Genomic DNA, 61,067 nt, shown 5'->3' with positions numbered 1-61,067 from the left:
CACATTGGCACATTTTTCACATTGTCAGCTCGGGATTCAAACTAGCAACCTTTCTTTTACTGGCCCAACACTCTAACCGCTAGGATACATGTCGCCGTTAGATACCAGCAGGAGAAAGGTAGCCAATCACATACTGTACCAGATAGGAGAAAGGTAACCATGAAATACCAGTTAGGAGAGAGATAGCCAATCAGATACCAGTTAGGTGAGAGATAGCCAATCAGATACCAGTTAGGTGAGAGATAGCCAATCAGATACCAATAGGAGAGAGATAGCTACTCTTACACAACCATCAGAAGACCTAGCCATTCATCCAGACCAGGCAGGGAGGCTCACTGGGTAGGACGGTGGTCTGAAATTAATGAGCATTCCAAGAGAGTTTACATTAATACAAGATACAAGCTCTGTAAGTACAAATTCATTCATATAACTTATCTAACACCTGAAAGAATGAGCCTCTTTTAATTTCTATAGTTATAGTCGATGTCTGTGGCCCCGCCGGAAATAGAATAAGCATTTGAAAAAAGATCCCTATTAAAATCTGTCTGTTTAAGCTAGAAATCTCTCGCATCCGTCGATGTCAGCCTTCCGCATCTGGGGTGGAAAGTGGCAGAGCTGCATCTGGGGTGGAAAGTGGCAGAGCTGCATCTGGGGTGGAAAGTGGCAGAGCTGCATCTGGGGTGGAAAGTGGCAGAGCTGCATCTGGGGTGGAAAGTGGCAGAGCTGCATCTGGGGTGGAAGGTGGCAGAGCTGCATCTGGGGTGGAAAGTGGCAGAGCTGCATCTGGGGTGGAAAGTGGCAGAGCTGCATCTGGGGTGGAAGGTGGCAGAGCTGCATCTGGGGTGGAAGGTGGCAGAGCTGCATCTGGGGTGGAAGCTGCATCTGGGGTGGAAAGTGGCAGAGCTGCATCTGGGGTGGAAGGTGGCAGAGCTGCATCTGGGGTGGAAAGTGGCAAATCTGGGGTGGAAAGTGGCAGAGCTGCATCTGGGGTGGAAAGTGGCAGAGCTGCATCTGGGGTGGAAAGTGGCAGAGCTGCATCTGGGGTGGAAAGTGGCAGAGCTGCATCTGGGGTGGAAAGTGGCAGAGCTGCATCTGGGGTGGAAAGTGGCAGAGCTGCATCTGGGGTGGAAGCTGTGGCAGAGCTGCAGAGCTCTCTGGGGTGGAAAGTGGCAGAGCTGCATCTGGGGTGGAAAGTGGCAGAGCTGCATCTGGGGTGGAAAGTGGCAGAGCTGCATCTGGGGTGGAAAGTGGCAGAGCTGCATCTGGGGTGGAAAGTGGCAGAGCTGCATCTGGGGTGGAAAGTGGCAGAGCTGCATCTGGGGTGGAAAGTGGCAGAGCTGCATCTGGGGTGGAAAGTGGAGAGCTGCATCTGGGGTGGAAAGTGGCAGAGCTGCATCGGGTGGAAAGTGGCAGAGCTGCATCTGGGGTGGAAAGTGGCAGAGCTGCATCTGGGGTGGAAAGTGGCAGAGCTGCATCTGGGGTGGAAGGTGGCAGAGCTGCATCTGGGGTGGAAAGTGGCAGAGCTGCATCTGGGGTGGAAGGTGGCAGAGCTGCATCTGGGGTGGAAGGTGGCAGAGCTGCATCTGGGGTGGAAGGTGGCAGAGCTGCATCTGGGGTGGAAAGTGGCAGAGCTGCATCTGGGCTGGAAGGTGGCAGAGCTGCATCTGGGGTGGAAAGTGGCAGAGCTGCATCTGGGGTGGAAAGTGGCAGAGCTGCATCTGGGGTGGAAGGTGACAGAGCTGCATCTGGGGTGGAAAGTGGCAGAGCTGCATCTGGGGTGGAAGGTGGCAGAGCTGCATCTGGGGTGGAAAGTGGCAGAGCTGCATCTGGGGTGGAAAGTGGCAGAGCTGCATCTGGGGTGGAAGGTGGCAGAGCTGCATCTGGGGTGGAAAGTGGCAGAGCTGCATCTGGGGTGGAAAGTGGCAGGGCTGCATCTGGGGTGGAAAGTGGCAGAGCTGCATCTGGGAAGGAAAGTGGCAGAGCTGCATCTGGGGTGGAAGGTGGCAGAGCTGCATCTGGGGTGGAAGGTGGCAGAGCTGCATCTGGGGTGGAAGGTGGCAGAGCTGCATCTGGGGTGGAAGGTGGCAGAACTGCATCTGGGGTGGAAGGTGGCAGAGCTGTGTCGTGTCAGGTGTCAGGCTAAAGCTAACTCTCTCTCCTCTGCTCTCATCCTTCTAGACCTATCGGCTGCCTTCGATACTATGAACCATCAGATCCTCCTCTCCACCCTCTCCGAGTTGGGCATCTCCGGCGCGGCCCACGCTTGGATTGCGTCCTACCTGACAGGTCGCTCCTACCAGGTGGCGTGGCGAGAATCTGTCTCCTCACCACGCGCTCTCACCACTGGTGTCCCCCAGGGCTCTGTTCTAGGCCCTCTCCTATTCTCGCTATACACCAAGTCACTTGGCTCTGTCATAACCTCACATGGTCTCTCCTATCATTGCTATGCAGACGACACACAATTAATCTTCTCCTTTCCCCCTTCTGATGACCAGGTGGCGAATCGCATCTCTGCATGTCTGGCAGACATATCAGTGTGGATGACGGATCACCACCTCAAGCTGAACCTCGGCAAGACGGAGCTGCTCTTCCTCCCGGGGAAGGACTGCCCGTTCCATGATCTCATCATCACGGTTGACAACTCCATTGTGTCCTCCTCCCAGAGCGCTAAGAATCTTGGCGTGATCCTGGACAACACCCTGTCGTTCTCAACTAACATCAAGGTGGTGGCCCGTTCCTGTAGGTTCATGCTCTACAACATCCGCAGAGTACGACCCTGCCTCACACAGGAAGCGGCGCAGGTCCTAATCCAGGCACTTGTCATCTCCCGTCTGGATTACTGCAACTCGCTGTTGGCTGGGCTCCCTGTCTGTGCCATTAAACCCCTACAACTCATCCAGAACGCCGCAGCCCGTCTGGTGTTCAACCTTCCCAAGTTCTCTCACGTCACCCCGCTCCTCCGCTCTCTCCACTGGCTTCCAGTTGAAGCTTGCATACGCTACAAGACCATGGTGCTTGCCTACGGAGCTGTGAGGGGAACGGCACCTCAGTACCTCCAGGCTCTGATCAGGCCCTACACCCAAACAAGGGCACTGCGTTCATCCACCTCTGGCCTGCTCGCCTCCCTACCACTGAAGAAGTACAGTTCCCGGAGTCAATCACCACCTTCCGGAGACACCTGAAACCCCACCTCTTTAAGGAATACCTAGGATAGGATAAAGTAATCCTTCTCACCCCCCCCCCTTAAAAGATTTAGATGCACTATTGTAAAGTGGCTGTTCACTGGATGTCATAAGGTGAATGCACCAATTTGTAAGTCGCTCTGGATAAGAGCGTCTGCTAAATGACTTAAATGTAATGTAATGTAAATGTCTTTACTATCATTAAACTGATCGTTTTTATCAAGGATTGTCTGTAATTAGCTACTCTATTAAACTGAATAATCATGTAACTGTAATTTACTAGGAAGTTGGGGCACCAAGGAAAGTATTCAGATTACAAAGTTAGAATTTCCCAATATTGTAACGGCGTTCTTCGTTTGTCGAAAGAAAGTCGGACCGAAATGCAGCGTGGTGGTTTCTCATGTCTTTAATGAAGGAAGAGCAATACATGAAATAACTATACAAATGCAAAACAACCAAACGGAACGTGAAACCTAATTACAGCCTATCTGGTGAAACTACACAGAGACAGGAACAATCACCCACGAAATACACAGTGAAACCCAGGCTACCTAAATACGGTTCCCCATCAGAGACAACAAGAATCACCTGACTCTGATTGAGAACCGCCTCAGGCAGCCAAGCCTATACTAGACACACCCCTAATTAATCACAATCCCAATGCCTACAAAAAACCCAATAAGACAATACAATAACCCCATGTCACACCCTGGCCTGAACAAATAATTAAAGAAAACACAAAATACTAAGACCAAGGCGTGACAAATATAACCTTTCAGATATTTTCATATCTGATCAATAGTCTTCTGGTTAATGATTTATTTATTTTACCTCACATTAGTCTCATTCCAAACGTCGTAAATTGTTGGTTATCTACACGAACCCAGTCTTCACTATGAGTCATCCATACATCAATTTTCTTAAATAATTTATTTATAACTAACTAAGTAATTCACAGAAATGCATAAACAAACAGTAAATATGGTTACATGAAATGATAGAATGTGCCCTAGTGGGCTGAACCGGTATGATAGGAGAATGTGCCCTAGTGGGCTGAACCGGTATGATAGGAGAATGTGCCCCTAGTGGGCTAAACCGGCATGGTGGCTTGTTTGACAAAAGGAGAGTGGGGGGTCGACTGAGAAGTCACTACAGAGTGATAATTATAACAATTGAAATGCTAATCCTTACACATGAACGCTCACTCAGTCGGGAACAATTGCAATCAATATATAGTTACGCTCAGTGTGTCGTTTTGATCGCTAGTGAAAAGTTCATTTATTTTGCAGAATTGTCCGTCTCTCTTCCTCTCTCTCTCTGTCTTGGTTAGAGGGGATAGTTCAAAGTGACATTCATTATAGAATGGATGTTTCTGTTGTTGTTCTTCGCATTCAATGATGCCGAATTCCTAGCTGCAGACTAGTAATTAGTATCAAAGACTTGTTCTCATTCTGTCGGTATCGATAGTCTCAGAGTTTAACCACGTGGTATGGTTAAAAAAATTCAGCAATGGTCTACACCTTTAGCCCTCACGTAATTGAGGTAAGCTTGGTCTGGTTATCATTTCTCAAAGTTGGGTATTATTCAGAATGGCAGAAGATGTCTGTCCCAGGATTTCTGACCCTAACTGGGCTCAGGGGCGGTACTGTGGTTTAGTTCAAATCAAAAGGGAATTGTGTTTTTCTTCATTAAACAGTCCAACATCATATTACACCATTATACAAACAGTATCATCCTCACTCATTCATCTTATACAACAATTAGATGTAAACCTCATATCTGAGGCTATTATATAAACAGCGTTATGGTAATGTTGCCACACCGTCTCCCATGAGCTTCCCCAAGTTGTGACAAACGGACCAGTTCGTAGCTGGATTCTTCACCGATCTTTTATACTTTCTCTGGAACATGAAATGTGTTCGCACCTCAAGTTCTGTGAGGTAGAAGGCTTTACTTTGTCCTCTGTGAAAGTTTACCCTCTCTCTAATACTGTGTGTCCATGAGGTCTTCTCAGGAATTTAGGACCTCTGACCACAGCAGTCTGGTTGTAGAAGCAGAGAGCGGGGGATGGTGCTCGCTGTACTCAAAGAGGGCAACGTCATGACAGCTGCATCGGTGTTAGTCAGACCAGGAGACATCAGGAAAATGTCTGTAGCGTCTGAATGGTTTGGACTACACACTAATATGAAAGGCAACCCATTACCGGTACTGCTGATGTGTTACTTCTGTCTGTAACGTCCAAACTGTTTGGGCTACACACTAATATGAAAGGCAACCCATTACCGGTACTGCTGATGTGTTACTTCTGTCTGTAACGTCCAAACTGTTTGGGCTACACACTAATATGAAAGGCAACCCAGTACTGGTACCCCTGATGTGTTACTTCTGTCTGTAACGTCCAAACTGTTTGGGCTACACACTAATATGAAAGGCAACCCATTACCGGTACTGCTGATGTGTTACTTCTGTCTGTAACGTCCAAACTGTTTGGGCTACACACTAATATGAAAGGCAACCCATTACCGGTACTGCTGATGTGTTACTTCTGTCTGTAACGTCCAAACTGTTTGGGCTACACACTAATATGAAAGGCAACCCAGTACTGGTACCCCTGATGTGTTACTTCTGTCTGTAACGTCCAAACTGTTTGGGCTACACACTAATATGACCCCTCCATATCTCTCAGATACAGGACAGACACTTCAAAACATACTTCCCTTTGACACATCTGTTTTTCCATGTATGAATCTGTTATTCACTGCGTTTCTACTGGCTGATAGCAGTAAGGCCCAATGCAATGTTAAAAGAGGAAATCTGCAGTTCCTACATACATTTCTGGACAAATAAATGAATGAATATGTCTTGAAAAATATAACTTAAAGCTTATAACTACAGCTTAATCCAACTGTTTTACCCCATCAGAACCCAAAATATATGTTGGTTTTACTTCAATGTTTATAAACAAGGTATAACGTAAACAATCAGACTCAGAACATGGTTAAAACTATAGTTGTGATATCATGAATGGTCAGTCCTTGCATCAATAGCTCTGACTTTGAATTTGACACTTTTCCAGCCCATCGTTCAGCTTTTTATCGAAAACAGGGGCGTGGAGTCGCTTTGTAAATGTTTCAACTGCTGATTATTATTTTTTATTTGATTTATTCCTACAGTGGTCCTTAAATTGCCCCCGAAGAAACTCAACATCCTTGGTATGACCATCATAAAACAATTCCATATGTTATCTTAATAGAGACCCACCCCCCTAGATGTTAAAGGTGTGGAACCATGAGGCTCATCCCACTATCACTTAATGGATTAACGCATGACATGCAAGGTAGTCCCCAGTCCTTTCACAAGACCTGGGATCCCTGGTTAGAATACATAGAGAGGCAATATAGATAGTTAAATCGTACATATGTGTGTAGTATGTGACCTGAGGTAGCATCTAGCATGGTGTGTTTCTATATGTGTTCAGACATTATGCTTGATATAATAATATGCATGTGTGTGATGCATCTATATAAAACACCTTGTTTTGTTTTTGTCTCATTGATTGTTTTGATTGTTGTGTTGGTAATGTGAAAAACAATAAACAATTGTCCACACACACAACAAAAACAAGCCTTATCCAGTCACACCCACATAAATAGACTAATTATTGGCTTGAATCTATTCATTCTATTTCTATGGTCACACCAAGGTATGATCATGTAAGGTTAGGATTGTGGTTAGGATTGTGGTTAGGGTTGTGGTTAGGTTTAGGGTTAGGGTTAGGTTTAAGAGTTTTTTAATGCTGGTATCAAACCTTGGGTTGCACGGGCCTAACTTTCTGCCCTGTTTCTAGATTGCACATCCGACCGGTCTGGGGAGGGTTTTAGAGAACATGAGAGGTCTATAGGGGTCACCCACAACAGTTCAACAACAGGTCTGGAGAGGATGGGAGAACATGAGAGGTCTATAGGGGTCACCCACAACAGTTCAATAACAGGTCTGGAGAGGATGGTAGAACATGAGAGGTCTATAGGTGTCACCCACAACAGTTCAATAACAGGTCTGGAGAGGATGGTAGAACATGAGAGGTCTATAGGGGTCACCCACAACAGTTCAATAACAGGTCTGGAGAGGATGGTAGAACATGAGAGGTCTATAGGGGTCACCCACAACAGTTCAACAACAGGTCTGGAGAGGATGGTAGAACATGAGAGGTCTATAGGGGTCACCCACAACAGTTCAATAACAGGTCTGGAGAGGATGGTAGAACATGAGAGGTCTATAGGGGTCACCCACAACAGTTCAACAACAGGTCTGGGGAGGATGGGAGAACATGAGAGGTCTATAGGGGTCACCCACAACAGTTCAATAACAGGTCTGGAGAGGATGGGAGAACATGAGAGGTCTATAGGGGTCACCCACAACAGTTCAACAACAGGAGGAAGACAATCAGTAATAAAGTTCTGAGTGTAAAAAGGCTTAACTTTAAAACTCATTTTTTATTAAAATCACCATAAAACATGCAAAATGGATCAATACATTTTTTTAAAAATAAGTACATAATTGGAAATACCCCAAGGGATGAAGGGATTAAGTGTTATGTTAAAGTGCATAATATAATAACATTTAATACAAAATATAAAAAATACAAAATCAAATTCAGCAACTAAATACTTCATTTTTTATTGAACTTCGTCCTCGTGTCGGCGGCCCCTCCAGCTCTCTTAAATTAGGCCCTCACCAACTCCCACTGTCAATGCTTTATACTACTCCTTACTATTCATACCAAGTGGAGCCAAGGTCTTAAGTTTGGATGTCCACCTGGATTCTGCTTCTCTTCTCTGGCCTATGATCCAGGAGGCCTTCATCTCCAGACCGGTGATGCGGAGGGAGGTTGTAGGGTGGTTTTGAAAATGTTTTACCTGGTGTGTTTGTAATGTTTTCTTTTCAGTTGTATAGAGGTGCTGTTTGAGGTGTGTCAAGACCGTGTAACCAGTTTCTCCTGTATAAATGTTATGGCATAGACAATGTTGGTGCTCTGAATGGTCATGAGTTGTGAGATAGGACTGGAGCTTTGTGCGTGTGGATTTTGAATGTGTGGAATTCGTCTATAGTAGTTGTTATAGTAGTTCGATATGTGGTTTAGGAGTAGGTTTATTGGAAAATGTTGCAAAAATTAAGAGATCCCTTAGGTTGGGGTTTCTGCGCAAAGCTGATATAGGTCTGAATAACTGGAGTGGGGGAAATGTACGTTGTTTTCGGGTGAAAGCGGCTTTGAGTCTGGAATGAAGGAGTCTGCTTACATATGTCTGAGAAGGTGCTGATGAGGTGTGTAATCGGGGGTTCTGTTGGGGGATAGGAACAGGGGGTCTGCGAAAGGTCTTAGGGTGGATGACAGGGTTAGGATGGGGGGATAAGGATATGGGCCCAGAATCGGGAAATGGTTAAGAATAGGTGTGGGCTGTTCACCCAGGTTAGGAGTAAGTGCCTGGTCCATAGTTCTGCAGGGAGAGTTATAGAGGTTAGGGTTAGGGTTAGGGTTAGCGTTAGGGTTAAGGTTGGGGTTAAGGTTAAGGTTAAGGTTGGGGTTAAGGTTAGGGTTAAGGTTGGAGTTAAGGTTGGGGTTAAGGTTGGGGTTGGGGTTAAGGTTGGGGTTGAGGTTGAGGTTGGGGTTGAGGTTAAGGTTGGGGTTGGGTTTGGATTGGGGTTAAGGTTGGGGTTAATGTTAAGGTTGGGTTGGGGTTAAAGTTGGGGTTGAGGTTGTGGTTGAAGTTACAGTAAAGGTTGGGGTTAAGGTTGGGGTTGAGTTTTGGGTTAGGGTTGGGGTTGGGGTTAAAGTTGGGGTTGGGGTTGGGGTTAAGGTTTGGGTTAAAGTTGGGGTTGGGGTTGAGATTTGGGTTGAGGTTGGGGTTGGGGTTAAGTTTAAGGTTGGGTTTAAGGTCAGGGTTAAGGTTAGGGTTGGGGTTAAGGTTAAGGTGGGGGTAAGGTTAGGGTTGGGGATGGGGATGGGTTTAAGGTTAGGGCTGGGGTTAAGGTTGGGGTTAAGTTTAAGGTGGGGTTAAGGTTAAGGTTAAGGCTGGGGTTAAGGTTAAGGTGGGGTTAAGGTTAAGGTTAAGGCTGGGGTTAAGGTTAGGGTTAAGGTTAAGGTTAGAGGATCGGGCAATCTGTTCTGGGTGAGGCCATCCTCTGTGTTGGGGTAGGGGGTTAGAGTAGGTTTAGGTTTAGGGTTAGGGTTATGTCTAGTGTTGGAGTTGTACTGGGGTGTGGACATGAAGCAAGGGTTGTGGTTACGTTTAGGCTTGGGGTTATGTCTAGTGTTGGAGTTGTACTGGGGTGTGGACATGAAGCTAGGGTTGTGGTTACGTTTAGGGTTATGTCTAGTGTTGGAGTTGTACTGGGGTGTGGACATGAAGCAAGGGTTGTGGTTACGTTTAGGCTTGGGGTTATGTCTAGTGTTGGAGTTGTACTGGGGTGTGGACATGAAGCTAGGGTTGTGGTTACGTTTAGGGTTATGTCTAGTGTTGGAGTTGTACTGGGGTGTGGACATGAAGCTAGGGTTGTGGTTACGTTTAGGGTTATGTCTAGTGTTGGAGTTGTACTGGGGTGTGGACATGAAGCTAGGGTTGTGGTTACGTTTAGGGTTATGTCTAGTGTTGGAGTTGTACTGGGGTGTGGACATGAAGCTAGGGTTGTGGTTACGTTTAGGGTTATGTCTAGTGTTGGAGTTGTACTGGGGTGTGGACATGAAGCTAGGGTTGTGGTTACGTTTAGGGTTATGTCTAGTGTTGGAGTTGTACTGGGGTGTGGACATGAAGCAAGGGTTGTCTAGTGTTGGAGTTGTTTAGGGGTTGTGGTTACGTTTAGGGTTATGTCTAGTGTTGGAGTTGTACTGGGGTGTGGACATGAAGCTAGGGTTGTGGTTACGTTTAGGGTTATGTCTAGTGTTGGAGTTGTACTGGGGTGTGGACATGAAGCTAGGGTTGTGGTTACGTTTAGGGTTATGTCTAGTGTTGGAGTTGTACTGGGGTGTGGACATGAAGCTAGGGTTGTGGTTACGTTTAGGGTTATGTCTAGTGTTGGAGTTGTACTGGGGTGTGGACATGAAGCAAGGGTTGTGGTTATGTCGTTTAGGCTTGGGGTTATGTCTAGTGTTGGAGTTGTACTGGGGTGTGGACATGAAGCTAGGGTTGTGGTTACGTTTAGGGTTATGTCTAGTGTTGGAGTTGTACTGGGGTGTGGACATGAAGCTAGGGTTGTGGTTACGTTTAGGGTTATGTCTAGTGTTGGAGTTGTACTGGGGTGTGGACATGAAGCAAGGGTTGTGGTTATGTTTAGGGTTATGTCTAGTGTTGGAGTTGTACTGGGGTGTGGACATGAAGCTAGGGTTGTGGTTACGTTTAGGGTGGACATGAAGTTATGTCTAGTGTTGGAGTTGTACTGGGGTGTGGACATGAAGCAAGGGTTGTGGTTACGTTTAGGGTTATGTCTAGTGTTGGAGTTGTACTGGGGTGTGGACATGAAGCTAGGGTTGTGGTTACGTTTAGGGTTATGTCTAGTGTTGGAGTTGTACTGGGGTGTGGACATGAAGCTAGGGTTGTGGTTACGTTTAGGGTTATGTCTAGTGTTGGAGTTGTACTGGGGTGTGGACATGAAGCTAGGGTTGTGGTTACGTTTAGGGTTATGTCTAGTGTTGGAGTTGTACTGGGGTGTGGACATGAAGCAAGGGTTGTGGTTACGTTTAGGCTTGGGGTTATGTCTAGTGTTGGAGTTGTACTGGGGTGTGGACATGAAGCTAGGGTTGTGGTTACGTTTAGGGTTATGTCTAGTGTTGGAGTTGTACTGGGGTGTGGACATGAAGCAAGGGTTGTGGTTACGTTTAGGGTTATGTCTAGTGTTGGAGTTGTACTGGGGTGTGGACATGAAGCTAGGGTTGTGGTTACGTTTAGGGTTATGTCTAGTGTTGGAGTTGTACTGGGGTGTGGACATGAAGCTAGGGTTGTGGTTACGTTTAGGGTTATGTCTAGTGTTGGAGTTGTACTGGGGTGTGGACATGAAGCTAGGGTTGTGGTTACGTTTAGGCTTGGGGTTATGTCTAGTGTTGGAGTTGTACTGGGGTGTGGACATGAAGCAAGGGTTGTGGTTACGTTTAGGCTTGGGGTTATGTCTAGTGTTGGAGTTGTACTGGGGTGTGGACATGAAGCTAGGGTTGTGGTTACGTTTAGGGTTATGTCTAGTGTTGGAGTTGTACTGGGGTGTGGACATGAAGCTAGGGTTGTGGTTACGTTTAGGGTTATGTCTAGTGTTGGAGTTGTACTGGGGTGTGGACATGAAGCTAGGGTTGTGGTTACGTTTAGGGTTATGTCTAGTGTTGGGTTAGTTGTTATGTCTAGTGTTGGAGTGTGGACATGAAGCAAGGGTTATGGTTACGTTTAGGCTTGGGGTTATGTCTAGTGTTGGAGTTGTACTGGGGTGTGGACATGAAGCTAGGGTTGTGGTTACGTTTAGGGTTATGTCTAGTGTTGGAGTTGTACTGGGGTGTGGACATGAAGCAAGGGTTGTGGTTACGTTTAGGGTTATGTCTAGTGTTGGAGTTGTACTGGGGTGTGGACATGATGCTAGGGTTGTGGTTACGTTTAGGGTTATGTCTAGTGTTGGAGTTGTACTGGGGTGTGGACATGAAGCTAGGGTTGTGGTTACGTTTAGGGTTATGTCTAGTGTTGGAGTTGTACTGGGGTGTGGACATGAAGCAAGGGTTGTGGTTATGTTTAGGGTTATGTCTAGTGTTGGAGTTGTACTGGGGTGTGGACATGAAGTTAGGGTTGTGGTTACGTTTAGGGTTATGTGTAGTGTTGGAGTTGTACTGGGGTGTGGACATGAAGCTAGGGTTGTGGTTACGTTTAGGGTTATGTCTAGTGTTGGAGTTGTACTGGGGTGTGGACATGAAGCTAGGGTTGTGGTTACGTTTAGGGTTATGTGTAGTGTTGGAGTTGTACTGGGGTGTGGACATGAAGCTAGGGTTGTGGTTACGTTTAGGGTTATGTCTAGTGTTGGAGTTGTACTGGGGTGTGGACATGAAGCTAGGGTTGTGGTTACGTTTAGGGTTATGTCTAGTGTTGGAGTTGTACTGGGGTGTGGACATGAAGCTAGGGTTGTGGTTACGTTTAGGGTTATGTCTAGTGTTGGAGTTGTACTGGGGTGTGGACATGAAGCTAGGGTTGTGGTTACGTTTAGGCTTGGGGTTATGTCTAGTGTTGGAGTTGTACTGGGGTGTGGACATGAAGCTAGGGTTGTGGTTACGTTTAGGGTTATGTCTAGTGTTGGAGTTGTACTGGGGTGTGGACATGAAGCTAGGGTTGTGGTTACGTTTAGGGTTATGTCTAGTGTTGGAGTTGTACTGGGGTGTGGACATGAAGCAAGGGTTGTGGTTATGTTTAGGGTTATGTCTAGTGTTGGAGTTGTACTGGGGTGTGGACATGAAGCTAGGGTTGTGGTTACGTTTAGGGTTATGTCTAGTGTTGGAGTTGTACTGGGGTGTGGACATGAAGCTAGGGTTGTGGTTACGTTTAGGGTTATGTCTAGTGTTGGAGTTGTACTGGGGTGTGGACATGAACCTAGGGTTGTGGTTACGTTTAGGGTTATGTCTAGTGTTGGAGTTGTACTGGGGTGTGGACATGAAGCTAGGGTTGTGGTTACGTTTAGGATTATGTCTAGTGTTGGAGTTGTACTGGGGTGTGGACATGAAGCAAGGGTTGTGGTTATGTTTAGGGTTATGTCTAGTGTTGGAGTTGTACTGGGGTGTGGACATGAAGCTAGGGTTGTGGTTACGTTTAGGGTTATGTGTAGTGTTGGAGTTGTACTGGGGTGTGGACATGAAGCTAGGGTTGTGGTTACGTTTAGGGTTATGTCTAGTGTTGGAGTTGTACTGGGGTGTGGACATGAAGCTAGGGTTGTGGTTACGTTTAGGGTTATGTCTAGTGTTGGAGTTGTACTGGGGTGTGGACATGAAGCTAGGGTTGTGGTTACATTTAGGGTTATGTCTAGTGTTGGAGTTGTACTGGGGTGTGGACATGAAGCTAGGGTTGTGGTTACGTTTAGGGTTATGTCTAGTGTTGGAGTTGTACTGGGGTGTGGACATGAAGCTAGGGTTGTGGTTACGTTTAGGCTTGGGGTTATGTCTAGTGTTGGAGTTGTACTGGGGTGTGGACATGAAGCAAGGGTTGTGGTTACGTTTAGGGTTATGTCTAGTGTTGGAGTTTAACTGGGGTGTGGACATGAAGCAAGGGTTGTGGTTATGTTTATGCTTAGGGTTATGTGTAGTGTTGGAGTTGTACTGGGGTGTGGACATAAAGTTAGGGTTGTGGTTACGTTTAGGCTTGGGGTTATGTCTAGTGTTGGAGTTGTACTGGGGTGTGGACATGAAGCTAGGGTTATGATTAAGTTTAGGGTTATGTGTAGTGTTGGAGTTGTACTGGGGTGTGGACATGAAGCTAGGGTTGTGGTTACGTTTAGGGTTATGTCTAGTGTTGGAGTTGTACTGGGGTGTGGACATGAAACTAGGGTTGTGGTTACGTTTAGGGTTATGTCTAGTGTTGGAGTTGTACTGGGGTGTGGACATGAAGCAAGGGTTGTGGTTATGTTTAGGGTTATGTCTAGTGTTGGAGTTGTACTGGGGTGTGGACATGAAGCTAGGGTTGTGGTTACGTTTAGGGTTATGTGTAGTGTTGGAGTTGTACTGGGGTGTGGACATGAAGCTAGGGTTGTGGTTACGTTTAGGGTTATGTCTAGTGTTGGAGTTGTACTGGGGTGTGGACATGAAACTAGGGTTGTGGTTACGTTTAGGGTTATGTCTAGTGTTGGAGTTGTACTGGGGTGTGGACATGAAGCAAGGGTTGTGGTTATGTTTAGGGTTATGTCTAGTGTTGGAGTTGTACTGGGGTGTGGACATGAAGCTAGGGTTGTGGTTACGTTTAGGGTTATGTGTAGTGTTGGAGTTGTACTGGGGTGTGGACATGAAGCTAGGGTTGTGGTTACGTTTAGGGTTATGTCTAGTGTTGGAGTTGTACTGGGGTGTGGACATGAAGCTAGGGTTGTGGTTACGTTTAGGGTTATGTCTAGTGTTGGAGTTGTACTGGGGTGTGGACATGAAGCTAGGGTTGTGGTTACGTTTAGGGTTATGTCTAGTGTTGGAGTTGTACTGGGGTGTGGACATGAAGCTAGGGTTGTGGTTACGTTTAGGCTTGGGGTTATGTCTAGTGTTGGAGTTGTACTGGGGTGTGGACATGAAGCAAGGGTTGTGGTTACGTTTAGGGTTATGTCTAGTGTTGGAGTTGAACTGGGGTGTGGACATGAAGCAAGGGTTGTGGTTATGTTTATGCTTAGGGTTATGTGTAGTGTTGGAGTTGTACTGGGGTGTGGACATAAAGTTAGGGTTGTGGTTACGTTTAGGCTTGGGGTTATGTCTAGTGTTGGAGTTGTACTGGGGTGTGGACATGAAGCTAGGGTTATGATTAAGTGTCTAGTTTTTGGAGTTGTACTGGGGTGTGGACATGAAGCTTTAGGGTTATGTGTAGTGTTGGAGTTGTACTTGGGTGTGGACATGAAGCAAGGGTTATGATTAAGTTTGGGGTTATGTCTAGTGTTGGAGTTGAACTGGGGTGTGGACATGAAGCTAGGGTTATGATTAAGTTTAGGGTTATGTCTAGTGTTGGAGTTGTACTGGGGTGTGGACATGAAGCTAGGGTTAGGGTTGTGGTTAGGATTAGGTTTAGGTTTAGGGTTAGGGTTACGTCTAGTGTTGGAGATTAACTGGGATGTGGACATGAAGCTAGGGTTAGGGGTTGTGGTTAGGATTAGGTTTAGGGTTAGGGTTAGGGTTATGTCTAGTGTTGGAGTTGAACTGGGATGTGGACATGAAGCTAGGGTTAGGGTTACGTTTAACCCTAACCCTATGCCAAACCCTTTTATCTGGTTACGCCATGGTTTAGACAGAATTATTCCGAATTTTCCTCTGGAAGTTACACTATTTCTATTCTTTATTATAATAATCAAGCCAAAAGCACACCTGGAACCATTGTCTAGGGCACAGGTAGGAGTTGAATCTCTCTATTCATCCTTTCTCCTATATACCACAATATACCTTCTCTTCCTCTGACTCCAGCTCCAGACCCACCGCAATGTGCATCTACTCTGTCTCTCTACTGTAGACCTGCTCTAGCTGACTGCTGGCGGCTGATGTTTACAACCAGGAAGTTAAGACGAGAGAGACTGACATCTGTGACTGACACCTCACAGAGTTGACACATTTAAATAACACCTGAATCACCCCAAACAAACTCTCTCTTTATTCTTTATTTGATTCCTCTCTCTGTCACATGGACCTTGTCTTATCACCTACCCCTTCCAGACCAGAACTCATCTATTGTCTAATGTTTAGTCATATATTCTCTCTCTCTTTCACGCTCTCTCTCAATTCAATTCAACTCGAAGGGCTTTATTGGCATGGGAAGCATACAGTATGTTTATATTGCCAAAGCAAATGGAATAGATAAAATTAACAAAAGTAAAATCAATAACAGGGAAATAAACAGTAAACATTAAACTCACAAACGTTTTAAAATAATATAGACATTTGAAATGTTAAATGATTTGCTATGTACAGTGTTATAACAATGTGCAAATAGTTGAAGTATGAAAAGGAAAATAAATAAAACAGGTAAATATAGGTTGTATTTACAATGTTGTTTGTGCTCCACTGGTTGCTCTTTTTTCATGGCAACAGGCCACACATCTTTCTGCTGTGACGGCACAATGATATGAACAGATATGAACGTTTATCACAATGATATGAACAGATATGAACGTTTATCACACTGATGTGAACAGATATGAACGTTTATCACACTGATATGAACAGATATGAACGTTTATCACACTGATGTGAACAGATATGAACGTTTATCACACTGATGTGAACAGATATGAACGTTTATCACACTGATATGAACAGATATGAACGTTTATCACACTGATATGAACAGATATGAACGTTTATCACACTGATATGAACAGATATGAACGTTTATCACACTGATATGAACAGATATGAACGTTTATCACACTGATATGAACAGATATGAACGTTTATCACACTGATATGAACAGATATGAACGTTTATCACACTGATATGAACAGATATGAACGTTTATCACACTGATATGAACAGATATGAACGTTTATCACACTGATATGAACAGATATGAACGTTTATCACACTGATATGAACAGATATGAACGTTTATCACACTGATATGAACAGATATGAACGTTTATCACACTGATATGAACAGATATGAACGTTTATCACACTGATATGAACAGATATGAACGTTTATCACACTGATATGAACAGATATGAACGTTTATCACACTGATATGAACAGATATGAACGTTTATCACACTGATATGAACAGATATGAACGTTTATCAATGTTTAATTTGTTTTAAAAAGTATTTGTGGTTGTGTGTGATATGTTGGAAATACAATACCAGTCAAAGGTTTGGACACAACTACTCATTCATGGGTTTTTCTCTATTTTGACTATTTTCTATGAAATAACACATGGAATCTTGTATAATATAACGAAAAAAGTCTTAAACAAATCCAAATACATTTTAGATTTGAGATTCTTCAAAGTAGCCCCCCTTTGCTAAAAACCCTTGAATGAGTAGGCGTATCCAAATGTTTGACTGGCACTGTATGTGTCTCTAATGTGGCCATAAATGTGTCAGGAGATTAGGAAGTGTAGCTCAATTTCTACCTTTTGTGGACAGTTTGCACATAGCCTGTCTTCTCCTGAGAGCCAGGTCTGCTGATGGCGGCCTCTCTCAATAGCAAGGCTATGTTCACTGAGTCTGCACATAGTCAAGAATTTTCTTAATTTTGGGTGACTCTCAGTGGTCAGGTATTCTGCCATTGTGTACTCTCTGTTTAGGGCCGGACAGCATTGCAATTTGCTCTGTTTTTTGGTTGAATCTTTCCAGTGTATCAAATAGTCATTGTTTTGTTTTCTCATGATTTGGTTGGGTCTAAATGTGTTTATGTTCTGGAGCTCTGTGGGGTCTTACTGTGTTTGTGAACAGAGCCCCAGGACCAGCATGCTTAGGGGATTCTTGTGTCTATGTGATCTAGGGAGAAGTGTGTGTGTGCCTGTCTATGTGATCTAGGGAGAAGTGTGCGTGTGCCTGTCTATGTGATCTAGGGAGAAGTGTGTGTGTGCCTGTCTATGTGATCTTGCTTCTATCAGTGTGTATGTTTACTATGTTCCCTGATTGCCTCTATCAGTGTGTATGTTTACTATGTTCCCTGATTGCCTCTATCAGTGTGTAGGATTACTATGTTCCCTGATTGCCTCTATCAGTGTGTATGTTTACTATGTTCCCTGATTGCCTCTATCAGTGTGTATGATTACTATGTTCCCTGATTGCCTCTATCAGTGTGTATGATTACTATGTTCCCTGATTGCCTCTATCAGTGTGTATGTTTACTATGTTCCCTGATTGCCTCTATCAGTGTGTATGATTACTATGTTCCCTGATTGCCTCTATCAGTGTGTATGATTACTATGTTCCCTGATTGCCTCTATCAGTGTGTATGATTACTATGTTCCCTGGGTTTATCAGAGAGACAGAGACATAGGGATGGTGGGTGATGTGTACTCCAGGGTTTATCACAGAGACAGAGACAGAGACAGAGACAGAGGGATGGAGGGTGAGGTGTACTCCAGGGTTTATCACAGAGACAGAGACAGAGGGATGGAGGGTGAGGTGTACTCCAGGGTTTATCACAGAGACAGAGACAGAGACAGAGGGATGGAGGGTGATGGGTACTCCAGGGTTTATCACAGAGACAGGGGGATGGTGGGTGATGTGTACTCCAGGGTTTATCACAGAGACAGAGACAGAGACAGAGACAGAGGGATGGAGGGTGAGGTGTACTCCAGGGTTTATCACAGAGACAGAGACAGAGACAGAGGGATGGAGGGTGAGGTGTACTCCAGGGTTTATCACAGAGACAGAGACAGAGACAGAGGGATGGAGGGTGATGGGTACTCCAGGGTTTATCACAGAGACAGGGGGATGGTGGGTGATGTGTACTCCAGGGTTTATCACAGACACAGAGACAGAGACAGAGGGATGGAGGGTGAGGTGTACTCCAGGGTTTATCACAGAGACAGAGACAGGGGGATGGAGGGTGATGTGTACTCCAGGGTTTATCACAGAGACAGAGGGATGGAGGGTGATGGGTACTCCAGGGTTTATCACAGAGACAGAGACAGAGGGATGGAGGGTGATGGGTACTCCAGGGTTTATCACAGAGACAGAGACAGAGGGATGGAGGGTGATGTGTACTCCAGGGTTTATCACAGAGACAGAGACAGAGACAGAGGGATGGAGGGTGATGTGTACTCCAGGGTTTATCACAGAGACAGAGGGATGGATGATGTGTACTCCAGGGTTTATCACAGAGACAGAGACAGAGACAGAGGGATGGTGGGTGATGGGTACTCCAGGGTTTATCACAGAGACAGAGACAGAGGGATGGAGGGTGATGTGTACTCCAGGGTTTATCACAGAGACAGAGACAGAGACAGAGGGATGGAGGGTGATGTGTACTCCAGGGTTTATCACAGAGACAGAGGGATGGATGATGTGTACTCCAGGGTTTATCACAGAGACAGAGACAGAGACAGAGGGATGGTGGGTGAAGTGTACTCCAGGGTTTATCACAGAGACAGAGACAGAGGGATGGTGGGTGAGGTGTACTCCATGGTTTATCACAGAGACAGAGGGATGGAGGGTGATGGGTACTCCAGGGTTTATCACAGAGACAGAGACAGAGGGATGGAGGGTGATGTGTACTCCAGGGTTTATCACAGAGACAGAGACAGAGACAGAGGGATGGAGGGTGATGTGTACTCCAGGGTTTATCACAGAGACAGAGACAGAGGGATGGTGGGTGAAGTGTACTCCAGGGTTTATCACAGAGACAGAGACAGAGGGATGGTGGGTGAAGTGTACTCCAGGGTTTATCACAGAGACAGAGACAGAGACAGAGGGATGGTGGGTGATGTGTACTCCAGGGTTTATCACAGAGACAGAGACAGAGGGATGGTGGGTGGTGTGTACTCCAGGGTTTATCACAGAGACAGAGACAGAGGGATGGTGGGTGAAGTGTACTCCAGGGTTTATCACAGAGACAGAGACAGAGGGATGGTGGGTGAAGTGTACTCCAGGGTTTATCACAGAGACAGAGACAGAGGGATGGTGGGTGAAGTGTACTCCAGGGTTTATCACAGAGACAGAGACAGAGACAGGGGGATGGTGGGTGATGTGTACTCCAGGGTTTATCACAGAGACAGAGACAGAGGGATGGTGGGTGAAGTGTACTCCAGGGTTTATCACAGAGACAGAGACAGAGGGATGGTGGGTGAAGTGTACTCCAGGGTTTATCACAGAGACAGAGACAGAGACAGAGGGATGGTGGGTGATGTGTACTCCAGGGTTTATCACAGAGACAGAGACAGAGACAGAGGGATGGTGGGTGAAGTGTACTCCAGGGTTTATCACAGAGACAGAGACAGAGGGATGGTGGGTGATGTGTACTCCAGGGTTTATCACAGAAACAGAGACAGAGACATGGTGGGTGAAGTGTACTCCAGGGTTTATCACAGCGACAGAGACAGAGACATGGTGGGTGAAGTGTACTCCAGGGTCTATCACAGAGACAGAGACAGAGACAGAGGGATGGTGGGTGATGTGTACTCCAGGGTTTATCACAGAGACAGAGGGATGGTGGGTGAAGTGTACTCCAGGGTTTATCACAGAGACAGAGACATGGTGGGTGAAGTGTACTCCAGGGTTTATCACAGAGACAGAGACAGGGACAGAGGGATGGTGGGTGAAGTGTACTCCAGGGTTTATCACAGAGACAGAGACAGGGACAGAGGGATGGTGGGTGAAGTGTACTCCAGGGTTTATCACAGAGACAGAGACAGAGGGATGGTGGGTGAAGTGTACTCCAGGGTTTATCACAGTGTTGTTTAGGGATTATGCAGCAGAGAAACAAGCCAGCTTTATCACCACCTTACCCTTACATATGTGCACACACACACACACACACACACACACACACACACACACACACACACACACACACACACACACACACACACACACACACACACACACACACACACACACACACACACACACACACACACACACACACACACACACACACACACACAGACACACCAACACACACACGCAGACACACCAACGCACACACACACACAGCATTCTCTCAAATAGTTCTAATCCCTCAAAGAGCAAGGGCACGAGCTCCGAGGAAAACACACAGATTTAGCAACTTGAGCTCTCCCGTTCCATCTCTCGCTCCCTCTAAGTCTCTCTCTCCGTCTCCCTCTCCATCTCTCTCTCCGTCTCTCACTCTCCCGCTCCGTCTCTCTCACCCTCTCCGTCTCTCTCTCCGTCTCTCTCTCCCGCTCCATCTCTCTCTCCCTCTCCATCTCTCTCTCCCTGCTCCATCTCTCTCTCCGTCTCTCTCTCCGTCTCTCTCCCGCTCCATCTCTCTCTCCCTCTCCATCTCTCTCTCCCTGCTCCATCTCTCTCTCCGTCTCTCTCTCCCGCTCCATCTCTCTCTCCGTCTCTCTCTCCCTGCTCCATCTCTCTCCGTCTCTCTCTCCCGCTCCATCTCTCTCTCCGTCTCTCTTTCCCGCTCCATCTCTCTCTCCCTCTCCGTCTCTCTCTCTCCATCTCTCTCTCTCGCTCCATCTCTCTCCCGCTCCATCTCTCTCTCCCTCTCCGTCTCTCTCTCCCGCTCCATCTCTCTCTGGCTCTCCATCTCTCTCTGCCTCTCTCTCTCCCGCTCCATCTCTCTCCATCCGTCCATCTCTCTCCCTCTCTCCGCTCCATCTCTTCTCCATCTCTCTCCCGCTCCATCTCTCCTCCATCCCGCTCTCTCTCATCTCTCTCTCCCGCTCCATCTCTCTCTCCGTCTCTCTCTCCATCTCTCTCTCCCTCTCCATCTCTCTCTCCGTCTCTCTCCCGCTCCATCTCTCTCTCCGTCTCTCTCTCCCGCTCCATCTCTCTCTCCATCTCTCTCTCCCGCTCTGTCTCTCTCTCCCGCTCCATCTCTCTCTGCCTCTCTCTCTCCCGCTCCATCTCTCTCTTGCTCCCTTTCCGTCTCTCTCTGTCTCTCTCTCCCGCTCCATCTCTCTCTCTCCTCTCTCTCCATCTCTCTCTCCGTCTCTCTCTCCCGCTCCATCTCTCTCCGTCTCTCTCTCCCGCTCCATCTCTCTCTCCGTCTCTCTCTCCCGCTCCATCTCTCTCTCGTCTCTCTCTCGCTCCATCTCTCCCTCTCAGTCTCTCTCTCCCGCTCCATCTCTCTCTCAGTCTCTCTCTCCCGCTCCATCTCTCTCTCCATCTCTCTCTCCCCCTCTGTCTCTCTCTCCCGCTCCATCTCTCTCTGCCTCTCTCTCTCCCGCTCCATCTCTCTCTCCGTCTCTCTCTCCCGCTCCATCTCTCTCTTGCTCCCTTTCCGTCTCTCTCTGTCTCTCTCTCCCGCTCCATCTCTCTCTCCCTCTCTCTCTCCATCTCTCTCTCTCTCTCGTCTCTCTCTCCCGCTCCGTCTCTCTATCCGTCTCTCTCTCCCGCTCCATATCTCTCTCAGTCTCTCTCTCCCGCTCCGTCTCTCTCTCGCTCCCTCTCCCTCTCAGTCTCTCTCTCCCGCTCCATCTCCCTCTCAGTCTCTCTCTCCCGCTCCATCTCTCTCTCCATCTCTCTCTCCCGCTCTGTCTCTCTCTCCCGCTCCATCTCTCTCTCCCGCTCCATCTCCTCTCTCTCTCCCGCTCCATCTCTCTCTTGCTCCCTTTCCGTCTCTCTCTGTCTCTCTCTCCCGCTCCATCTCTCTCTCCCTCTCTCGCTCCATCTCTCTCTCCGTCTCTCTCTCCCGCTCCGTCTCTCTCTCTCTCCCGCTCCATCTCTCTCTCCATCTCTCCATCTCTCTCTCCCCCTCTCTCTCCCGCTCCGTGTCTCTATCCGTCTCTCTCTCCCACTCCATATCTCTCTGTCTCTCTCTCCCGCTCCATCTCTCTCTCCGTCTCTCTCTGCCGCTCTCTCTCTCTCTCCGCTCCATCTCTCCTCTCCAGTCCCGCTCCATCTCTCTCTCCCGCTCCATCTCTCTCTCCGTGTCTCTATCCGTCTCTCTCCCCCGCTCCATATCTCTCTCAGTCTCTCTCTCCCGCTCCATCTCTCTCTCCGTCTCTCTCTCCCGCTCCCTCTCCCTCTCAGTCTCCATCTCTCCCTCGCTCCATCTCCTCTCCGTCTCTCTCCCCGCTCCATCTCTCTCTCCTCTCTCTCCGTCCATCTCTCTCCCGCTCCATCTCTCTCTCCGTCTCTCTCTCCGTCTCTCTCTCCCTGCTCCATCTCTCTCTCCGTCTCTCTCTCTCTCCCTCTCAGTCTCTCTCTCCCGCTCCATCTCTCTCTCCCTCTCCATCTCTCTCTCCGTCTCTCTCTCCCGCTCCATCTCTCTCTCCGTCTCTCCATCTCTCTCTCTCTCTCTCTCTCTCTCCGTCTCTCTCTCAGTCTCTCTCTCCCGCTCCATCTCTCTCGTCTCTCTCTCTCCCGTCTCTCTCTCCCGCTCCATCTCCCTCTCCATCTCTCTCTCCCGTCTCTCTCTCCCGCTCCATCTCTCTCTCATCTCTCTCTCCCGTCTCATCTCCATCTCTCTCTCCGTCTCTCTCGCTCCATCTCTCTCTCCCGCTCCATCTCTCTCTCCGTCTCTCTCTCCCGCTCCATCTCTCTCTCCCGCTCCATCTCTCTCTCCGTCTCTAACTCCCGCTCCGTCTCTCTCCGTCCATCTCTCTCGGTCCTCTCTCCCGCTCCGTCTCTCTCTCTCCTGCTCCATCCTCTCTCCCGCTCCATCTCTCTCTCCGTCTCTCTCTCCCGCTCCATCTCTCTCCGTCTCTCTCCCCCTGCTCCGTCTCTCTCCATCTCTCTCTCTCTCTCGCTCCATCTCTCTCCGTCTCTCTCTCCGTCTCTCTCTCCCGCTCTATCTCTCTCTCAGTCTCTCTCTCCATCTCTCTCTCCCTCTCCATCTCTCTCTCCGTCTCTCTATCAGTCTCTCTCTCCCGCTCCATCTCTCTATCCGTCTCTCTCTCCCGCTCCATATCTCTCCGTCTGTTTCTCCCGCTCCATCTCTCTCTCCGTCTCTGTCTCCCGCTCCTTCTCTCTCTCCGTCTCTCTCTCCATCTCTCTCTCCCTCTCCATCTCTCTCTCCGTCTCTCTATCCGTCTCTCTCTCCCGCTCCATCTCTCTATCCGTCTCTCTCTCCCGCTCCATCTCTCTCTCCGTCTCTCTCTCCCGCTCCATCTCTCTCTCCCGCTCCGTCTCTCTCTCCGTATCTCTCTCCCGCTCCATCTCTCTCTCGCTCTCTCTCCGTCTCTCTCTCAGTCTCTCTCTCCCGCTCCATCTCTCTCTCCTGCTCCATCTCTCTCTCCGTATCTCTCTCCCGCTCCATCTCTCTCTCCATCTCTCTCCGTCTCTCTCTCAGTATCTCTCTCCCGCTCCATCTCTCTCTCCCTCTCCCGCTCCATCTCTCTCTCCGTCTCTCTCTCCCGCTCCATCTCCCTCTCCGTCTCTCTCTCCCGCCTCGTCTCTCTCTCCCTGCTCCAGCTCTCTCTCCCTCTCCCGCTCCATCTCTCTCTCCGTCTCTCTCGCCCGCTCCATCTCCCTCTCCGTCTCTCTCTCCCGCCTCATCTCTCTCTCCCTGCTCCATCTCTCTCTCCCGCTCCATCTCTCTCTCCGTCTCTCTCTCCCGCTCCATCTCTCTCCATCTCTCTCTCCCGCACCATCTCTCTCTCCGTCTCTCTCTCCCCGCTCCATCTCTCTCCATCTCTCTCTCACGCTCCATCTCTCTCTCCGTCTCTCTCCCGCTCCATCTCTCTCCATCTCTCTCTCACGCTCCATCTCTCTCTCCGTCTCTCTCTCCCGCTCCGTCTCTCTCTCTCCCGCTCCGTCTCTCTCTCTCTCCCTCTCTCTCTCCGTCTCTCTCTCCATCTCTCTCTCCCGCTCAGTCTCTCTATCCGTCTCTCTCTCCCGCTCCATCTCTCTCTCCGTCTCTCTCTCCCGCTCGATCTCTCTCTCCGTCTCTCTCTCCCGCTCCATCTCTCTCTCCCTCTCCCGCTCCATCTCTGTTTCCGTCTCTCTCTCCCGCTCCGTCTCTCTCTCCCGCTCCATCTCTCTCTGCATCTCTCTCTCCCGCTCCATCTCTCTCTTGCTCCCTTTCCGTCTCTCTCTCAGTCTCTCTCTCCCGCTCCATCTCTCTCTCCGTCTCTCTCTCCCGCTCCATCTCTGTCTCCGTCTCTCTCTCCCGCTCCATCTCCCTCTCCGTCTCTCTCTCCCTCCTCATCTCTCTCTCCCTGCTCCATCTCTCTCTCCGTCTCTCTCTCCCGCTCCATCTCTCTCTCGGTCTCTCTCTCCCGCTCCGTCTCTCTCTCCCTCCTGCTCCATCTCTCTCTCCCGCTCCATCTCTCTCTCCGTCTCTCTCTCCCGCTCAATCTCTCTCCGTCTCTCTCTCTCTCTCCTGCTCCCACTCTCTCTCCCTCCCACTCCATCTCTCTCCTTATCTCTCTCTCCCGCTCCATCTCTCTCCGTCTGTTTCTCCCGCTCCATCTCTCTCTCCGTCTCTCTCTCCCGCTCCGTCTCTCTCTCCGTCTCTCTCTCCATCTCTCTCTCTCTCCTCTCTCTCTCTCCGTCCATCTCTCTCCGTCTCTCTCTCCCGCTCCATCTCTCTCCGTCTCTCTCTCCCGCTCTCATCTCTCTCTTTCCGTCTCTCTCTCAGTCTCTCTCTCTCCATCTCCATCTCTCTCTCTCCCCGCTCCATCTCTCTCCCGCTCCTCTCTCCCTGCTCCATCTCTCTCCCTCCATCTCTCTCTCTCCCGCTACATCTCTCTCTCAGTCTCTCTCTCCCGCTCCGTCTCTCTCTCTCTCCCGCTCCGTCTCTCTCTCTCTCCCGCTTAGTCTCTCTCTTGCTCCCTTTCCGTCTCTCTCTCAGTCTCTCTCTCCCGCTCCATCTCTCTCTCCCTCTCCATCTCTCTCTCCCGCTCCATCTCTCTCTCCCGCTACATCTCTCTCTCCATCTCTCTCTTCGTCTCTCTCTCCCGCTCCATCTCTCTCTCCCTCTCTCTCTCCCGCTCCATCTCTCTCCATCTCTCTCTCCGTCTCTCTCTCCCGCTCCATCTCCCTCTCTCTCTCTCTCTCCCGCTCCATCTCTCTCTCTCTCTCTCTCCCGCTCCATCTCTCTCTCCGTCTCTCTCTCCATCTCTCTCTCCATCTCTCTCTCCATCTCTCTCTCTCTCTCTCCCGCTCCATCTCTCTCTCCGTCTCTCTCTCCCGCTCCATCTCTCTCTCCTCCCTCTCTCTCCATCTCTCTCTCCGTCTCTCTCTCCCGCTCCATCTCTCTCTCTGTCTCTCTCTCCCGCTCCATCTCTCTCTCTCTCCCGCTCCATATCTCTCTCCGTCTCTCTCTCCCGCTCCATCTCTCTCTCTGTCTCTCTCTCCCGCTCCATCTCTCTCTCTCTCCCGCTCCATATCTCTCTCCGTCTCTCTCTCCCGCTCCATCTCTCTCTCAGTCTCTCTCTCCCGCTCCGTCTCTCTCTCTCCCTGCTCCATCTCTCTCTCCATCTCTCTCTCCCGCTCCATCTCTCTCTCTCCCGCTCCGACTTTCTCCCGCTCCATCTCTCTCTCCGTCGCTCTTTCCCGCTCCACCTGTCTCTCCGTCTCCTTGTCCCGCTCCATCTCCCGCTCCGACTCTCTCCCGCTCCATCTCTCTCTCCGTCTCTCTCTCCCGCTCCGTCTCTCTCTCTCTCCCGCTCCATATCTCTCTCAGTCTCTCTCTCCATCTCTCTCTCCCGCTCCATCTCTCTCTCTATCTCTCTCCCTCTCTGTCTCTCTCTCTCTCCCACTCCATCTCTCTCTCCATCTCTCTCTCCGTCTGTCTCTCCCTCTCCATCTCTCTCTCCGTCTCTCTCCCCCTGCTCCATCTCTCTCTGTCTCTCTCTCCCTCTCTGTCTCTCTCTCTGTCTCTGTCTCTCTCTCTCTCCCGCTCCATCTCTCTCTCTCTCTCTCTCCTGCTCCATCTCTCTCTCCATCTCTCTCCGTCTCTCTCTCCCGCTCCATCTCTCTCTCCCTCTCTCTCTCCATCTCTCTCTCCGTCTCTCTCCCGCTCCATCTCTCTCTCCGTCTCTCTCTCCCGCTCCATCTCTCTCTCCCTGCTCCATCTCTCTCTCCGTCTCTCTCTCCCGCTCCATCTCTCTCTCAGTCTCTCTCTCCATCTCTCTCTCCGTCTCTCTCTCTGCTCCGTCTCTCTCCATCTCTCTCTCAGTCTCTCTCTCCATCTCTCTCTCCGTCTCTCTCTCCGCTCCGTCTCTCCATCTCTCTCTTCGTCTCTCTCTCCCGCTCCATCTCTCTCTCCCTCTCTCTCTCCCGCTCCATCTCTCTCTCCGTCTCTCTCCCGCTCCATCTCTCTCTCCGTCTCTCTCTCCGTCTCTCTCTCCGCTCCATCTCTCTCTCCTGCTCCATCTCTCTCTCCGTCTCTCTCTCCCGCTCCATCTCTCTCTCAGTCTCTCTCTCCATCTCTCTCTCCGTCTCTCTCTCCGCTCCGTCTCTCTCTCTCCCGCTCCATATCTCTCTCCGTCTCTCTCTCCATCTCTCTCTCAGTCTCTCTCTCCATCTCTCTCTCCGTCTCTCTCTCCGCTCCGTCTCTCTCTCCATCTCTCTCCATCTCCCGTCTCTCTCTCCCCTGCTCCATCTCTCTCTCATCTCTCTCCCATCTCTCTCCCTCTCTCCCGCTCCATCTCTCTCCTCTCTCTCCATCTCTCTCTCCCGCTCCATCTCTCTCCGCTCCATCTCTCTCTCTCTCTCTCTCTCCGCTCCATCTCTCTCCCTCCATCCATCTCTCTCTCCGTCTCTCTCCCACTCCATCTCTCTCTCCGTCTCTCTCTCCTCTCTCCATCTCTCTCTCCTCTGTCTCTCTCCATCTCTCTCTCTGTCTCTCTCTCCCTCTCCATCTCTCTCTCTCTCTCTCTCCCTCTCTCTCTCTCTCTCTCTCTCTCTCTCCCGCTCCATCTCTCTCCCGCTCCATCTCTCTCTCCCATCTCTCTCTCGTCTCTCTCTCCCCGCTCCATCTCTCTCTCCGTCTCTCTCTCCATCTCTCTCTCTCCGTCTCTCTCCCGTCTCTCTCTCTCTCAGTCTCTCCATCTCTCTCCGTCTCTCTCTCCCCGCTCCATCTCTCTCTCCGTCTCTCTCTCCCGTCTCTCTCTCCGTCTCTCTCTCCCGTCTCTCTCTCCGTCTCTCTCTCTCCGTCCATCTCTCCATCTCTCTCTCCGCTCCATCTCTCCCTCTCCTCCGTCTCTCTCTCCGTCCATCTCTCTCTCCTCTCTCTCTCTCTCCCGCTCCATCTCTCTCTCCGTCTCTCTCTCCCGCTCCATCTCTCTCTCCGTCTCTCTCTCCCGCTCCATCTCTCTCTCCGTCTCTCTCTCCCACTCCATCTCTCTCTCCGTCTCTCTCCCGCTCCATCTCTCTCTCCCTCTCCATCTCTCTCTCTGTCTCTCTCTCCCGCTCTATCTCTCTCTCAGTCTCTCTCTCCATCTCTCTCTCCGTCTCTCTCTCCGCTCCGTCTCTCTCTCTCCCGCTCCATATCTCTCTCCGTCTCTCTCTCTCCCGCTCCATCTCTCTCTCCGTCTCTCTCTCCGTCTCTCTCTCCGTCTCTCTCTCCGTCTCTCTCTCCGTCTCTCTGTCCGTCTCTCTCTCTCCCGCTCCATCTCTCTCTCCGTCTCTCTCTCCGTCTCTCTCTCAGTCTCTCTCTCCGTCTCTCTCTCCGTCTCTCTCTCCGTCTCTCTGTCCATCTCTCTCTCCCGCTCCATATCTCTCTCCGTCTCTCTCTCCGTCTCTCCTCCGTCTCTCTCCGTCTCTCTCTCCGTCTCTCTCTCCATCTCTCTCTCCCGCTCCATCTCTCTCTACGTCTCTCTCTATCCCCTCCCTTCATTCCTAACTCCGTACCCCTATCTTCCTGTATTAGCTTAGTACAAATTGTCTCTCAAAACACTTCACACTTCAAAGGCAAAGTTTGTTCATTTTCTAATTGATAATCCTCTCTCCACTTCAAGTTTTCCTCTCACCTATCAGCACTCTGTTTCTATGGTAACTGAGTGGCACATGCGTGTGTGAATGCGTTCGTGCTTGACTGACTCTTTAGTGAAGGACAGAAAGTGTAAGAAGTTATTGTCACCCCCTTTTTCCCATTTCGGAATGGCACCGAGGAAATTACATTCCATTTTTTTTGCTTCTGATGATTGGTGGCATTTTGACACTTCCGTGAGTCCTGCTATGATCACATGGTAATAGTTCTCTCTCATCTCCATCAGACACGGACTCCTACACACATGCATGCAAGCATGCAAGAAAACACACACACACTGTATTCTTTTCATTGGTGTCGTTCTACATTTGAGGGAGTTGTATCAAAACATTCCACAGGGGGCCATGTTGCTACTATCATTCCTCTTCTCTCCCGCCCCTTCTGTCATTCCTCTTCTCTCCTTCCCCTTCTGTCATTCCTCTTCTCTCCTTCCCCTTCTGTCATTCCTCTTCTCTCCTTCCCCTTCTGTCATTCCTCTTCTCTCCCGCCCCTTCTGTCATTCCTCTTCTCTCCTTCCCCTTCTATCATTCCTCTTCTCTCCTTCCCCTTCTGTCATTCCTCTTCTCTCCTTCCCCTTCTGTCATTCCTCTTCTCTCCTTCCCCTTCTGTCATTCCTCTTCTCTCCGCCCTTCTGTCATTCCTCTTCTCTCCTTCCCCTTCTGTCATTCCTCTTCTCTCCTTCCCCTTCTGTCATTCCTCTTCTCTCCTTCCCCTTCTGTCATTCCTCTTCTCTCCCACCCCTTCTGTCATTCCTCTTCTCTCCTTCCCCTTCTGTCATTCCTCTTCTCTCCTTCCCCTTCTGTCATTCCTCTTCTCTCCCGCCCCTTCTGTCATTCCTCTTCTCTCCTTCCCCTTCTGTCATTCCTCTTCTCTCCCGCCCCTTCTGTCATTCCTCTTCTCTCCTTCCCCTTCTGTCATTCCTCTTCTCTCCTTCCCCTTCTGTCATTCCTCTTCTCTCCTTCCCCTTCTGTCATTCCTCTTCTCTCCCGCCCCTTCTGTCATTCCTCTTCTCTCCTTCTCCTTCTGTCATTCCTCTTCTCTCCTTCCCCTTCTGTCATTCCTCTTCTCTCCCGCCCCTTCTGTCATTCCTCTTCTCTCCTTCCCCTTCTATCATTCCTCTTCTCTCCTTCCCCTTCTGTCATTCCTCTTCTCTCCTTCCCCTTCTGTCATGCCTCTTCTCTCCTTCCCCTTCTGTCATTCCTCTTCTCTCCTTCCCCTTCTGTCATTCCTCTTCTCTCCTTCCCCTTCTGTCATTCCTCTTCTCTCCTTCCCCTTCTGTCATTCCTCTTCTCTCCTTCCCCTTCTATCATTCCTCTTCTCTCCTTCCCCTTCTGTCATTCCTCTTCTCTCCTTCCCCTTCTGTCATTCCTCTTCTCTCCTTCCCCTTCTGTCATTCCTCTTCTCTCCTTCCCCTTCTGTCATTCCTCTTCTCTCCTTCCCCTTCTATCATACCTCTTCTCTCCTTCCCCTTCTGTCATTCCTCTTCTCTCCTTCCCCTTCTGTCATTCCTCTTCTCTCCTTCCCCTTCTGTCATTCCTCTTCTCTCCTTCCCCTTCTGTCATTCCTCTTCTCTCCCGCCCCTTCTGTCATTCCTCTCTAGAATGTATGCACACATGACTGTAAGTCGCTTTGGATAAAAGCGTCTGCTAAATGGCATATTTCTCTTCTCTCCTTCCCCTTCTGTCATTCCTCTTCTCTCCTTCCCCTTCTGTCATTCCTCTTCTCTCCTTCCCCTTCTGTCATTCCTCTTCTCTCCCGCCCCTTCTGTCATTCCTCTTCTCTCCTTCCCCTTCTGTCATTCCTCTTCTCTCCCGCCCCTTCTGTCATTCCTCTTCTCTCCTTCCCCTTCTGTCATTCCTCTTCTCTCCCTCCCCTTCTGTCATTCCTCTTCTCTCCGTCGCCTTCTGTCATTCCTCTTCTCTCCTTCCCCTTCTGTCATTCCTCTTCTCTCCTTCCCCTTCTATCATTCCTCTTCTCTCCTTCCCCTTCTGTCATTCCTCTTCTTTCCTTCCCCTTCTGTCATTCATCTTCTGTCCACCCCCTTCTATCATTCCTCTTCTCTCCTGCCCCTTCTATCATTCCTCTTCTCTCCTTCCCCTTCTGTCATTCCTCTTCTCTCCTTCCCCTTCTATCATTCCTATTCTCTCCCGCCCCTTCTGTCATTCCTCTTCTCTCCTTCCCCTTCTGTCATTACTCTTCTCTCCTTCCCCTTCTGTCATTCCTCTTCTCTCCTTCCCCTTCTGTAATTCCTCTTCTCTCCTTCCCCTTCTATCATGCCTCTTCTCTCCTCCCCCTTCTATCATGCCTCTTCTCTCCTTCCCCTTCTATCATTCCTCTTCTCTTCTTCCCCTTCTATCATTCCTCTTCTCTCCTTCCCCTTTCGAGAAGAAGATATGAAACTGGTCATCCTACTGTACCGCTGTGGCCTTTTCTCATGTCTAGCGCATCATTCATGCTGTTACTATAGTAACATAACTGGTGCCATGGGATGGTGGGTCACAGATGCTTAGCGTTGGGGCCTTTGCCTCTAGATGTGTTTGGAATGGCAGAGTCGATATTCACGTAATAATAAGGAATTCCCCTCAATCACGGCCACACGTTGGGGAAAACAAACATTATTTACAATTGACCCCCACTGTAAAAAGGCCAACTTCTTTGTCTATGTTTTGTTATACAGAAATAAAAACATGCTGAAAAGCTGCTGTGCTGTTCAATGTACATGTAACCGGGTATAAAAAACGACCTTCGGTTGGTCAGGTAGCGAAATAGATGCTGCGAGAAGAGCCCTGTGGCTTTGTGGGTAATGTGTGGACCCGATGTCCAAGTAGGTTACAGGTTGCTTTGTGTGTAGAAAACATTTCATCACAGGTAAGACATTTAACTTGTTTAGTGTAGTCTGTTTGGAACTCCACTCACTACTTGTTGCTGTGTAGTTCGTTTGTTTATGTCGTTGGTCTTGGCTAGCTTAATGTTCTGATTGGTAGCTAACTAGCACTCACTGACTGAGTGCTAGCACCGTCATGAAAAGAGGCATGAGGGAAGCCACAATGTTATGTTTTTATAAGTAGTGAGAACGATAGGGAGCAGACAATGTTATGTTTATATAAGTAGTGAGAACGATGGGGAGCAGGCAATGTTATGTTTATATAAGTAGTGAGAACGATCGGGAGCAGACAATGTTATGTTTATATAAGTAGTGAGAACGATCGGGAGCAGGCAATGTTATGTTTATATAAGTAGTGAGAACGATGGGAGCAGGCAATGTTATGTTTATATAAGTAGTGAGAACGATAGGGAGCAGGCAATGTTATGTTTATATAAGTAGTGAGAACGATAGGGAGCAGGCAATGTTATGTTTTTATAAGTAGTGAGAACGATCGGGAGCAGGCAATGTTATGTTTATATAAGTAGTGAGAACGATAGGGAGCAGGCAATGTTATGTTTATATAAGTAGTGAGAACGATGGGGAGCAGACAATGTTATGTTTATATAAGTAGTGAGAACGATAGGGAGCAGACAATGTTATGTTTATATAAGAACGATCGTGTTATGTTTATATAAGTAGTGAGAACGATCGGAGAGGCAATGTTATGTTTTTATAAGTAGTGAGAACGATAGGGAGCAGACAATGTTATGTTTATATAAGTAGTGAGAACGATCGGGAGCAGACAATGTTATGTTTATATAAGTAGTGAGAACGATCGGGAGCAGACAATGTTATGTTTATATAAATAGTGAGAACGATCGGGAGCAGGCAATGTTATGTTTTTATAAGTAGTGAGAACGATAGGGAGCAGACAATGTTATGTTTATATAAGTAGTGAGAACGATAGAGAGCAGACAATGTTATGTTTATATAAGTAGTGAGAACGATAGGGAGCAGGCAATGTTGAAAAGTTATCTTTAGACATGTACTTTTCTTAAATGTACTTTTGTAATTGATTAAAACAAGGAGACAAGAAAATTGCATTTGAGCCAATGGAGTAAACTAGTGATCTAGGTAACCACATGTTGTTTTCCCCACAGGCATGCGGGCCGCGACGTTCTATCTAATACCCATTGGAACTGCCCAGAAAGTTCTTAAGGCAATAATATACTGACATTCTCCCCTTCACACTGGTAGTATTATTATGTTGAAATAATGTAAATTAAATGTTTATACTTATACTCACACACACTCACAAACGCATGTGCTAAACACACACAGACTCACACAATATAGAATTGTTTTAATCAGCTTGCCTTCGGGTTTCTGTGATGCACCTCATGGAGCTGCAGTACAGTTTGGTTTGGTTTTTCATTAAATCTCTTTAATAGAGCTCGGAAGTTTGTAGTCCTAAAACCGGAAATGAGTAACATCTGGTTCGTTCAGCCATTCCTATGGGGGAAATGAATTGGAAAAGAAGGCTGAAAACAAGGTTTACACAGGCTCAGGAGATCTTTGTTCTAGAAGATCATAACAGTCAGGGAAAACTTTAGGAATTTTGAAACCTTTGTGCTTTATGTTATTTTATTCCATTCAATGTTATCTGATGAATAGGCTCTCAAAGAACAAGACATAGTGTCTCCTAAGCCTTTGTGTTTACCACAGACCTTACTTTTGGCGTTTATACAAAAACTACATTTTCCCATAGGCTTTGTCCAACCAAGCATGGCAGAGTTAGTGAGTACAAAAAGACGCCATTACTACTGCTCTCTACACAACAGCTGTTCTCTTCAACAGGGATTCCCTCAACTTCCTGTTCCATAGAAGAACTCCAGGTGTCCATCCGAAGCTACACACTGACCCCTGGTGGATGCTTTGGTCATTACATCTGTATACATTTTAGAGACTTTCTAGTAAACTCAGCAGAATAAGAAACATCCTCTCACTGTCAACTGTGTTTATTTTCAGCAAACTTAACATGTGGAAATATTTGTATGAACATAACATAAGATTGAACAACTGAGACATAAACTGACATGTGACTAACAGAAATTGAATAATGTGTCCCTGAACAAAGAGGGGATGTCAAAATCAAAGTAACAGTCAGTATCTGGTGTGGCCACCAGCTACATTAAGTACTGCAGTTCATCTCCTCCTCATGGACTGCACCAGATTTGTCAGTTCTTGCTGTGAGATGTTACCCCACTCTTCCACCAAGGCACCTGCATGTTCCTGGACATTTCTGTGGGGAATGGCCCTAGCCCTCACCCTCTGATCCAACAGTTCCCAGACGTGCTCAATGGAATTGAGATCTGTGCTCTTCGCTGGTCATGGCAGAACACTGACATTCCTGTCTTGCAGGAAATCACACACAGAACCAGCAGTATGGCTGGTGGCATTGTCATGCTGGAGGGTGTCGGGATGAGCCTGCAGGAAGGGTACCACATGAGGGAGGAGGAATCTGCCTGCAATGAGCTCAGTCCAATGATGCTGTGACACACCGCCCCAGACCATGACGGACCCTCCACCTCCAAATCGATCCCGCTCCAGAGTACAGGCCTCGGTGTAACGCTCATTCCTTTGACGATAAACGCGAATCTCTCAGCCCATTATGGACATTGCAAATTATTGCCTCCTTCCTCCTCTGGCCTCCTTGCAGCATGCCTACGGTATGTTCACGCAGATGAGCAGGGACCCTGGGCATCTTTCTTTAGGTGTTTTTCAGTCAGTAGAAAGGCCTCTTTAGTGTCCTAAGTTTTCATACCTGTGACCTTAATTGCCTACCGTCTTGTACGCTGTTAATGTGTTAACAACTGTTCCACAGGTGCATGTTCATTCATTGTTTATGGTTCATTGAACAAGCATGGGAAAGCATGTTTAAGCCCTTTACAATGAAAATCTGTGAAGTTATTTGGATTTTTACGAATTATCTTTGAAAGACAGGGTCCTGAAGAAGGGACATTTCTTTTTTTGCTGTTTTTAACATGCATATGCGTGGTCCCAGGAATTGAACCCACTATCCTAGCGTTGCAAGCACCATGCTCTACCAATTGAGCGACAGAGGTTATACACTGGAGTGTACAAAACATTAAGAACACCTTCCTAATCTTGAGTTTCCCACCCTTCCCCACTTTGCCCTCAGATTAGAACAGCCTCTATTCATCAGAGAATGGATCTACAAGGTGTCAAACACATTCCACAGGGATTCTGGCCCATATTGACTCCAATGCTTCCCACAGTTGTGTCAACTTGGGTGGTGGACCGTTCTTGATACACACAGGAAACTGTTGAGTGGGATAACCCAGCAGCATTGCAGTTCTTGACACTCAAACCAGCGTGCATGGCACCTACTACCATACCCCGTTTAAAAGGCACTTACATTTTTGTTCTTACCTATTCACATTCTGGCACACACACACAATCCATGTCTCAATTGTCTCAAGGCTTAAAAATCCTTCTTTAACGTGTCTCCTCCCCTTCATCTACACTGATTGAAGGGCATTTAACAAGTGACATGATGATGGACTTACTTGACTTAAGCCGTTGGCTCCTATCAGGAGCACAGGCCATTGCCCAATTGATGCCTCTTAACCATTTCTGCCAGGATGTCTCTCCTCCAAGGGTTTCATGGTAAAATCAACATGTCATTCAATTAAACAATTAATCAATCAAATTTAAAACATTTAAAAACATACCTTAATTTTGAATAACTTTATTTATAATATTAACATTTGAAAAGTCATCATCCAGGGATAATGGAAGCAAATAAATAATTCAGGTATTTTATGATGATTCATCATCGGTTGCCAGGGGGCTTGTACACAACAGAGCAGTGGGTTATCAACATCAACTGTTTAGACAGTGTTCTAGCAGGCTAGAATGGCTTCCATGGCCAATACCTTTCTCTACTATTTAATGTGTATACATCACATTAGATAAAGAACTACACTGGCCAGAGAAGAAACAAACTACCTCTGAAATCTCTGGTGATGACTAGTGTCCATATGCACTCTCAAATAATCATTGATTCTGATCCAATATCCACACTAATGTGCTAGCTACTTAGCATGAAGCAACGTAGTGTCTGTGAACACACCACTGAAACTATTAAATTAAAAGAGATCAGAAGATACTGAACATGCATATCTATTGTCTGTGTGCACATACACTGTAATCACTTGACAGTAAAGTCGGTTAACTATTAAATTAAAAGTCATAATCAACTATGAGGATAAACAGAAGATAAAGTCTGAACATGCATATCTATTGTACTGTGAAAAAATTCAGATGGGTTCCGATCAAAGTCTCTCCAATGAGGAGTCAACTGTAATCAATTTACACCCAATTGTTGACAGTAAAGTCAGGTTCCTGAATAAATCCCTGATACATGAGAACAGATAGCGAACAGGAAGTCATAATCAACTTCATGAGGATCAAACAATCAGTTAGAATTCAAGATGGGTTCCTGATTCTCTTCTTGTTGAATCAGTTAGGGGAATTCAAGATGGGTTCCTGATCAAAGTCTCTTCTTGTTGAATCAGTTAGGGGAATTCAAGATGGGTTCCTGATCAAAGTCTCTTCTTGTTGAATCAGTTAGGGGAATTCAAGATGGGTTCCTGATCAAAGTCTCTTCTTGTTGAATCAGTTAGGGGAATTCAAGATGGGTTCCTGATCAAAGTCTCTTCTTGTTGAATCAGTTAGGGGAATTCAAGATGGGTTCCTGATCAAAGTCTCTTCTTGTTGAATCAGTTAGGGGAATTCAAGATGGGTTCCTGATCAAAGTCTCTCAGTTAGGGAATTCAAGATGGGTTCCTGATCAAAGTCTTGAATCAGTTAGGGAATTCAAGATGGGTTCCTGATCAAAGTCTCTTCTTGTTGAATCAGTTAGGGGAATTCAAGATGGCCGAAGTGTAAAGTGATCAATGTTTTCATGATCGGAACTCAAGTTATTTTTGTTTCCATCGACAAACAATCAGCTAAAGAGTTATATACTTGTGTACCTGTCTGACAGCCACTGATCTGTAGTAATCCAGTCAAATCTGCACATTAGGTTGGGTTCTAGGCCTACATTGGACCTCATGGATGTTGCTGTATTGCATGTTTTCAGAAAGCTGGTGTGTAGGTCAGAACCTGTTGGCTCTAAGGTTCTGTGTGGGTAGTGATCTGTACAGTACATTCGGAAATATTTAGACACCTAGACTTTTTACACATTTTGTTATGTTAGACTTTTTAAAAAAAATCATTTTAAACACATCCTCAATCTGCACACAATACCCCATAATGACAAAGCAAAAACAGGTTTTTAAAGTTTTTTCAAATGTATTACAAATAAAAAACAGAAATACATTATTTACATAAATATTCAGACCCTTTGCTATGAGACTCGAAATTGAGCTCAGGTACATCCTGTTTCCATTGATCATCCTTGAGATGTTTCTACAACTTGGAGTCCACCTGTGGTAAATAAAATTGATTGGACATGATTTGGAAAGGCACACACCTCTCTATAGAAAGGTCCCACAGTTGACAGTGCATGTCAGAGCAAAAAGCAAGCCATGAGGTCGAAGGAATTGTCCGTAGAGTTCCAAGACAGGTATGTGTCGAGGCACAGATTTGGGGAAGGGTACCAAAACATTTCTGCAGCATTGAAGGTCCCCAAGAACACAGTGGCCTCCATCATTCTTAAATGGAAGAAGTTTGGAACCACCAAGACTCTTCCTAGAGCTGGCCGCCCAGGCAAACTGAGAAATCGGGGGAGACGGGTCTTGGTCAGGGTGATGACCAAGAAGCCGATGGTCACTCTGGCAGAGTTCTAGAGTTAGTCTGTGGAGATGGGAGAAGCTTCCAGAAGGACAACCATTTCTGCAGCACTCCATCAATCAGGCCTTTATGGTAGTGACCAGAAAGAAGCCACTCCTCAGTAAAAGGAACATGACAGCACGCTTGGAGTTTGCCACAATTTACCTGAAGACTCTCAGATCATGAGAAACAAGATTCTCTGGTCTGATGAAATCAAGATTGAACTATTTGGCCTGAATGCCCGTTATGCGGAGTGGAACCCAAGAGTAGACTCAAACGAGGGAGACTGGGATGAGGTAACCAAGGTATTTATTGAAACACAGGGGGAGATGGAGTGCAAGTCAGGGGAAGCTCGGGCGGGTAGCTGGAAACCAGGTGCGGAGGTCGAGGCTGGAGGCTCAGGGGAATCCAAAGGAGTAGTAGAGTGGGGAATCCAGGACAGAGTAGCAGGATTACGAGACGTTGGAATGGAGACAGGGACCAGAGTCAGAGCAGAACTGTAGCAGAAAGGAAAACAGGCATAACAGGATCTAAACAGCAACAAACGGCTAGAACCGTAGACTGACTGAGCAGAGACTACGATCTAGCAGCATGGAAGTGGCAGGGCTGAGTATTTGTAGAGGTCTTGATTATGGAACAGGTTGCAGCTGGTGGGGATTTGCTCTGACTCCAGCACACCTGTCTCTTCCCACACAATCACACACACATAAGGAGAGGGAGCGAGTACTGGGGGAGTAGTGTCTACTGCCCCAACAAAGCATCAACTTATTTGTGATGTCAGAGAGAGGAGGCTATCTAAAGACTGTTTACATACAGTACATACATATGCCTGTGGACACGTGTACTAAACACATACAGTTGAAGTCAGAAGTTTACATACGCTTTAGGTTGGAGTCATAAAAACTTGTTTTTCAACCACTCCACAAATTTCTTGTTAACCAAATATAGTTTTGGCAAGTCGGTTAGGTCACCTACTTTGTGCATTACACAAGTAGTTTTAACAGCTATTTTTTACAGACAGATAATTTCACTTAAAATTCACTGTATCACAATTCAAATGGGTCAGAAGTTCATATACACTAAGTTCACTGTGCCTTTAAACAGCTTGTATGGTGTTATGGCTTTAGAAGCTTCTGATAGGCTAATTGACATAATTTCAGTCAATTGGAGGTGTACCTGTGGATGTATTTCAAGATTTCAAGGCCTACCTTCAAACTCAGTGCCTCTTTGCTTGACATCATGGGAAAATCAAAAGAAAATCAGCCAATACCTCAGAATTTTTTGTTGTTGACCTCCACAAGTCTGGTTCATCCTTGGGAGCAATTTCAAAACGCCTGAAGGTACCACGTTCATCTGTACAAACAATAGTACGCAAGTATAAACACCATGGGACCATGCAGCTGTCATACTGCTCAGGAAGGAGACACGTTCTGTCTCCTAGAGATGAACGTACTTTGGTTGCGAAAAGTGCAAATCAATCCCAGAACAGCAAAGGACCTTGTGGAGATGCTGGAGGAAACAGGTACGAAAGTATCTATATCCATAGTAAAACGTGTCCTATATCGACATAATCTGAATTACCGCTCAGCGAGGAAGAAGCCACTGCTCCAAAACCGCCATAAAAAAGACAGACAATGGTTTGCAACTGCACATGGGGACAAAGATCATACTTTTTGGAGAAATGTCCTCTGGTCTGGTGAAACAAAAATAGAACTGTTTGGCCATAATGACCATCACTATGTTTGGAGGACAAATGAAAGGCTTGCAAGCCGAAGAACGCCATCCCAACTGTGAAGCACAGGGGGTGGCAGCATCATGTGGTGGGGGTGCTTTGCTGCAGGTGGTACTGGTGCACTTCACAAAATAGATGGCATCATGAGGAGGACAATTATGTGGATATATTGCTTGGTTGCAAATGGGTCTTCCAAATGGACAACGACCACAAGCATATTTTCAAAGTTGTGGCAAAATGGCTTAAGGACAACAAAGTCAAGGTATTGGAGTGGCCACCACAAAGCCCTGACCTCAGTCCCACAGAACATTTGTGGGCAGAACTGAAAAAGCATGAGCGAGCAAGGAGGCCTACAAACCTGACTCAGTTACACCAGCTCTGTCAGGAGGCCTACAAACCTGACTCAGTTACACCAGCTCTGTCAGGAGGCCTACAAACCTGACTCAGTTACACCAGCTCTGTCAGGAGGAATGGGCCAGAATTCACCCAACTTATTTTGGGAAGCTTGTGGAAGGCTATCCGAAACATTTGGCACAAGTTAAACAATTTAAAGGCAATGCTACCAAATATTAATTGGAGGTTATGTAAACTTCTGACCCGCTGGGAATGTGATGAAATAAATAAAAGCTGAAATAAGTCATTCTCTCTACTATTATTCTGACATTTCACATTCTTAAAATAAAATGGTGATCCTAACTGACCTAAAACAGGGAATTTTTACATGGATTAAATGTCAGGAATGGTGAAAAACTGAGTTTAAATGCATTTGACCACGGTGTATGTAAAGTTCCTCTTTCCACCTCCATCTCGTCTCTCTTATTTAACACCTGGGGCTGCATCCCAAATAGCACCCTATTACCTATATAGTGCCCTACTTTTCACCAGAGTCCTATAGAGGCCCTGGTCAAATGTAGTGCACTATGAAGGGAATAAGGTGCCAATTTGGAATGTGGCCTGTTCAATACATCTTCATCAACACTACAGAGACAGAAGTCAGCCAATAGCAGCTTTTAATTCACATTACGATTTTCACCTAGGCGGTGCCTTTGTCTGTTTTCGATGTTTCATAATAGATCATTATTGCAATAGCACACTAATATTACATCCTATTCAATATTGGTAACGATGCTTCATTGCAGGAAATATATAGTAACGGAAATAGCAATTATACTATAGTGCTAGTAATAAAATAAAGAATTGATGATCCTAATTTAGTGGCTGATTGTTAGATACCAAATGGCTGCTCATTGTGTTTGTCACAATATGGGAGCTTGCCAAGGTTTAACCCCCAAAAAAGACAACATGATTATTCTGAACTATCCATAACATTAACCCAAACTCTTTAATAGCATACTGTGCATTATCCAGGAAATCAAGTTGTTTTCAGCTCTGTAAGACTGAGCGATCTCTGCGTCACTCTATCCCGCTATCATCTCATCTCTCCTTTAATAGCATTTCATCAAGCACTTTAGAGCCATAGGAGTCAGACTAATCAGATCATCTGATTATGACATGGCTGATTACATCATGAGTGTAGGTCAGTTGCCATGACGAAAGGCAGTGTTCTTTATGCTTGGCTGATAGGGGAAACAGGAGTGAGAACAGGGACACCTAGTGGTTGTCTGAGACATTAACACCAGGTTTACATCCTTTGGCATGAATAAGAACAGATTGAGTTGAACCCTCTACTGCAGGGGGTCAAACTAATTTTGCCCTGGGGGCTGCATTTGGTTTTCAATGAGTTACAGAGAGCTGCAATGAATATTGATTATTTCCTCACCGTTAAAATTTGCAAGAGAAAGTCCTCTATCCATCGTTTTGGGAATTTACGATACTCCCTGACTGTCTAGCTTTAATTTAGGCAATTATTAGCGAGCTGGACAGTCAAGACATAGTATATAGACAGTCAAAACATAGTATAGTCATTTGAAAGTATATTGAGTTAGTTTTCTCCAAAAAACAAAAACTTCTCTCTTTCACCAGCAATTCAATATGGTATTTATGTAAGTGATAAAAAAATCTCTTTCTGCTTGTGTGTATGTGTGTAATATATTAGTGGATGTGTGTGTGTATGTGTGTAATATATTAGTGGATGTGTGTGTGTGTAATATATTAGTGGATGTGTGTGTGTGTGTGTGTGTGTGTGTGTGTGTGTGTGTGTGTGTGTGTGTGTGTGTGTGTGTGTGTGTAATATATTAGTGGATGTGTGTGTGTGTGTGTGTGTGTGTGTGTGTGTGTGTGTGTGTGTGTGTGTGTGTGTGTGTGTGTGTGTGTGTGTGTGTGTGTGTGTGTGTGTGTGTGTGTGTGTATTAGTGGATGTGTGTGTGTGTGTGTGTGTGTGTGTGTGTGTGTGTGTGTGTGTGTGTGTGTGTGTGTGTGTGTGTGTGTGTGTGTGTGTGTGTGTGTGTGTGTGTGTGTGTGTATATTATGGATGTGTGTGTGTGTGTGTGTGTGTGTGTGTGTGTGTGTGTTGTGTGTGTGTGTGTGTGTGTGTGTGTGTGTGTGTGTGTGTGTGTGTGTGTGTGTGTGTGTGTGTAATATATTAGTGGATGTGTGTGTGTGTGTGTAATATATTAGTGGATGTGTGTGTGTGTGTGTGTGTATATTAGTGGATGTGTGTGTGTGTGTGTGTGTAATGTGGATGTGTGTGTGTGTGTGTGTAATATATTAGTGGATGTGTGTGTGTGTGTGTGTAATATATTAGTGGATGTGTGTGTGTGTGTGTGTGTGTGTATATTAGTGGATGTGTGTGTGTGTGTGTGTAATATATTAGTGGATGTGTGTGTGTGTGTGTGTAATATATTAGTGGATGTGTGTGTGTGTGTGTGTAATATATTAGTGGATGTGTGTGTGTGTGTGTATATTAGTGGATGTGTGTGTGTGTGTGTGTGTGTAATATATTAGTGGATGTGTGTGTGTGTGTGTGTGTGTAATATATTAGTGGATGTGTGTGTGTGTGTAATATATTAGTGTGTGTGTGTGTGTGTATATAGTGGATGTGTGTGTGTGTGTGTGTGTGTGTGTGTGTGTGTAATATATTAGTGGATGTGTGTGTGTGTGTAATATATTAGTGGATGTGTGTGTGTGTGTGATATATTAGTGGATGTGTGTGTGTGTGTAATATATTAGTGGATGTGTGTGTGTGTGTAATAATATATTAGTGGATGTGTGTGTGTGTGTAATATATTAGTGGATGTGTGTGTGTGTAATATATTAGTGGATGTGTGTGTGTGTGTGGATGTGTGTGTGTGTGTAATATATTAGTGGATGTGTGTGTGTGTGTAATATATTAGTGTGTGTGTGTGTGTGTGTGTGTGTGTGTGTAATATATTAGTGGATGTGTGTGTGTGTGTGTGTGTGTAATATATTAGTGGATGTGTGTGTGTGTGTGTGTGTGTAATATATTAGTGGATGTGTGTGTGTGTGTAATATATTAGTGGATGTGTGTGTGTGTGTGTGTGTGTAATATATTAGTGGATGTGTGTGTGTGTGTGTGTGTGTAATATATTAGTGGATGTGTGTGTGTGTGTAATATATTAGTGGATGTGTGTGTGTGTGTAATATATTAGTGGATGTGTGTGTGTGTGTAATATATTAGTGGATGTGTGTGTGTGTAATATATTAGTGGATGTGTGTGTGTGTGTAATATATTAGTGGATGTGTGTGTGTGTGTGTGTGTGTAATATATTAGTGGATGTGTGTGTGTGTGTGTGTGTGTAATATATTAGTGGATGTGTGTGTGTGTGTGTGTGTGTAATATATTAGTGGATGTGTGTGTGTGTGTAATATATTAGTGGATGTGTGTGTGTGTGTGTGTGTGTAATATATTAGTGGATGTGTGTGTGTGTGTGTGTAATATATTAGTGGATGTGTGTGTGTGTGTGTGTAATATATTATGGATGTGTGTGTGTGTGTGTGTGTGTATATATTAGTGGATGTGTGTGTGTGTGTAATATATTAGTGGATGTGTGTGTGTGTGTAATATATTAGTGTGTGTGTGTGTGTGTGTGTGTGTAATATATTAGTGGATGTGTGTGTGTGTAATATATTAGTGGATGTGTGTGTGTGTGTGTAATATATTAGTGGATGTGTGTGTGTGTGTGTGTGTAATATATTAGTGGATGTGTGTGTGTGTGTGTGTAATATATTAGTGGATGTGTGTGTGTGTGTGTGTAATATATTAGTGGATGTGTGTGTGTGTGTGTGTAATATATTAGTGGATGTGTGTGTGTGTGTGTGTAATATATTAGTGGATGTGTGTGTGTGTGTGTAATATATTAGTGGATGTGTGTGTATGTGTGTGTAATATATTAGTGGATGTGTGTGTGTGTGTGTGTGTGTGTGTGTGTGTGTGTGTGTGTGTGTGTGTGTGTGTGTGTGTGTGTGTGTGTGTGTGTGTGTGTGTGTGTGTGTGGTGTGTAATATATTAGTGGATGTGTGTGTGTGTGTGTGTGTGTGTGTGTAATATATTAGTGGATGTGTGTGTGTAATATATTAGTGAATGTGTGTGTGTGTAATATATTAGTGAATGTGTGTGTGTGTAATATATTAGTGAATGTGTGTGTGTGTAATATATTAGTGAATGTGTGTGTGTAATATATTAGTGGATGTGTGTGTGTAATATGTGTGTGTGTGTGTGTGTGTGTGTGTGTGTGTCTGTGTCTGTGTCTGTGTCTGTGTCTGTGTCTGTGTCTGTGTCTGTGTCTGTGTCTGTGTCTGTGTCTGTGTCTGTGTCTGTGTCTGTGTCTGTGTAATATATTAGTGGATGTGTGTTTATTTCTGTATTGTGTATGGTTCATATTATCCGGTCTGTAGAGATTCTCCTCTGTGTAGGGTACTGGATTGGCATCAGAAACCAAGTATCACTGTATCCCTCTATCTCCTTCATACTCCTCCTCTTCTCTAGCTCTGGGAGAAGTACTCCAGAACGATGCGCAGGTGTCCCAGGCGATCTTTGAGGGAGGGCAGAGACAGCACAGTGGTCTGGTAGGCAGGGTCCAGCTGGAGAACTGACAACAACCACCAACACCAAGCTGGACCGTTATTGGAGGCCTGAGGGAGAGAGACAGGGAGAGAAGGGACATTGAGAGACAGAGAGAAAATGAGAGACAGAGTGATGATATTAGACACTAGATAAGTACTGGTCTGGGAGTGGTAGGTGATAGGCACAGTCTGTGTGTGTGTGTGTGTGTGTGTGTGTGTGTGTGTGTGTGTGTGTGTGTGTGTGTGTGTGTGTGTGTGTGTGTGTGTGTGTGTGTGTGTGTGTGTGTGTGTGTGTGTGTGTGTGTGTGTGTGTGTGTGTGTGTGTGTGTGTGTGTGTGTGTGTACCTGTATGTTGTCGTCCTTGTCAGGCATGGTTCCATACTGTCTGCTGATCTGTTCTCTGAGGCGTGTGTTGAGGCGTGTGTACCAGTCCTGGGCCTGCTCATACACACTGTCATGGAGGCTCTGCAACAGCTCCAACTCTGACCCCTCAGCCTAGGAACATAGGAAAAATACACACAGTACAATTGATTATGTTCACACCTTTAAATAAAGAAACAAACTGTCTTTTACTTGATTCATCTCTCTCACACATGGACCTGCCTATCACCTTACCCCTTCCAGACCAGAACTCACTTATTGTCTAATATTCTCTCTCTCTCACACATGGACCTGTCTATCACCTACCCCTTCCAGACCAGAACTCATCTAATGTCTAATATTCACTCTCTCTCTCTCTCCATCCCGCTCCCTCCCCGATCCCTCCCTCCCATGCCCTACTGAGACATACCCACTAGGGTGCTGAACATTGCCTTTACAAACTGTTGCTTGGAAACAGGCAAAGTACCAGTGGAACACTCACTGAAGAACTAGCTAATAAAATAGCATTTGTAAACTTCCTCATGAGTGGTCAGTTGAACCAAAACTCTGCCTTCACAGGGGTCATCCAGGGCCAGGAGTAGGTTAGAACAACCTGTGGTCACTTACCTTGTGGTCCTCCATGTATTCTATATCAGCAGTGTGGTATCCATCTCTCTGTCCTCTCTTTAGGACCCTGAAGCGACTTCCACCCACACAGTCCACATAGGAGCGACCATCAGCCAACACCTCTAGGCTATGGATCTCCAGCATACAGCCGTAGTCTGCAAATCTGGAGGACACACACACAGAATCAGACACACACAGTCAGACACACACATAGTTGTTGGTACCTGCTGAAAGGTTCATGTGAAAGACGATCAGATCCCCACCACAGTGTGACTCAGAACAGTGTGACTCAGAACAGTGTGTAAAAAGGGAAACAAGAGTCAGACACACGGTTCATTTTCATACCAGTATTTTCAGATTGTATACATCCACCACCCACCCTTTTCCATGTTCGTAGCTGCACATGCCAAACTTCCTGGTGCCCGTCTCCATGCATCGTCTCATCATGAGGCGATAACGAGGCTCGAAGATGTGGAGAGGACAGGGCACGCCCGGGTACGCCACCGCACACACAAAGATAGGGATGTCCTTAGTTAGACTGTTGGATGGAGGGAGATAGACAGAGAAACAGAGAGGATGCAAAGAGACAGAGAATGCAGAGACAGACAAAGAGGATCCAGAGAGAGAGAGAGAGAGAGAGGATGCAGAGAGAGTGAGAGACAGACAGAGAGGATGCAGAGAGAGTGAGAGACAGAGAGAGACAGAGAGGATGCAGAGAGAGTGAGAGACAGAGAGAGCAGATGCAGAGACAGAGAGAGACAGAGAGAGCAGATGCAGAGACAGAGAGAGACAGAGAGAGTGAGAGACAGAGAGAGTGAGAGACAGAGAGAGTGAGAGACAGAGAGGATGCAGAGAGAGTGAGAGACAGAGAGAGCAGATGCAGAGACAGAGAGAGACAGAGAGAGCAGATGCAGAGACAGAGAGAGACAGAGAGAGTGAGAGACAGAGAGAGTGAGAGAGAGAGAGACAGAGAGGATGCAGAGAGAGTGAGAGACAGAGAGAGCAGATGCAGAGACAGAGAGAGACAGAGAGGATGCAGAGAGAGTGAGAGACAGAGAGGATGCAGAGACAGAGAGGATGCAGAGAGAGTGAGAGACAGAGAGAGACAGAGAGGATGCAGAGAGAGTGAGAGACAGAGAGGATGCAGAGAGAGTGAGAGACAGAGAGAGCAGATGCAGAGACAGAGAGAGACAGAGAGAGCAGATGCAGAGACAGAGAGAGACAGAGAGAGTGAGAGACAGAGAGAGTGAGAGAGAGAGTGAGAGACAGAGAGAGTGAGAGAGAGAGAGACAGAGAGGATGCAGAGAGAGTGAGAGACAGAGAGAGTGAGAGACAGAGAGAGTGAGAGACAGAGAGAGACAGAGAGGATGCAGAGAGAGTGAGAGACAGAGAGAGACAGAGAAGATGCAGAGAGAGTGAGAGAGAGAGAGACAGAGAGGATGCAGAGAGAGTGAGAGACAGAGAGAGACAGAGAGGATGCAGAGAGAGTGAGAGACAGAGAGAGACAGAGAGGATGCAGAGAGAGTGAGAGACAGAGAGAGCAGATGCAGAGACAGAGAGAGACAGAGAGGATGCAGAGAGAGTGAGAGACAGAGGGACAGAGAGAGACAAAGAGGATGCAGACTTCACTTTTTATTTATTTCACTTTTGTTTATGAAATTAAATTGAAATTGAATTGAGAGAGAGAAATATATCGGGGTAACAGTAGGGTTAAGAAGGAGGTGTGTATTTTGAAAAAACAAAAGTCCATGTCTCTTTTCTGTGACGATGTTCTCCAGCAGCTGGTACTGTTGCTGTGTGCGGTGCCTTGAAAATGATCTCACAGTCATAACGGCTTTAACTCTTTCCTGTATGAAGAGTCTGATGCCTGTTGCCACTGTTACCATTAAGGTTGCCAACTCACCCCAAGCTCATTCTGGTGATCATATGATAGTTCAACAACATTTTCACGTTTCAGTCTCTCATTTCTTTCAAGCATTAAGAAATACTTCCAAAGCTCATTTTACAGGTAAGGGCCAATTTTGGTAGCCTGGTTAAACCAGACGGAACGCTGCACCCACAAAGGGGAAACGTAGAGAAATCAGTTTGAGTGCCAGGCTAAAGTTCTGTGAGACTCTAGAACAAACCGGGAGGATTCGACATCGACCCCCGTTTACCCCTGGTTATAGTGCGTCAGCGACAGGACTCACTTGGAGAGTTCGGCCATCTCAGTCTCGTGGACCTGCTTCCTCTCAGCCAGCTGCAGGGGGAAGAGGAGGGACATGATCTCCTGCAGCAGCACTGTGGGGTTGTATTTCCTGTTCTTAAAGTACTACACAAGGAAACAAAAAGTGATACAGCATTAAATGGGAATAAATGTAACAAATAAGTTTACCCCAGTTAAAGTGATCCCTCTTGGGTTATAAACATGGTAGCAACATAAAAAACCATACAAAGCAGACCTTCCATTGTTAACTATATATAATGTGTTCCTGATTGAGCCCATAGACTATGTACATAGACGAAGACCCTAGTTATGTAGAACATACAATGCTGTCATGACTCTCCTGTGAGGAGCCAAAGATCCGGTCACAGTGGATAAGCTCTACAGAGCTCTCTCTCACACAGAGCGGTGGAGGGGATTGGAATGTCTTTGTGTCTTATGAACAGTCCCCATCTGAATGTTGGGGATGATGAGAGATGGAATATGGAAAATGAATGTCTATTTTGTGATGTCATTAAAATGATCAAAAAGACATTATAATGGAAAATGTAAGAGCTTTCACACTGTATATATCTGATGTACATCTAAATGTTGTAAACATTTTATGATTAACTTCTCTAGGGTAGGGGGCAACATTTGGAATTTTGGATGAAAAGCATGCCCAAATTAAACTGCCTTCTACTCGGGCCCGGAAGATAGGATATGCATATAATTAGTAGATTTGGATAGAAAACACTCTAAATTTCCAAAACTATTAGAATAATGTCTGGGAGTATAACAGAACTGATTTGGCAGGCGAAAACCTGAGAAAAATCCATTCAGGATGTAAGATTGTTTTTTAAAAGTTTTCTATTCAATGCCATTACAGTATCCATTGATTTAGGACTCAAATTTCAGTTCCTATGCCTTCCACTAGATGTCAACAGTCTTTAGAAATTGTTTCAGGTTTGTATTCTGAAAAATGAGGGAGTAAGACCAGTCTGAATGAGTGGACCCTGCCGTGTCACAGAGCTTTTTCATTAGCGTGACCAGAGAGAGTGCCTTTCTTGTTTACCTTTTTTATTGACACTATTATTGTCCGGTTGAAATATGATATATCATTTAGGCTAAAAACAACCTGAGGGTTGAATATAAACATCCTTTGACATGTTTCTATGAACATGTTTCTATGAACTATATCATTTGGATTTTTTTTTGGCTACACGGCTGAAAATGGTAAGACCCTCTGAAACTCTCAACGGGTGGAGGTAAAGACCAAACATTCACAGTCTGCAGCTGTGCATGTAAAGTAATCTACGACTGAAAGATTAGTGGAAGAAGTTCTGTGCGTCCATGAATCCACGTAAGTCCACCGACTCTGTTACCTTTCATCTGAACTATCTGTTGCGATCCGGCTCGAAGGACCACTGAAAGATTAGTGGAATCTGTGTGGGTAGCTGGACAGGTAGGATGACTGACAGTGAAGGTGAACAGGTGGTCACATGTCAGGTGACAGAGGAATGGATGAGACTGAGGCTGGAATTCCTTTAACCATAAAGTGGTATATTTACTGAGTAGTCTGTGCTGCATAACAAAGGAAACAAAATAACATGTATCCGATCAAATTCATAACAAGCATTCATGATTAACATAATTAGGAAATTCAACAATCCAGTTCATTAAGAAGTCAATAGTAATCATCCGTGAGTCATTTAGGCTCGTAACTATTTATCATAAATCATGAAAAAATACAAACAGTGAATGGTTATTCAATCTATAATCTCCATTAGTTTGATATCATAGTCGATCAGTTAGCAAACAATGACGTTTCTCATTTCACCCTTTCAATTGTCTTCATGTGTACATGTAATTCCTTTCATTACATATTAACCATATCGATTGCATAATTGGCCTATGAGGATCATAGGGCCATGATCATTAATCATTCACATTACACAATATGTTTGAAGCGTGCGCTCCAAGCCGCACTCTGCGCTAATAACTATAAACAATAACTGATGGCCCACTCTCCCGATCGCAACAGATATTTCAGATGAAAGGTAACAGAGTCGGTGGACTTACGTGGATTTATGGACGCACAGAACTTCTGGATCAGTCAGAGTAAAGGAAGAGAAAGCAGCGAGGTCAGGCGATGGCTATTTCCTCCTTTAATGGGGATGAGATCTGTTGGTCATTGCCTAAATAAAGCACCCCTGGTCCAGCTAAGTAAGTGGCCATGAATTAAAGGATTATTCCACCAACTCCATGGGCCTTTTCTACAGCCACCCTAGAAATTTGTTAAATTCCACACTCCTCAAAAAGGCTCATGGCTCCCCATCCTCTCATCTCCGGGAGAGGAATTAGTCGAGCAACTTGCAGGATATATGTCCGGTTCTTTACCTGGATCTCCACTGATCTAACGCGACCATCGGTCCCAGGCATGGTCTTAGTGATACGTCCCACCAGCCAGGGGGCTCGAGGCAGCTGAGGGTCCACCATCATTACTACTTGGCCAATTTCCAGTCTGGCCATTTCTCTCCGCCATTTCCCTCTGTGCTGTAGGCTTGGTAGGTAATCCCGAATGAATTGGGCCCAGTAATGGTCAGCCAAGAGGTTGGTATCAACATACATGGCTTGCGGAAGTGACGCATCTCGTCGTCCCATCAAGAGCATATTCAGTGCAACCGGATCGGGGTCAGCGATGTCTGCAGAGAAATATCCCAAGGGTTTGGAGTTCAATATCCCTTCCACCTCTATCAGGACAGTCCGCAAGACAGTTTCAGTTTGGTCCCCCAGGACGTCTCGTAAGGCCGTCTTTACAGCTTTGATCTTTCGCTCCCATGTTCCTCCAAATCGAGGAGCTCCTGGAGGGTTAAATATGAACAAGATTTGTTGGTCCATCAGCTGATCCTAGAGGCTGGGTTCCATGGCTTGGAAGGCATTCTCCAACTTGGCTTCTCCTGCCTTGAAGTTTGTGCCTCTGTCAGCCAGGATCTCATAGGGTTTCCCCCATCGGGAGATAAACCAACGTAGGGCCATGAGGAAGGCTTCAGTATCAAAACTCTCCAGTAGGTTCAGGTGGACACACCTAGTTGTCAAACACTTGAATAGAATGCCCCAGCGCTTTTCCACTCGACGACCTAGCTTGATTGTCAAGGGGCCAAAGCAATCTACTCCGGTTGACCAGAAAGGTGGTTTGAGGAGGCGCAAGCGAGCAGGGGTAAATCTGCCATTTTGGGCACAGTGGCTGCGGCCCGCCATCTCTGACATTCTACGCAGGCGTATTGGTGCTTACGAATGACTCCTCATCCTCCAAGTATCCAGTACTTCCGCCTCATCTCCCCATAGACCCTCTCTGGCCCTGGGTGGAGAAGCCTCTCATCATAACTCTTGATGAGGAGCCTGGTAAGAGGGTGTCTGGAGTCAAGGATAATTGGGTAGATAGCGTCGGGGTCCAAAACTTCTGCTTGGCGCAGCCTCCCTCTGACTCTGAACACTCCAAGGATTTGATCATATTCTGTGGCGAGAGAGATAACAGCTTTCCTTAGCAACTTCCCTACTGGCTGTCAGAGCTTTTAGCTCCTCAGGGAAGCTAACTGCTTGTGTATGTCGAGGAGTAGTGTCTCTGCCACGAGCGAGGTCACCCCATCTGACGTCTGGTTTGTGGCGGCGATCTGATCTGGCAGTATTTGGGATTGTGCTAGGTCAGGGAGATGCTGTAGCATTGGGCGGACTTCCTTAACTCATGAGCTTCAGTTGGTTGCGGAGGGGCTGCACGCCTGGGGGCTGTCGGCCACTCGTTCACTGGTTGGGACAAGAATGGTGGTCCCAAGCTCCACCGATGGGGTTGAGCAAGTTCCTGAAGGGTTTTACCGTGAGTAACGTCATCAGCAGGATTGTTTATGCTATCAACATACCTCCAGTCCTGGACTTCTGTTAGGTCTTGGATTTTCGCAATGCGAGTTCCGACAAACACCTTATACCCGCAGGACACCGACTTGAGCCAGGTCAATACAGTGGTCGAATCACTCCAGTAGATGACCCTTTGGGTGGGCAAGGTGAGCTCGGCTCACAAGGTAGAGGCCAATTGGGCTCCGGAAAGGCCAGCACTGAGTTGCAGCCTAGGCATTGACAACTGCTTCTTGTGTGCGACCCTGGACCTGGCCATGACAAAGGAGACATGGGTGTGGCCTTCCTTATCCTCCATGCTTAGATAGGAAACCACCCCATAAGTGCGCTCCGAAGCATCACGGAACACATGCAGTTCCAGGCATGATCCCAGTTGGTCAGCACAGGGTGGTACATAACATCTTGGCATTTGGACTACAGATAGCTCCGATAACTCTGTTTCCCAACAGATTCATCGTTCCACTAGATCAGCCAGGTGGATGGATTCATCCCAGTCCCTCTTGGTCTGCCACAGGTCCTGGACTAAGACTTTGGCCCAGGTTGTGTATGGCAGGATATATCCAGGGGGCTCGTATTGACTGGCCAGGGTCCGATAGATGGTGTGCAGAGTGGGGGTGTCAGTATAGAGGGCTGAGCGGTACTTGTACCCAAGGGTATCCGGTATGCAACTCCATCTCAGTCCTAAAGTGGGCTCTTGTGGGTTAGTGCTAGACTGCGATAGCCATAGTTCACTGCTACTGGACCTGGCTTGTGGCGGGAGGTGCTGGATAACCTCCGCTCTGTTACTAGCCCACTGTCGGACCTCAAATCCCCCTTTGGCCAGGAGATTCCGTACTTTAACAAGGAGTGCTTTCGCTTCAGCCGTGGATGGGATGCTCTGTAAGCAGTTATCCACATAGAAGGCATTTTCCACTGAATCCCATACCTCTGGGTCACTGTCTGGATGCTCCCCTGCGTGTATATGGGAAAGCAAGGACTGCATGTGGTGCCAAATGGGAGTACTTGCCATTCATATACGCTCTGCAGAGACACGCACGGGAGCACCCAGACAGTGACCCAGAGGTATGGGATTCAGTGGAAAATGCCTTCTATGTGATCAAAGATAAAAGGGAAGACAGATCCCACTCACTACCACGTGGTACACCTGAGGTATCTAACCTAACAGAAACTCCAAATCAGAAGAAGCCTACATGGTGACCTCTGGTGGACAACCAGAGACTTACATCAAACCACTTCCCATAGAACCATCGAGTTCAACAGAGAGATGACAAAGCGTAAATACAAACATTGCATTTATTTTCCAAATGAGCGGTCGTTCATGTGCAAAGTATTCATATTCCGGTGAGCGTAGCTTCCAAATGTATGTACGATAAGTTGACCCTCTTTGTTGTCCCTCTCCTTACCTACCCCTCACTTTCCATTGCGTAACCAAACAGTCAGGCTTTTGTTAGTCCACTACAGACCTGCTTTCATTGTATTATGTATGTAATCAATAACCTATACTGTGTGTGTTTACGTATTCTGTGTGAAGATTTAGTTAGTAAATAAATAATTAAGCCAATTTGTGTAACACTGATTCATCACTTAGGTTAGGGTTCGTGCAGATATCCAATAATTATGCGATGTTCAGAATGAGAATGATGAGGAATTATTAACTGTTATTAATGTAAGAGATATTTATGAATCTTTAGAGTTTAAGTCAGGTGATAGAAACTCGGGTAAACAACTTTTCCCGTGGCGCCCCAAATTCCTAATGAGTTAAATGTTACATGATGAATTGAATAGAGTAAATTTAAACATAGTAGCTAATTATTCAATAAATAGCAGTCATCACATTAATGACAGTCACATCACAAGAGTGGCTTGCAAAATGAGTCGACCCCATAAATAGATTTCATTGTAATTTATTGTCAACAATCTACACAAAATACTCTGTAATGTCAAAGTGGAAGAACAATTATGTTTTCTACAGATTAATAGAACTGAAATAACTCAAATATTCTATTCAGCTCCCTGAATCAATACATGTTAGAAACACCTTTGACATTAATTACAGCTGTGACTCTTTTTGGCTAATTCTATAAGATCTTTGCATACCTGAATTGTGCAATATTTAAGAATGATTCTTTTAAAAAATTATTCAAGCTGTGTCAAGATGTTGGGGATCATGGCTAGACAGCAATTTTCAAGTATTGCCATAGATTTTCAAGCAGATTTAAGTCAAAACTGTAAGTTGGCCACTCAGAAACATTCACTGTCTTCTTGGTAAGCAACTCCAGTGTAGATTTGGCCTTGTGTTTTAAGTTATTGTCCTGCTGAAAGATGAATTCCTCTCCCAGTCTCTGGTGTAAAGCAGACTGAAGCAGGTTTTCCTCTAGGATTTTGCCTGTGCTTAGCTCCATCCATCCTGTTTCTTTTTATCCTGAAAAACTCCCAAGTATTTGCCGATGTCAAGCATACCCATATCATGATGCAGCCACCACCATGCTTGAAAATAAGGAGGCAGTTACTCAGTGAAGTGTTGTGTTTTCCCCAAACAGAAGGCTTTGCATTTAGGCCAAAAAATGTATTTCTTTGCTGTTTTTTTGCAGTATTACTTTGGTGCCCTATTGCATACATATTTTTCTGTTTATTTGTATTCTTTTCACCCTGTCATTAAGGTCATTATTGTGGAGTCACTACAATGTTATTGATCCATCCTCAGTTTTATCCCATCACATCCATTGAACTCTATAGCAGTTTTAAAATCACCAATGACCTCATGGTGACATCCCTGAGCAGTTTCATTCCTGTCCTGCAGCTCAGTTCAGAAGGACGACTGTATTTTGATGTGTCTGGGTGGTTTAATACATCATCCACAGCATAATTATTAACTTGACCATGTCTGATTTATTGTTACCTATCTACCAATCACTGCCCTTCTTTATGAGGCTTTCGAAAAGCTCCCTGGTCATTGTAGTTTAATCTGTGTGAGGGACCTTACAGAGGGACCTTACAGAATCAATTTAGGATAAACAAAGGGGCGGAATACTTACAGTATGCAACGACTATATTTTAGTTATTCATTTTTTATTTATAAAAAATACAAAAATCTTCCACATTATTTTGTGTACATTGCTGACAAAAAAAACCACACAATTAAATTCATTCTAATCCCACTTTGTAACACAATGAAATGTGAATCATTTTGCACGGCATTGTAGTTACGTAGACTACTTATGTAGACACAAGTTACATAGATCACTGTTACCTAGACCACAGTTAGGTAGGCCGTAGTTACCTCCTGTAGTGGCTGTTTGCAGAGGGGGCAGCGGAGGTTGTGGTCGAGGCTTCTCTCGAGGCAGGTCCTGCAGAAGGTGTGTCCACAGGGAGTGGTCACTGGCTCATAGAACAGCCTGTAGAGGTACAGCACTAAGATCAGAGTACAGCACAAGTTTCTCAACAATAACACAGTACCACAATACTCCACAGGATGTATCATCTATGGAAACTACTAACCTGATACAGAGGGGACATTCAAAGTCAGACACAGTCAGGACACTCAGAGAGTCTCTTCTGTCCAGACTGCAGCCTCCTAAGGGAGACAACATAGAACCATTATCAACCATCAACATGTGTCTATTCTCTCTTCCAGTGTGTGTGTGTGTGTGTGTGTGTGTGTGTGTGTGTGTGTGTGTGTGTGTGTGTGTGTGTGTGTGTGTGTGTGTGTGTGTGTGTGTGTGTGTGTGTGTGTGCGTGTGTGTGTTCTATGTACCCCTGCTGTGCCTCTCCTCCTTCCTCATCATCATCTCCTCATCATCCTCGGCTGTAGGGAGGAAGGACACGGCCTGACAAAGACTGAGACAGCACTCAGTACTGGTCCCATGTTTCACCTTTGACCCGTTCTCAGAGTCTCCTCTCCTGTCCCCGTCGACCCCCTCCTCCTGAGGGAATCGGAGGCTTTCGGCGTGGCTGTGTGTGTGGCTTTGTGTGGGTCCAGTGGGGAAGAGGCTTGTGATGGGGGGGCAGGGGTCTCTGAGGTACTCCGACACCACCTGGAGGATCTGGGGCACCTCCTCTGGAACTGACATGCCTTCCGCCTCCAGGATCTGACCAGGGGAAACAGACATACAAATCAATCAATAAATCCATCCATTATAATGGACCTTTGCATTTTCAATTAACTGCCCTTTTTCTGGCCCACAAATTGCTTTTGACAAACAAATCAGTCTGGGAAAAAATGTGCTGCCCTCCGCTGAATTGTAAAATCCCAAAGTGGCCCTAGAGCTGAAATGATTGCACACCCCTGCTGTACTTAGCATACAGTATGTGTTTAGGTTGTCTAACATTGTTCCAAAGCATTCCATTCTTTTAAAAAATCCTAGAAGCAGTAATTCCCACCCATTCCTAGAACCTGACCCCATAGTCATTCAGCCAGGCAGTCACTGACAAACTCAGCTAGTGAGATTGAATGAGCCAGTCAGTGGTAAACAGTCAGTAAATGAGCCAGTCAGTAAATGAGCCAATCAGTAAATGAGCCAATCAGTAAATGAGCCAGTCTGTAGTAAAGAGTCAGTAAATGAGCCAGTCTGTAGTAAAGAGTCAGTAAATGAGCCAGTCTGTAGTAAAGAGTCAGTAAATGAGCCAGTCAGTGGTAAACAGTCAGAAAATGAGCCAGTCAGTGGTAAAGTCAGAAAATGAGCCAGTCAGTGGTAAAGTCAGAAAATGAGCCAGTCAGTGGTAAAGTCAGAAAATGAGCCAGTCAGTGGTAAACAGTCAGAAAATGAGCCAGTCAGTGGTAAAGTCAGAAAATGAGCCAGTCAAAAGTCAGAAAATGAGCCAGTCAGTGGTAAAGTCAGAAAATGAGCCAGTCAGTGGTAAAGTCAGAAAATGAGCCAGTCAGTGGTAAAGTCAGAAAATGAGCCAGTCAGTGGTAAACAGTCAGAAAATGAGCCAGTCAGTGGTAAACAGTCAGAAAATGAGCCAGTCAGTGGTAAACAGTCAGAAAATGAGCCAGTCAGTGGTAAACAGTCAGAAAATGAGCCAGTCAGTGGTAAAGTCAGAAAATGAGCCAGTCAGTGGTAAAGTCAGAAAATGAGCCAGTCAGTGGTAAAGTCAGAAAATGAGCCAGTCAGTGGTAAAGTCAGAAAATGAGCCAGTCAGTGGTAAAGTCAGAAAATGAGCCAGTCAGTGGTAAAGTCAGAAAATGAGCCAGTCAGTAAATGAGCCAGTCAGTGGTAAAGTCAGAAAATCAGCCAGTCCGTAAATGAGCCAGTCAGTAAATGAGCCAGTCAGTGGTAAAGTCAGAAAATGAGCCAGTCAGTGGTAAAGTCAGAAAATGAGCCAGTCAGTGGTAAACAGTCAGAAAATGAGCCAGTCAGTGGTAAAGTCAGAAAATGAGCCAGTCAGTGGTAAAGTCAGAAAATGAGCCAGTCAGTGGTAAAGTCAGAAAATGAGCCAGTCAGTGGTAAAGTCAGAAAATGAGCCAGTCAGTGGTAAAGTCAGAAAATGAGCCAGTCAGTGGTAAAGTCAGAAAATGAGCCAGTCAGTGGTAAAGTCAGAAAATGAGCCAGTCAGTGGTAAACAGTCAGAAAATGAGCCAGTCAGTGGTAAACAGTCAGAAAATGAGCCAGTCAGTGGTAAAGTCAGAAAATGAGCCAGTCAGTGGTAAAGTCAGAAAATGAGCCAGTCAGTGGTAAAGTCAGAAAATGAGCCAGTCAGTGGTAAAGTCAGAAAATGAGCCAGTCAGTGGTAAAGTCAGAAAATGAGCCAGTCAGTAAATGAGCCAGTCAGTAAATGAGCCAATCAGTAAATGAGCCAGTCAGTGGTAAACAGTCAGAAAATGAGCCAGTCAGTAAATGAGCCAATCAGTAAATGAGCCAATCAGTAAATGAGCCAGTCAATGGTAAACAGTCAGTAAATGAGCCAGTCTGTAGTAAACAGTCAGTAAATGAGCCAGTCAGTGTTGGTTATAGCTACTCACCTTTTTAATCTGGCTCTTGGCAGGAGTGAAGTCGGCCTGTAGTTTGAGACAGCGGTGAAACTGGATCAGGGCTTCAGACTGACGACCCATCTCCAATAACGCATTACCTTTACGAAATAAACCCTGGAGAGAACAGACAAGATGGAGAATAATGGATGAGAGAGAGATAGATCGATAGATAGAGGTAGAGAGAGAAGAAGAGCGAGAGGTAGAGAGATATATAGAGAGGAATGGAAAATGGGAGAGAGAGAGAGGTAGAGAGAGAGAAATGTGTGATCCTATGTGTGCTCAGGTTGTTTGCAGAACTCCCTAAACTCCCTAAGCTCTCTCTGGCTGGCACAGAAGAAGGGTTGGATATACAGTTGTAGAAGTGGTGAGGTTTTGGTTGTTGTGATGTGTGATGTTTTGCATCGTGTGTTAGAGGGCAAGATAAGTATGCAGCACAGGGGATATTTGTTTTTTAAAAGGGGTGTGTGGGTGGTGAGGTCTCCCCCTCTCTCTCCCCCTCCTTCTCTCCAGTTGTTTGAGGCGTGTTTCTTACCTCTGTCCACTTGGGGCGAACGAAGCAAAGGTCTTCAAGGTCCCTCAGGGCATCAGAGAACAGTCCCAGTCCCATACTGGCCTCTGCTCTCCACACCTTCAGACTCACATCACCAGGGGCTGGGGCAGGGAGCATAGTGCATAACAGTGATCATTATCAGTAATAGCTTCCCAGTCAGAATTGGGTTAGTTCGATTTGCCCTTGTACCTGCAGTGCATCAGGAATATTAGACAATCTCCCAAAAACATGAAGTTACAATATAAGCTACAAGATGCACAATCATCTGACCTCACACACTCACCTTCCCTCCTCCCCCAATACCAGGGTTCTTTGGGTGTAGCATGCTACCTGCTAGCTTTACAGCAAAGCCTGCAGAGTATTAATATAATGTGTGTATCAAAACAATGGAGTGAAACCCAACCTGTTATGCATAGTCCTGTATGGTGCATAGAAACTGTTATTTATGCAACGTGTTTGGTGCACTGACACCCTCAGTATGACAACACAGTCAGAAAAGCAGTTAGCAAACTACTGGTGGGTAGAGGAGAAGTTGTTTCATTCTCTGTGTAATGACAGATTATTAGGTTGAGGTTAGGCATTCATTATGAAAGATAACTCCCACACACATCAACACAATTACACACATAACCACAATTACCTCTGCATGTTTATTGTGTTGTTAGACATCACCTCAAATCTAATCTCAGCACCCAGAAACAAATCAGCTACTGGGTATGGTTGTCATGACAGTCACGACTCAAACAGAGAGAACATCAGCTACTGGGTAAGGCTGTCATGACAGTCACGACTCAAACAGAGCGACAATCAGCTACTGGGTAAGGCTGTCACAAGAGTCACGACTCAAACAGAGAGACAATCAGCTACTGGGTAAGGCTGTCACAAGAGTCACGACTCAAACAGAGAGACAATCAGCTACTGGGTAAGGCTGTCACAAGAGTCACGACTCAAACAGAGAGACAATCAGCTACTGGGTAAGGCTGTCATGACAGTCACGACTCAAACAGAGAGACAATCACCTACTGGGTAAGGCTGTCACAAGAGTCACGACTCAGAGTGAAAATCAGCTACTGGGTAAGGCTGTCATGACAGTCACGACTCAAACAGAGTGAAAATCAGCTACTGGGTAAGGCTGTCATGACAGTCACGACTCAAACAGAGTGAAAATCAGCTACTGGGTAAGGCTGTCATGACAGTCACGACTCAAACAGAGAGAACATCAGCTACTGGGTAAGGCTGTCATGACAGTCACGACTCAAACAGAGAGAACATCAGCAGTGACAAAAATACAAGACAAGGAAACTGAATATCACCTTGCACTCCTCAGCTCAACAACTCAAATGTAACCCAGGTCACTTCCCTAAACACTGCTGTGCTTCTCTGTGGGAGTGGAACTGTGTGTGGACTACTAGCATTACTGACCATCCATAGCAAAGAGTAACAGTAAGGAAGAGTCAATAACACTACAATACGATAACACAGATAGACTCAGTGTACCCCATTTACAACAGATTACAGTGTTATACAAGGCTGGCTGTGTGGGTCCGGGGGGGAGAAAGAGAAAACTATTAAATACTACCAGAACCCACAAGATTCTCCAATTACATTGAATGAACAACAGGACAAAATAGAAACTCTAATCCAGAAAGGCCTGCTGTGTTGATGGTATCCTATATGAAATATACAGACCACAAATTCCAATTGGCTATACTAAAACTCTTTAACATCATCTCAGCTCTGGCATATTCTTCAATATTTGGAACCAAGGACTGATCACCCCATTCCACAAAATTGGTGACAAATTGGACCCCAATAACTACCGTGGGATATGCGTCAACAGTAATCTTGGGAAAATCCACTGCATTATCATTAACAGCAGACTTGTACATTTGTGAAAACAATGTTCTGAGCAAATGTCAAATTGGCTTTTTACCAAATTACCATACAACAGACCACGTATTCACCCTGCACACCCAAATTGACAAACAAACAAACAAACAAACCTAAACAAAGGCAAAAGTCTTCTCATGCTTAATTGATTTCAAAAAAGCTTTTGACTCAATTTGGCATGAGGGTCTGCTTTACAAATTGATGGAAAGCGGTGTTGGGGGATAAACTTATGACATTATAAAATCCATGTACACAAACAACAAGAGTGCAGTTAAAATGGGAAGAAAAAAAAATCCACAGGGCCATTGAGTGATACAGGGATGCAGCTTGAGCAATACGGTTTTTGTGTGTTTTTGTTGTTGAATTTTACCCCTTTTTCTCCCCAATTTCGTGGTATCCAATTGTTAGTAGCTACTATCTTGTCGTCACTACAACTCCCGAACGGGCTCGGGAGAGACGAAGGTTGAAAGTCATGCATCCTCCGATACACAACCCAACCAAGCCGCACTGCTTCTTAACACAGCGCGCATCCAACCCAGAAGCCAGCCGCACCAATGTGTCGGAGGAAACACTGTGCACCTGGCAACCTTGGTTAGCGCGCACTGCGCCCGGCCCGCCACAGGAGTCGCTGGTGTGCGATGAGATAAGGATATCCCTACCGGCCAAACCCTCCCTAACCCGGATGATGCTAGGCCAATTGTGCGTCGCCCCACGGACCACCCGGTCGCGGCCGGTTACGACAGAGCCTGGGCGTGAACCCAGAGTCTCTGGAGGCACAGCTGGCGCTGCAGTACAGCACCCTTAAAATACCCGCTTTTACATAATACAGAACCAGTCAAAAGTTTGGACACACCTACTCATTCCCAGGTTTTTCTTAATGTTGACTATTTTCTACATTGTAGCACAACAGTGAAGACATCAAAACTATGAAATAACACATATGGATCATGTAGTAACCAAAAAAAGTATTAAACAAATCAAAATACATTTCATATTTTAGATTCTTCAAAGTAGCCACCCTTTGCCTTGATGACACCTTTGCACACTCTTGGCATTATCTCAACCAGCTTCATGAAGAATGCTTTTCCAACAGTCTTGAAGGAGTTCCCACATATGCTGAGCACTTGTTGGCTGCTTTTCCTTCACTCTGTGATCCGGAGGTCAGGTGATTGTGGAGGCCAGGTCATCTGATGCAGCACTCCATCACTCTCCTTCTTGGTCAAATAGCCCCTACACAGCCTGGAGGTGTGTTGTGTCATTGTCCTGTTGAAAAACAAATGACAGTCCCACTAAGCCCAAACCAGAAGGGATGCCGTATCGCTGCAGAATTGTTGTAGCCATGCTGGTTAAGTCTGCCTTGAATTCTAAATAAAATCACTGACAGTGTCACCAGCAAAGCACCATCACACCATCACTCCTCCTCCATGCTTCACAGTAGGAAACACGCATGCAGAGATCATCTGTTCGCCTACTCTGCATCTCACAAAGACATGGCGGTTAGAACCAAAAATCTCAAATTTGGACTCAGAACAAAGGACAGATTTCCACTGGTCTAATGTCCATTGTTCCTATTTCTAGGCATAAGCAAGTCATTTCTTATTATTGGTGTCCTATAGAAGTAGTTTCTTTGCAGCAATTCAGCCATGAAGGCCTGATTCACGCAGTCTCCTCTGAACAGTTG

At 46.1% G+C, this 61,067-nt stretch overlaps 2 protein-coding genes across 2 annotated transcripts in view; both read right to left on the bottom strand.

The window, feature by feature from the left end:
* Positions 1-549: 549 nt before the first annotated feature.
* LOC124010627 (uncharacterized protein DKFZp434B061-like) lies at positions 550-11,372 on the bottom strand. Its single transcript, XM_046323297.1, has 2 exons — positions 11,249-11,372; positions 550-2,096 (listed from the first exon to the last, which is right to left on the bottom strand). The coding sequence occupies exons 1-2, from the start codon at positions 11,370-11,372 to the stop codon at positions 550-552; spliced, it is 1,671 nt and encodes a 556-aa protein (XP_046179253.1).
* A 32,207-nt stretch (positions 11,373-43,579) lies between these two features.
* lonrf1 (LON peptidase N-terminal domain and ring finger 1) overlaps positions 43,580-61,067 on the bottom strand; it is a 22,122-nt gene continuing 4,634 nt past the window's right edge. Inside the window, exons 2-11 of the mRNA XM_046324335.1 lie at positions 57,479-57,597; positions 56,938-57,060; positions 54,730-55,063; positions 54,474-54,549; positions 54,256-54,370; positions 47,074-47,195; positions 45,264-45,422; positions 44,885-45,047; positions 44,243-44,392; positions 43,580-43,966 (exon numbers count right to left, since the gene is read on the bottom strand). Of these exons, the coding sequence (XP_046180291.1) occupies positions 43,817-43,966; positions 44,243-44,392; positions 44,885-45,047; positions 45,264-45,422; positions 47,074-47,195; positions 54,256-54,370; positions 54,474-54,549; positions 54,730-55,063; positions 56,938-57,060; positions 57,479-57,597 (1,511 nt within the window). The 3' untranslated portion in view covers positions 43,580-43,816. The remainder of the gene's footprint in view (positions 43,967-44,242; positions 44,393-44,884; positions 45,048-45,263; positions 45,423-47,073; positions 47,196-54,255; positions 54,371-54,473; positions 54,550-54,729; positions 55,064-56,937; positions 57,061-57,478; positions 57,598-61,067) is intronic.

Source organism: Oncorhynchus gorbuscha, linkage group LG23 (genome assembly GCF_021184085.1).
Source record: "Oncorhynchus gorbuscha isolate QuinsamMale2020 ecotype Even-year linkage group LG23, OgorEven_v1.0, whole genome shotgun sequence".
Lineage (NCBI taxonomy): Eukaryota > Metazoa > Chordata > Actinopteri > Salmoniformes > Salmonidae > Oncorhynchus > Oncorhynchus gorbuscha.
Note: the sequence above shows the minus strand (reverse complement) of the source record. Positions and strands in the feature narration are given on the sequence as shown.

Coding starts and splice junctions, on each gene's coding strand:
- LOC124010627 (XM_046323297.1), bottom strand. CDS start 11,372: ATGTCCACACCCCAGTACAACTCCAACACTAGACATAACCCCAAGCCT. Junction 2,097..11,248: donor ACATAACCCCAAGCCTAAAC/GTAACCACAACC, acceptor CTTCCACCCCAG/ATGCAGTTCTGCCACCTTCC.